General features: G+C 41.7%; 1 protein-coding gene across 1 annotated transcript; it reads right to left on the reverse strand.

The window, feature by feature from the left end:
* Positions 1 to 7,907: 7,907 nt before the first annotated feature.
* MMADHC (methylmalonic aciduria and homocystinuria, cblD type) lies at positions 7,908 to 22,492 on the reverse strand. Its single transcript, XM_019554134.1, has 8 exons — positions 22,470 to 22,492; positions 22,342 to 22,385; positions 19,257 to 19,401; positions 18,795 to 19,012; positions 16,410 to 16,515; positions 15,649 to 15,779; positions 12,957 to 13,043; positions 7,908 to 9,929 (listed from the first exon to the last, which is right to left on the reverse strand). The coding sequence occupies exons 2-8, from the start codon at positions 22,348 to 22,350 to the stop codon at positions 9,735 to 9,737; spliced, it is 891 nt and encodes a 296-aa protein (XP_019409679.1). The 5' UTR covers positions 22,351 to 22,385; positions 22,470 to 22,492; the 3' UTR covers positions 7,908 to 9,734.
* Between the last annotated feature and the right edge of the window lie 49,597 nt (positions 22,493 to 72,089).

Genomic DNA, 72,089 nt, shown 5'->3' on the forward strand with positions numbered 1-72,089 from the left:
TCTTGGATTTGGGTAAATACAGTGTGCATGGGTGGGGGGTTATTACAACCAAACATTCACAGCTGGTTTTAAGCATGTTCATCTTCAACTGCATGATACTGGTCTCATTTGATCCCAGTTCTTGTTCTCTTTGTATCTGGTTCATTCTTTCTTCCTTTGGCCTACTTTCTATGTCCCATTCCAGCTGCTGCCACCACCTCCTGATGCTTTCTTTCCCTTGAAAGCACCCTGTTCAGACTATGGGCTACAGTTTACAGTCCCCTATCGAGTTTAGCCAAACACTGTCCTAATACAAAACAAGATGATGCTAAGAATAGCTATTAATTAGAGCTAGTTGAACAATACAAAAAAAGTGTGTCATGAATGCTTTTTGTGAATAGATTGGTTGAGTTCACTGTGCGTTATTCTAGTGTCATGAAAAATTAATAAGGAAGGTTGAGAGCTAGAACGATAAATCCTGTATAGTCAATGAGAGATCTCCTCAAAAGATCAGCATGAAAATTTGGCAAACTATTCACAAGCCACAGCAGGAAATATTAAATTACATAAGTGTAAAGCACAGTCAGAAAACTTAGTTATGCCAAGATACGGCCTTCCAATAGGCTCCTAGCTGACAAGCCCACAATTAAATTAGGGATAAAACTGACCAAAGAAAATGGAAACATACTATCAGGAAAAGAAATTGTAGACAGGTCTATTAAACAGTTTCCCTAGAGAAAGAGTGGAAGCATTACTGGAAACAAAGTTAATGTTCTGTGGGAACAATTATGTAGTGTTATGTTCAGATGGGAACTGAAGTAACTTTTCCAGTTTCAGTATCTGGTAGAGGGCACGGCTGGGTATTTATACACATCCTTTTTTTCCAGCAACACGCTGGAGATCCGCCACTTCGGAGCAGCCTTGACTAACTGAGTCCACTCTGCACAAGAGCTGAAGCAAACTGCACTGCTCTGCATGCAGTTGTATAAGCAGCGAAATGCATGTCAGCGCACAGAAAATGGTAGCGGTCCGCTTTTGAACTAAAGTACCTCCAAGGTGTTTTAGTTAAAAAAATGTGCCACTGCCATTTTCTCAGTGTTGGTGCACATTTTGCTGCTTATACAACTGTATGCATCGCAGTGCTGGGAGTTTTTCAAAGCACCCAGGGCAGCAATGTGTACGTGTATAAAAACGCCCGTAGAGGCTAACTCATTCACTTAGAAATTCATAAACTTTTGGAGGTAACAGCTTCTGACAAGGTAGAGCCTGTCACCTCTGAAAGTTTGTGCATGTCCAGATAAGTTGGCCTCTAAGATTTTTTGTTACATGTTCACTTTCACATACGTTAAGGGCTCTTAAACAGGAGCGTCTGCACATTAAGGCAAGAAAAGATAAGCTAAGTACTAGGGTTGTGCGAGGCTTCAGTCCCCGATTCGATTCGGCAGAGATTTAGCCCAATTCAGTGGCTGAATCTCCAAATCTGAATTGAATCAGAGGACCCTTTAATGTCTCTGAATCGAATCAGAACCCTCTGAATTAATTTGGAGACATTTGGAAAGATTTGGCAACTCAGACACAGACACAGCTTTAAATGTTTTTTCTACATACCTCTAGGTAGCAGGTGGCTGGGGAGTGCTGTGATATAGGGTGGACAGGAGTGCCAGGGGCTCCCCAGTGCGCTTGGCAACAGCCCCAGAAATGGACCAGAAGCACTTCTAGCCCACTTCCGGGTTCACCAGGGAGCGAGTGAGGGGGCCCCCCATGCACCCTGGCTCAGTTACTGGTGCCTCCTGGGACTGGGGGGGGCACTCAGCATCCCCCAGCAACTGATTGCCAAGGGGGAGGCACAGAGGGGCCCCACACTGTGCTCCCTGGTGGACCCGGAAGTGGGCTGAAAGTACTTCCAGTCCACTTTTGGGTTCATTGCCAAGCATGTGGTGGGCCCCCCCCGTGCTCCTGTGGGATGCTCCATCCACTCCAGTATCGCAGCGTTCACAAGCCGCACTGGTACCTTGAATTGGTACCTGTGTCTATGTCTGAATCACTGATTCACTGTATCAGCAGTGATTCTTCAGATTCGGATTGTAACCCATCTGAATTAATTAATTGAATCACTGTCCTAGCCCTGCTTCTGTTCACCAGCCCTCTGATGGCAGGTCAGTGCATTGCACATTAGGGCCCATGCCAACTTGAATGCAACCTAAAACTCCTCAGTCAGCCCTAGACATATGTACTGCTAGAGATAATATATAGCACCCTAAGGTGTCACCCTGTTAGGTCTTCTGCCTGTTTTCTGACTAACAAACACAGCCAACTACCTCTCTCAAATTCTACTATATGTGATTCGTTGGATGGAGGCAGGGAGTTCAAAATCATATTGCCTTAAATAGTTCTTATTGCATTGTAAAATACTATGAGGAAGAGTCCAAGCTCAGCAATGTTATGACCATGATGATCCAAGAGCAGAAACATAATAGTGCACAGATCCATTTGGGTTAGATAGTATTTGGGATTACAACAACTGAAACATGCAGCATTTACTAAATTATGTTACATGGGAATCAGAAATGGATGAGTGACTGATTCTTGGTAGTATGCTTAGAAGGGTAAGATAAGTAGGATCTAATATACACACAAGTGGGCCGAAGTATCAATTACGTAGCTAATTTTTGTGCTACTCACCTACCTAAAGAGGAGCTGGATTTGGGCCTTAGAGGCTTCAGTTGGAATACAGCTCTATTCCAAATGCAAATTCCTTGCCAAATTGCTGGCAGTAACTCTTAAAAGCTCTGGAATGTGCTCAGAGAAACTGGCCTACTGTGTGCACACACACACATACACACACACACACTTTTAATAAAACTTTTCATATTGGTTTTTGACTACTGGAGAAAATGCATATAATTTTTTTTTCAGTCATTTTATGTTGCTAAAGGGGGGAATTACATGCATTGAACTAGTCCTGATATGAAAAGGAGGATTATGGGCACTGAACTATTTTAGGAGTCCAAGAAACACTTGTTATATACTATATAGAGCAATTTAAGGGTATTTCAGTATCATGCATGGATGAATGTTTACAGTAAAACCTTCTTTGCAAAATGAATTGCCTAACCATAGCAACACATATTAATTTAACATTTAAGGATTGTTATTGTATACAAATAGTGGCAATTAGTTTAGAGAGGTTGTTAGCTACATTACCCTGAAGAAAGGAAAAAAGCAGGACAGGATGGTACCATATAGGCTTAACCAGTTCAGAAATGCATATCCTAGGTAACAGGCTACAAAGCTTATTTGTTTCTGAACCACTCAGCAATTAGCATAGCATGGACTGGACAGTGGCTTTTAAAGTTAGACCCAAGGTCTCAGCCCTGGTTTTATACAAGTTACACTGGCAAAGTATTTAACATCAGAGAGGCTGCCTCTGAAGCCTTAGCTGTCTTGGGTCAGTTATTTGGAACTGTCTAAAATTACTATGTTGCTTTCTCAATATTTTATTAACAGCAATATCTGCTGTTGAATGACACCTCAATTACCAGTGAGGGGCAAGAGGCCTGAAATCAAGATGGCAGAAGAAGAAAAGAGCTTCTTTTCCTCATGATGCACCTTTGACCTTTGAGGTATTTTATTCAGGTGTTTGCTGGTGGAGAGAATGGGATTCTTTAGCATTTATGCTCTGATGAATGAGGCCTGTTTAATTACTTAGGCTGTTTTTTCTGTTCTTGTGAAGTGCATAGCTGGAAAGGATCCGTTTGATTGACAGCCTTCAAGAGCTTGTGGTAAAAATAGTGTGAAAGTCTCTCTTCATAAAACAAAGGTTTTAAAGACTGAACACATGTGAGGCAGGCGAGGCAATTAAGCTGATATTGTATTTCAAAGCTCTACAATCTCTGTGACTGTGTTTTTACTCAATCCCTCTTTGTGATATTAGATCTTTTTACTCATGTACCAGCTGGAGAAAGATTAATTTTTGTTTGGTCTCTTACAAGTTTTAAAATCCAATTTAAATATGAGGTTAAAGACCACAATCTGTACTTTTAGAGCAGATCCAATCCCGAGTAAATTGATCCAGATCCCTAGAATTAACTCAGTGCAACAGAATGCAGGATTTGAACTGAACTCTTTCAGACCTATCAATTACTTTATTAAAATACTGTTTCTTCATCCAGCCTACCACAGCTACCCACCTTAGCACAGGTAGAAGACTAAGTGAACAGGGAAGTTCTTGTACTGTCCCCTGTAGCTCCCCAAGTGCTGGCAGCTTCCATTCATCTGGCATAGGCATTTCAAATTCCTCCTTTACTGATGGCCCACTGTTAGTCTGAGGGCAAAAAGGCAAGAATGGACTGGTCTTACCGAGGATTTAGAATGAACAGGGCAACATTCAGTGATATCTGCACTGAGCAACCCCTTGGTCCATGAGGGCATCAAAGAACATGAAAAAAAACAGGTGGCAGTTACTATTTGGGGACAAGCAACACCCCCCTTCTTCCAGTAGCTTTGTATCTGTTGCTGACCAGCTCCACATGAGTAAATCCACAGATCAGATGCCCAGGTCTGCAGTAACATTCAGGCAGTGCTGGGAGCAAAGGTTATTCAGACTCTAATCCACAGGAGGTCACTGCTGGATTTGCCTACATGCAGTTTCTGAACTACATTGGGACCAAAGGCATGAGCATTACTATCCAGAGCACCAGGGCTTAGAGTACATTATAAAAACACTAGTGTAAAAGCCTGTCAAAACTGATGGGCAAAAAATAGGTTACTTGCTATAGGGTGCCATGTTTCTGTTATCCACCGTGTCATTACCGACTTGAGCTGTTCTGCCTGGTCGTCTTTTATACAACGGGTATCCATCAACATTTCCAAGTGTCTCCTCTCTAAACTCCTTTGGATATATCTTCAGATATTGATGATTTTCCATGCACAGTGTATTTTAATTTATTCCTCCACATGGTCTGTGAATCATACATCTTGTCACAATGATCTTTGCTCAACAGACAATGCACTGTTGTACAATCAAATGTTTGTTTTAAAGTTCTGGTAATGCTTGTTGTTCTGATTGGTCATCAAATCCTGCAAAAAAACCTCTTGGAGGCAGAATCTTTACCCTTATGACAACAACCTCGGAATTGGCCATTTGATGGTCTTTCAGCTTGAAAATTTAAAGAGGCACAAAATTGGCACACCACATTCATCAAGCTACAACTATGTTCCTCAATCTAGTCTTCAGTGAATCTATTGTCTACTCTTTCAGCCTGTCTTCTATTGTCTCTCCCTTTGCCTTTCCATTGCATCTCTTCTATGATGTCCTTTGCTCGTTTGTTTAGTTTTGTATTACTTCTGTCATTCTTTCTGCACTGAACTGTCTATTCTCTGCTTCATCCATTGTTTCTGAGAGCCCTTTGCATCTCCTCTTTGCTCATTTGATTTGTTTAGTCTTACTCTTGCTGTTCTTTCTGCATTTGGTAAGGGTGTTATGGGTCAAAGTTAAAGTAAGGGTGTTAAGGGACAATTTGTGCTCTGATACCGAGAGTACATCATAACTAATTGAAACCAGTAAGTCCAGAAAAGTGAGCGCAAATACGTTTTTTTTGAGTGTGATAGATGGAATGATAAAGACACAAACAAAGCAAATTATTAGAGGATAGTCCACAAGATTCATTAGGGATCTGGGACATCTTTATGATTTGAATAAAACAGTAAGGGTATAGCCTGAGAGCATCCTTACAATCATTTCTATGAAAGGACTGACCAACACTCAATCAGAAAGCCTTATTCCACCTATAAAATCATGAGCACAGTCCCCCAGATCAATAGGAAAAATGGAATTGGTGCTTGAATACACCCACAGGTGAAACATGGTTTATTTGTATTGTATAACAAGATTATTGATCCAACCATAGGCACTATCATACAGTACAAGCCAGAGTTCAGGTTACTTAAACCCATGGGATTTTGCTTTCATACAAAGCACGTGCTCAAAGCATTTTTGTTCCCAGTCTTGTTTCTTCTTCCATTACTCGCATGGTCATCTCATCACTCCTACACTTAAGAAGCACAGCTTCTGTTACTCATAGGTCTCTGTGAGACAAAGCCCCATTAATTTAAGCATTACACAACAGAAGTAAGATGTATGGGCAGAGACACGGGGCTCACTTCTGTCTTCCTGTCTGGATTTTGCTTGATTAGCTGCTTTTTCAAGCAACAACTTCCTTGACAGATCCTACGTCTATTGCTCTACCAGTCAGCTGTTTGTCTCCATGGCTTCTGGATCCCTGCAGTATTGAGAGCAGTGCTTGATTTTAGAGGCAGTCCCTGCGACTCATACAGCCAAGGTCTTTTTATACAGAAAAAAAACTTTATCTTCCAATCTCGAAAATGGTAATTAAAATAAAAAGTGATTTACACAAAATATACAATGAAACTCCAACAAAAAAAAGCAACAGCTTTCTATTAGCTTTGACTGTTCAAGCAAGTGGAGGTGTTCTCTTTCACACTAATGGAGACAGTTCTGCCCCTCTTCTCAGAATATGGAAGTTCCCACTTAACAGCTAATATAAATCCTAATTTTAAATTATTTAGAAAAAGCAATCAGAAGATAAAGACTTTAAAAAAAATTTATTGCTAATATATATTGCAACAGGAATTTATCTCGTTACTTTTTCCAATGCCTGAGTCCTATAATAGCAGCATCAATAATTAAAACACAAAAATAAATGATTTAATACCAGAGTTTAGAAGATTAGTTACCTTGTTAAGTCATCACAAGTTGTTTTTTCCTTATCTTTAACAGGTATGGGTGGTTTGCAACATTTAGCTTTATACACCATTATAGCTATGGACATTGACAAAATGTTTCAACCTCTAACATAATCCTTATGAAATGCAGGTTTGGATTTATTTTTGATTAGTACAAGTGATAAAAGCTATGTAGGTCTGGAGATGATTTCAAGAACACATTTATAATTTGTGCATCCTACCTCAAGTAAGAAATAGAATACACAAACAGGTCAGTGTTAATACTGAAAAAACAAGATATACAACTTTAAACAACTTGTTTTAACATTTATCCAGTAAAAGTGGGGGGGGGGGAAGAAGGAGAGGATTGCATTCAGCCCAGTTAAAAAAAAAAATAAAAAAAATCTGAAGTGCTCAAGTTAGTTTAGAAAAGTTAACAACAGGTCTCAGATTCAAAAAGCAGGTTTTCTCCACTAGCAGGCAGCTATGATAATAGATGCAAACCCCATTTGTGTTTCACTGTTTGTAAAAAATCCATCATTTCAGAACACTAAACACCTTGTTTGGATCATTTATTTGCAAAATGACACATAACAAAGCTATATTTAAGAATAAGATACTGTAGCAGCAAGATATCATACTTTAGGGGAACTAAACTATGAGAACCTGGGTTTTCAAAACCATTCAGCAATTCATCATTGCAACAAACCAACTGGTTTGCAGGGGTGGAATTAGGTCAAATGTTGAATACTTTTGAGAATCACACTGAACATTTTTATAAATATATATGTATTCTGAAAACGGTTTTCAGAGTATTTTTTATGGAAAAAATGCTAAAATTTTGACTTAAATGAACTTGATGGCACAATTTCCATGGTCTTCAGTGTAACCAGGATTTCACCCGTTTTCTGAATGTAATCATAAAACCATAAATGGTACAGCCTTTCTGAGCATGGATTTATAATAGAAAAATCAGCTGAAACCCAAGTGCTCCCAACTTCAGTTTGAGATTTTCTGGACAGTAACTAGATAACCAGTTTTCTGTACTAGAAACAAAAAAGTATGCCAAGAGAGGTACAGTCAAGTGAGTTATTAAAAAAAGTCATGAGGTGACTACACACAAATTAAAATAACAGGTTTTGAGAGTCAGAAGCTTCAAGGCAATGGCTTAGTAACTATTTTTACAGACAGGAGTTTGAAAATCATCTTGTTCAGTGAAAATCTCCATAGCAACATAACTGAAAGTCATATTGCAAGATCAAGCCTCATTTTGGTAGTGACTATTAAGTTAGGTCTAGCAAGAATTTCTTGTTTACTATGCAAAAATGCAGTTGGTTCCGCAAGCAGGAAGAACAATTACCAGTATTACAAGCATTTCTGGATATTAGTAACAAGGATTAAGTCCATAATTCAAAGGCAAATTTTGCGATTACATATGGCATTTCTTGGATTGCAGGAAGAATGCCTGGAGACAGCCTATCAAGAGCTATATTGTAGAACAGGGATGTTCATTTTCTTTTCACTTTCATGACTGGTGAGCTACAAGCATCTCAAAGTCCACTGAAGCCAACAGAAAGGCACCCACAGACTTCACTGAGGACTGGATTAGGTCCTCAGTAAAAATGATAAATAGTACACAAAGCCAGAAGAGTCCAGTGTCCTCTTTCTGGTGCAAACCATTCTGAATACTGTTTCAAGAGTAAAGTATTCAGCTAACTAAGAGAACTGAAGAGAAACCTTTTAGAGTGTCAACTCAGTCAGTCACAACCTGGGTAAGTTTCACATTAACTAGGTTTCAACTGCATCATAATGTTTCAGTTCCACAGTTGCATGAACTGGAATAACCATGGCAATGAGTATCAATAGGTAGTTTCAACAAATGCAAACATAACATAGTTTCAGTTTGCTACTAGATTTTGACAGCAGCAATGAGGTAAGTTGATATGCAGAATAAAGAAGAGTTCAGGTAATTTGCAGTTGACAGTTTACGTATTTTAGATACCGAGTCCTCTACTGTTCTCTGGAACAACTATTAACTTTTATAGTTCTTGTGATGCTACAGGGTGAACTATGCCTGTAACATGTCAGGCTTCCCCTTCAAGGATTGCAAATTTTTATAATGGATATCTTCTCTAAGCTGTATATACACAAGGCAGCAGAATGAAAAAAATGGTAGAAAAATCCAGAAATTGTCCTCTGTGCTCTTTTTGATAGTGTGACTAATTATCAGTTCTTAAGCACCATGTACATTACAAAAGACACACTAATGAAATGCAAATTATGAACACCTAATTAACTACATTTAGCCTTTTACAATGAGAAATAAAATAGGATTTAAGACAATATGGAAACAAACAAACAAAGACATTAATACATGACCTATTCTGGTAGGAATTAAGACTTCTTATCAACTAGCAAATTCAGAGGACTTCAATCATAAAATTAACTGAACACTTTAGTAGCACTGCCTTTAAAAGATAATTGAAGATTCAACTTAACACTATTCAAATCTCAGACCAGTGAACCTGGTTCATCTTCACTCCAACACTCACAACCACAAGTTATACAATCTTTTGTAGTTAGAGTAGGTGAAATCCTGGCCCAATTAGGATCAAAATTCCTACAGGTTTCTGTGATGTCAGGATTTCACCAAGAAGCTTACATTTGTTCAGACACACAGTAAAGGTAACAGACTTGAAAAAAAATGTGGCAAATGATAATATTTTTAGGTCAAATGTGGCTAAACTATGTTTGATGCTATGCTGATCTACACAAGGGTGGCACTCAGCTTTTAAAAAAGAGTCACATGGCACATCTGTGTACTTACCAAATAAGATGTCAAATAATATTGAACATCAAGGAGGTGTTTACACACAGACTAAAATAAATAACAGTTATTTTATTATTCAAGTGAGCACACACTTTGAAGTTTGGTATTTGCTGACAGCATTTATAGACAAAATCATCAAGTAAAACAAGTCAGATGTCAAATTTCAGTAGGTAAAAGGTCCCTAGTTTCCACTCAATTTCTTCATGACTGAACTGTCAGGGTCAGCATTAGTGAAAATGCTTCCTACAACCACATGTGTGCCCCAGAGATGATGTCGAATAACTTTGCAGCAACCAAGATCATCAACACAAAATCCTAAGTGACGGTAGCGTTCATCTGTTTCAAAAAGCGTGTTGTTGGTGTATGGTCCAAAAAACTGGAAAAAGAGAGAAAATTTTCTTAGAGTCATGAATATTTTGGATCAGACACCCTCAGCTAGGACCTAGCTTACTTTAAAACAAAATAGATACCTAGGAATATTAACTGAATTGTTTGAAACCAATTTAAGTATTTTACTGTGGATACTATACCCAGACCTTTTTGTTTTTTTCTGACAGATGCACTCAAATTAACCTTCATCCCACAGGATTTTGACACTAAAATTGTTTGCAAACATGTTTAGCCTCTGCCTTGGGAAGTACCTAGACCCACCTATAGTACTAGAAAATTCTGGGGGTTGACACAGCTGTTGCTTTGCACCATACTGCTAGAACATGTCCCCAGTGGGGGTCTGAATCCTAATTTTGGCAGCAGGCCCTGCTTCTGCTTGTGCCACCCTTAAATTCCCATCTGCTCCAAGAGCCTTGTGGGCCAGGTAACCTGGCTTTGCAGGCCAGATCTGGCACATGTTGACTCTCTTTATTTAGATTACATATGAACTTTATTTTGGTGCAAATACAGTGGCTGTCATTAAAAATTAATTGTTGTGAAAGGTTTACCATTTCCAAAAACACCTGCGAGGATAAAGAATGTCCCTGAAAACAGCAAAATTAAAATACACTACAGCTTCTAAAATGAATGCATTGCAATAAACTATTAAAAACAGTTAAATTATACAAGTTCATTTTTATCACTTCACTTCAAAAAGTAAATGGGACTTTGCAGTGACAGCTTGTAGGATCTAGACTTTCATCCTTATGTTTTAGAGCCTAAAGAAATTTAACTTTATACTCAAATTCCGTACACATTTTAATTATTCTAAGCAATAGCTCTACAAGGCACTTATTGCTATTACCATGTTTACTCAAATACAAGATGAGATTCCCCTCTACTGAGCATATGGAAAAAAAATGACTAAATACATTGTCTATCATTAAACTGCTGCTAAAAGCAGCATGTGCTCAGTAATGGAAAAGTTATGAAGTTGATTAATTAATTAATTAATTAAAAGCAGCCAACACTGAATATAACTGTAAAACACATGGCCAACATGCTGATAGGTGAGTGTAATCCATTTGAATAAAATATATGCTAGTGCCCATTAAGTGCAATCCCCCTCACAGTTGACTCCTTTACAAGTCATGGTGAACCACAACACTGCAGTTCAACCAGAATCCCTCTGCCACTCCCTCTCTCAGCCTGGCCCATATAATTAGTGTGGCCTTGCCCTTCATGAAGTGAAGCCATATCAGGTCGCCCTGCACCACATCTGCATATTTTTTCGAGCATTCCAGGACTTGTGGCAAGAGCACCCAGTTTCAATCATTAGCGGGGGCTAATTAGCACATGGCTCTTTTGGGGACAGGGGTGGTATCTGGAGTATACACATATACTGAGCAGTGCCAAGCTGTATAGGTTACTGTGGAAGGTGGGACTATAATAATATGTGCCAGGGTGAGAGAGGGCAGGACAGAGGGTATTCTAGGTGAACTGCATGCAATGTTGTCCCTCACCATGACTTGAAATGCTGTTGACTCTGGTGGGATCCAACCCAGTGAACTCCGTGGTAAATCACGAGCCTTTTGACTTTGGATTAATACCATGCAAAAGTGATACTCAAAAACATCTGTATGAAACACCTATGCTAAAACTTACAGCAGTTTCAAAAAAAAGGTAACATGCATTAATTCTGGATGAACTAAGTACTATATACAAATTACTACAACTATGTTTAATTTCAAGGTTACTGTTTTCAAATTTGCTTCTCATTTCCATGTGCTCAAGGAGAGCAGGGATTGACAGTAAAGTGAGGGGGAAGGGGCTGCCAGGGAAAAAAAGTTAGGGAGAAGCAGAGAGCAAAGGGCTAAACTCCCTGGATTTATTTTCCTTACTGTAGCAATGGAAAGGGAACAAATTCAAGACAAACCTCCAATAATTAGATTCTGTACCTAGAGATTTCTAACAAATATATATAAAAAAAAAGTATAGAATCTAATTATTGGGGGGCCGTCTTCTATTTCAGTAAATACAGTACTTTGCATGTGATAAAACAAGACTCAGAGATAAAATTACTTGTGCAATGTGACCAAGTAGATATTAAAAAAACTGGGACTGAAAAATAAGGACTCATGTTTCTCAAATCTGTATTCATACAAATGAAGTTTTCCTATATATTTTAGTACTGTCAGTGTATGTTTTACATTAAAAACAGCATGTTTATATTTTTCTAATGAGCACTTAATACCAAAGTAAGAAGAGTCACTTGGCAAGAAGATATTACAACAGGATTCAATGCCACCCAGCTCTTTTGAACGAAACTACATATATGCAAATACCACTTTCATAGATTGCTCTGGCTAGAAGTTCTCTTTGTCTATGCGATTCTAGGTTGCAAAAGGCCATACATGCATAACACATGACTAAGAGAGGATTCTGTTCCACTGAAAAAAGAGTCTAGTCAACTTAACAGTTAACCAGTCATCTCTATTTACCTTATTAGGGCCCACTCAAGTAAAAGACACATCATAGACAGATGTAACAATTGTACCCATCAAAATATCTTAAGCTAGGTTATATCCCACTTTAGGTTTTCAGTGCAATGAATTTCAATGCAATGGCCTTAATAATATAAGGAAAAGTTAAGATTTTAGTTTTTTTAAAAATAGCTGTGTTTAAAATAGGAGTGGGAACTATCAAATTATCTAAACAATACATAAGCATTTACATCACATATTATTTTAGCAGTGATTTTTCTCTTAGGGATTCTAAGGTAATTCATTCTTCACACTTCATTTCTTGCATTTTTGTCAACATTTTTCTTTAGACTGACTATTGTACCTGCAGTTTGTATGGCATGGATAAAAAGCATCTAGAAACAGAATCATGACCATCATCATCGATTTAAAAATTAGTACGAACCATCTCATTGATGTCTGAGCTGAATTTTAACCAAGTAATTCACAAACCACTACAACTTTAGGTAGCCAAATCACCATTCCCCACCCCATTCTGCAAAGCAACTTACTGCTTGTCCTGAAGAAGGATCAATGAAGTCTGCCCAATATCCTTCAGCACATAGCGCATAGCAAATCTCTTTGGCACCATTAATGAACTAAAAGAGAAGAAATATAAATCACATTAAAATGGAGGTACTCCTTTTACATTTAAATATAAAATCAATTTTTAAAATGGGAGTTCATGAAGATCTTTAATTTACACCAAAAAATGTGAAGTTCAACACAATGGAAAAAGATCAACATTACTAAGAGGATTAAAATTAATGACATATTACACTATGACAGTCACATGAGATCTTAAAAGAAATTCTTTATAGCAGTAAGTAAAGGATTAAAAATTTGTACAACCAGGATGATGTAATTACTTTGATTGCTCATGCAGACTGCAGTCATACCTGTTAACCTCTTTAAGAAGTCAGTCATTACTTCATGAAGCTCTCTATTTCTCCATTTCACTTGTAGAGCAAACCTGGTTTTCCTAATCTGATGCTATAACATTTCATTACATTTATATCTTTGTTTGAAAAGGCTTATTTTTGTTCAAAATATATGGAAAACTGGACAGAATAATGTGAGATAGTTCAATTACAATCAAATAGCAAATGCTCTTAAAAATAAATCAGAACACTAACAACTCTAGTTATAGATACTGAAATAGTTTCGTAAGTATTCTGTTCTTTGATTCCTGAAATTAATTACCATGTTGTAATTAACAGTGGGCAATTCCATTCTTCCAAATATTTTCAGGGTAAATAATGGAAGTTTTGCTCCTACATTTTTCAAACAAATGACGGAGACCAATTAATTAAAGTTTTATAATAATTTTTAGAAAAATGGTATCATATTCTCCTCCCCAATTAAAGATCCCCAAAGCACAAACTCAAAAATTGTAAGAATTTATCTTCTGAAAATGACAGCTTCTATATAGCAACTGATCTGATAAAACAAAGATTTGGTTGTTAGCTGTGGTGTCAGAATTCTTTCATTTGTTTGACATGTAAAAGAAACAAACCATAATCTTAAGAAGCATTACATCTGTGACATCCACACTGACCAGATTACATACCATGCTAACCTAGAGGCTGTTTTGGCATGGCAACAAGCCACAAACAATCATGTGATAGGCTTCCGATTCTCTCTCTTTTGCTGCATTAGGTAGCCTCTCCCCCCAAATACACATAAATGACTGAATTTACTTTTGTTACTCTTCCATGGATGCCAATTTCATAATATTACTTTAAAAATAAGGAAATATAAAAGATGCCAAAGTTTGTAAACTTGTACGCTATTCTTATGCTTGTACTCCAGACTCATAGTTCTGCATATCAAAATTTCAAATCCAGATTACACTTAGTAGACTTGTCTATTTAGAAGGGCTTAAAACAGGAACAGTTCTCTCAAAAAGTGAACTATTTTTCAATTTCTTTTAACAGTTATCTATACATTTTATTTTTAAATACACAAATAATCTGAAGACAGCATTTAATGCTGCATTTTTCATATATCAGATCTTTTGACCCTATGTTGTAACAATCTCATAGCAATCACTTAAAGTGATGTTAATTAAAGCTTGAGACTAACGACTGTAAACACACAGATTTGTCTGTCAATAACCTCCTTAGCAAAAGCCTCTCACATTAAATTAGAACTTCAGAGGTTATTTCTAACCATCTATGCAGCAAACAAATAGACCATTTTATTGTGAATTTGCTGTTAGTAACCTTTAGGCCAGGAGGTTACATCTAACATCCCAACACCCCTACAGTGACTACATTAGACTTGACAGGGGGGTGCACAGAGAAGAAAGAAGACAATTAACATATAATTAGACCAGATTACAACGCTAAAGACCAACAGACCAAAAATAATTTGAAGACAAGAACATGCCAAAATGAAGGGAGTTTTATGAAATCTTCATGTTGAAGCTTCAGATGGCTTTTCTCGTAGTAAAGGTTTACATGGCCTTTACTTACAGGCTGCAGTCACGTATAAAACTTGGAAGATAATTAATAGAACCATGTTCAAGCTTAGTTTTTACTAGCACCGATCCTCATCTGTTAGAGTAAGGCCCCTCCCTCTACAGGCAGAATTCTCTAATTTTGTAAATGTCTACAAAGTTTTAAAAGAGTTACATTTTAGTTACTACAGTTGGAGAAGAAAAAATTAAAGTAGTAAATACTGACGTCTACTGGATTAGGTAATTAAAAAAATACAAAACATATCAAGTAAAAGTTATGAGAAAAGAAGAGAAGAGAAGACGATGACATGACCCACCTCTAGTGGTAATTCAGTTTGATTCGGCTATACTAAGCAAAAATGAAAACTTATTTTTTGTGTATGTCAAACATTTTCTTGTAGAAGTATAAGATAGGCTAAATTAATCAACACTAGAATTCAGGGGAACATACCGATCTAAAACTGCAGCAATAAGGAAAGACAATTACTTTCACACAAGGAGACTCTATTAGTCTTCTCGCTAGTAAGCAAAATAATTAATACTTTTCAGTCCAAAAATTCTTTGCATAAAAAAAAAAGTCCATGAATTCTGCAGAACAAGTTTTAAAAAGTCCTCATTTTCTCAGTAGGAATAATTTGGTTAATGACTACTGTAAAAGCAAATTACACAGTACCCAGTGCCAGGCCTAAACTCATGAATAATATATAACCAAAGAATAAACTGATACCATTTAAAATACTTACATTTTCTAACAGCATCTCTCTTTCATCCTCTACTTCTTGACTCCATGCAGTCATATCATTGTTAGTTTTCTGAGTTACAGTTAGAACAGTTACATTTTTGATAGTCACCTCTGGAAATAAGGACTCAAAATCTAAAGCAAATAAAATCCACATTTAAGGGTCCAACAGGTTGGCTTTGCATATTTCTCTATACTTTTTTTCTAATCGTACACAAGTGAATGTTGGCAAATGTCAATTATTGTATTCACTGCCCTATATTTTGACTTAATTAAAAAATGTTTCTATCTTATAAACACCACATTCACTTGCCAAGAGTCACAAAGTTACAAAACCAACTCGTCTCAAAACTCAGTCCTGTTCAACTAATCCACTGTCTTTCTAGAAAGCAGAGGGACAGACTTTACAAGAAAACAAAATAAATAATACATTAGATAATAAAAAGCTGTCTTCTACACTGAGTAAAAGACAACACTCAAAATAGATCTCAGTTATACAAAAAAAATTAAGGAAAAAGGTTAACCATCAATTTATTAATTTGTATATTATTTGTAAAATAATTTAAATCATACACTTGCTTTTCACTTTAAAATAATAGTTTGATGTGAAATGCCACTTTAACAATCATGTTGTTATGGATTATTTCTTAAAACGTGCTTAAATTTGGAAGGTTTAGAAATACTGTATACACTACAGGTTTAATTAGCTGGTCAGCATCTCAATTTTTAATGTTATAAAAACTGTCAAAAAGAGCCAAAAAATACCTTTTCGTAAGATTTCGGGACAAGTTTGCACTGCACATTCTACCTTTGCATTTTCAAAGTATGTTTCTGCATTATTAACTTGCTGTTTTTGTGGGACATCAGCACCCTGAAAAAGTCAAGGAAACATAAATGGTAACGTTCACATTTATTCTATGCAATATGAAGACGACTGTAGCTCTGGTGGTAGTTTCATAAAAATAATACCTGTAGCAGCTGGAACACACACAAGTAAGTCTCTTAAAAAGGGCTTAAATAAAAACGAAACAAATAAACAAACAACATTTTAAAATGCCCACAGGATGCACTTCTGAGGTTGATAAAAATTGTTACTCTAACATACCAGTGGGGAAACCAACTCATGGAACGGCAAATTGTTTAGTCAAAAAAACCAACCCTGAGACTAAATAGGTTAAACTCAGGTCTTAGTTCCAGGCCTATGTTTTGAAAAGGGTAGTGCTGACTTGTAATAGACTAGCTTAGTTTCCGATCAGGCAGTCACGAGTCTAGCCTATGGTGCGATTTCTTATTGATGAAAAAATAACCATTGTTCTCACATCTATAGCTGTTGCATCCAAAACTAATTTCCCAAACTTCAGTTCTTCCTAGACCAAATGTAAGTTTACAAGATTTGATGATTACACTTATGATTCTGGGCCTTATATGTTTATTTTAAAATTTTATTAAATATAGTACATGAAAAAACCCAACTTGTTTACTGAACCTGCCATTTGCTTCTTGCATTCTCCTTCCATCCATGACTTCAATTACATTTCTGTGCTGTTCTCTAAACATGCTCTCCTGTTTCTGATCTCTTTCCTACCTATAATGCCTGAAGGAGTTCCTCTTTTCATGACAGAAAAGATGCTTTAAAAGAATAAAGTACTGTCTCCCATCTGCCACCCTGACAAATGCCCTTTATTCCCTTTCACTTACCTGTTTTACAAATTCACCAGACACCTAGTAGTCAGAGGACTAAACCTATTTACCAAAGACCAATATCTTCTTTTCCTGTCGACCAAGTGTTGGGAAAAGAAGGATGCTCTCTACTGACCTTGCTCAGATAAATCTTTTGAATCAACCTTCAACATGCAAGGGTCAGATAAATTTGAGGCCAATACAATCCCCTCCAGGTGTTGGAAAAGTGGGTGGGCCTCAACTAATCTAACCACTCCCCAGGCTGCTGGGATGGATGAGATGAATGCCTCTGCTACTCCAACCCTTCCCCCATTCTCTGTTTTGGCTCCTGTTTCCAAGTGAATGGCTTCAGTGTTTGTCTTTGCTAGTGCTCAGGGCCTTCCCAGACAGCAACAGCGTGAAATTGACCTAATTCTTGCCCACAGCAGGCTGAACAGCAGCGTGGAAACTGACCTGATTCTTGCCCACAGCCTGCTGAATAGCAAGTGCAAACTGACAATGCTCTTACAAATCTCTCTATAGCACCTTGTCAAAGCTATGAGCAACAGTAGAGCTCCTGCTACTTTGTCTACAACTATGCAAACAGTTCATATTTGGATTAGCTGGAAGTTGTTTGTTTGTTTTTAGCTGGAGCTTTGATTCCACAGGAGTTGAGTGAACTGACCCCCAAATGCTCACAGTGGGGCAAAAACTACTCCATACCAAGTACAAGACAAATATTAGACATCCCTTTCAAAACAGGAAATTGTTTTTTTGCTAAAAATTACTTTACTAATTTCCTATGCCTGAGGATGCCACAAAATTCATGCCTGGCCTGGGAAGTCACCACATTAGCTGCAAGCAGTAGACATTAACTAAAAATTGCTCGTTAATGAAGATGAGCAAATATAATTGTAAAACTGCCTGCCGTTAATGAGGCATCTCTGAATCATTGTAAGCTTAGCCATTCCCAAAAGGCAAAGCTCACAAAGCTTCCTACTACAGCCGAGTCCTTGGTTGTTGTTTTTTTTTTTCCAGGCATTTCTTTTATGCTCATAAGCATTAACAGGCACAACTAATGGGACACTGTCCTAACCAATTAGACCCATGGGCTGCAGACAAAAAATCATTAAAAGTTAAAAATTAAAAATGCCTGTTTTATAACGCAGATCATTAAGTTACTCATTTTGTGTTTTAAAGATACACAAATCTAATCTTGTTTTCATATCGCCCATATAAAGAAGCAACTATCTGAGACATTTTAATGAAAATACTTCTATTAAATTGTCAAAGTTTTAGCAAAATATCCAGGAATGGTTAATACATTTCATGGGAAACAATGTTTCTTACAATCTCCCTTCCCATTCCTGCTTGTTTTCATCATACATTACAATACTTTGGGGAGGTAGTTTTTCCTCATCTACAAAAAGTCAAACACATTGTTACAATAAATCATGTGTTTAGTTCCAAGTATAAAATGACTTTTCTTACCTGGAACTCATTTATATATTGTGCCACCACAAATTCATGCCGCTCATTTGGAGAAGGTTCGGCTAATACATCAGGCAGACTTTTATGAATTTGCATTTTCTTCTGAGAAGCTGTACCATTTAAGTGGCAATCAAAACCTATATTACCCGGAAGCTGAAACCTCTGGTCCTGAGGGCCAAACGGTCCCATTATTTCATCAGGCCACACAGTTCTTGAACCTGTCAAAAGTGAATGTTTTTATTAGTTTTCATGTTGGGAAAAATGTGATTTTAAGAGTCAAAACAGTCATTTCAATGCAATCATATAATATAGAAGATAACCTAGGTTTTAAGCAAAATCAAGTGCCTTACTATGCAGGAAAAAAAATGTCTAACTTTTTTTTTTTTTTTTTTAAGAAGAGACTGCTAATTTTCAGATATTAGGTATCAGAAGAACATAAACGCAATTCTTTTTTTCCCTTACATATATCAGGAGGTGTAGCAGCAACGTAAGGCTCATCTGAGCCAGACGATCCTGCTGTAGAAAAAGCCTTGGGACTTGCTATCCTTCTGACTAAGGAATAAAATCCTGGTAGGTAGGTCACCAGTCTTGCTCTGTTACAGAGCACCTAAAGAGGAAAAAATGAAAAGTGAACATCATACTGCAAGTAAAAATAAAGAACTATAAAACAAAAATTTGCTCTATAAAAGAAAAGGTTTGCATTTGTTTCAAGAAAAATTGTCCGGCTTTTGATAAAAGTAGAAGCCCATCCCCAGCTATGATTACAAGGAAGCAGCAGCATAGGGAGACAGCATATCCACATACCTTTGATTGCATAAAGGCCTCTAATGACCAGTATTATTTTGTTTTGTGTTACAACACTTAATAAAAGCCCAAACTCTTATAGCACTAGACACAATCAACACAGGTAAGGAAACACTGAAAGTTTCAGTACTTTGCACTAAGAACTAGCACACCCCATTATGTAAAATTACAACAGGATTCTTGAAAAGCCAATAATATTGCTGTTTTATACTGCTATGACAGCTTGTGCCCAGAAGACTGCCAAATACTCAGAGTGCATATACATTTATTTTACAGTCCAAAAATGAAAAAAACAAACAAACTTAAGAATAATGAAGACAAACACGCATCAAAAGAGACAGGCAATGGAATTACTGCTATGGTATGTTTCTGCGATGCTACAGTTATACATGGAAGTCCTAAGATTAGTACAACAGACATTATTTTGTTTTGCAGATACAGATCACATATTCAACTTCAAACATGCCAGTATATGGGTTATCAGCAAGTCATACAGCCCTTGTGCAATCCTGGCATTTGCCAGGCAATTAGCATTATGCTCAGAACTGTGTATTTACAGGAACAGATCTAGCCCTATAAAAAGAAAGCCCCAAAAACATGAATTACAGAAGATAGTGTTGTTTTCCTGAGTCTGCAATCCATCTGAAACAACTCCAAAAAATAACTTGGGTGAACTCCAATACTTAAATATCAATAACGATAACCATTTTATCTGGGGGCTGGATTCGATGATCTTCCAGGTCCCTTCCAGCCCTAATGTCTATGGCATCTATGAAATTTATTTATTTTTGCTAAAAACAGATCTCCAGCTAATATCCCAGTGGTCACAAATCCAAAATGATCCCTTGTTTTAAAAGCTGGACTGAAGCCTGTGGCCTCAGCAGGCTCCATGGGGTAAGCGTGGGAGCGGGCAGGCAATGGCACTAGCAGCAGCAGTGCAGGGTGGCAGGGCCCCTGACTCAGGGTTGTCCACTGTTGGTGGAGTGGCTCTGGCAGGGCTTAAATAGGAGTGAGTGCAGCAGCAGATGCCTTAGGTGCCACAGCAGTGGGCTGCATGGAGCCAGGTGCCCTTCCCCCCACCCACAGGGGCTCCCACCTATTAGGACAGCTGTGCCATGCCCAGGTGGTGTCTCTAGTCCATGCATATCTGTTGTTTTCTTCCCCATCTGGATACAGCCAGCAGTCAGACTGGCACCACACTCCTCCCACTCAGCTGAGGGCTTGCCCTGGTGCCATGCTTCCTAGCAGAGGGTGGTCTGCCAGCGGCTGTGATCCTGTGTAACATGTCCATTCACCATGTGACCCTGCTGGGCAGCGGCTACCAGAGCTCAGGGGACAGGCAGATGGGTGGGAGGGGCCACCTGGGGCTCTGGGTGTCTACGGACTGACAGCACTGTCTGGGTGTAGCGTGGCTGTCCAGCAGGCAGGAGCCCCTGTGGGTGTTATGCTGGGGGAGGACCTGGCTCTGTGCAGCCTGTCCCCGCAACACCCAGTGGCAGCCCCACTGCTGCACTCACTATTTAAGTGCTGTCAGCTCTGCTATGTAACTTTGCCTAGCTCCAGTTCCCTGGGTAACTGCTTGTTACTTCCCCGCAGTCCTGCGATGCTACAGCCTGGATCAATGGCTGCTCCTGCCAGAGCTGCTCCCCCAGCAGTGTGAAGCACAGAGCTGGGAGCTGAACAGTATACCTATAATTACTGTTTAACCTTTTACATCCCTAGCCTCGTTAGTCAGAAGCTGGGCAGAAAACAAGGCAGACAGGCACCTTATAGACTAACTGTATCAGAGATGCACGAGCATACATGAATAACAGTTCATTTCATGCAGTTAATTCATTAATAAAAAACTAAATAATATGGTTCACCTGTGCTCATCATGCTTGCCTGATCAGGTTGGTCTGCTGGGTGCACCTCTGCCTTGCCTTTTACACAAGGGGATATTCCCACAAGTGCCAACTGGAAGATTTGGGTGCGTTTGCTAATGATGCCTACATGAGCGTCTCTATCCTCGGACCTCAAAGTGCCCGTGTATTAACAGCCCCCAAACAGCTTCAGTTCCTTTCCTAAAAATTAACCCTGCAGCGCTGGAGCACGGTTTGGCTCATGTCATAAAAAGACGTGGACAATCTCAAAAGGGTCCAGGGAATGGGCCACAAGAACGATGACAGGCCTGGAGGACAAACCTGATGAGGAAAGACTAACAGATCCGGATGGAGGGCGGACTTGATGGCCATCTATAAGTACGTAAGAGGTCAATATCGAGAGCTGGGAGAAAACCTGCTCACTGGGGTGCCCCAGGGGAGGACAAGGAGCAGCAGCCATAAACTGTTAGAGAAAGGTTTCAGGGTGGACACAAGGAAGGACTTCTCTGCAGTCAGGGCGACCAGGATTGGGAGCAGATGTGGACGTTGTCCACAAGAAACTGGACAGACACCTAACCGGGACCACTTGCTCTCAGCAGTATTGCTGCCCACAGCAGGGGGTCGGACTCCGTGATCTTCCGAGGTGCGGCCCTTGCTGTCTACGAGCCACACGAACGCAGCAGCGAGCCTCGCAGACGGGCCCCGGCGGCCTGCCCCAGGCTGTCTCCAGCTCTCCCGCTCGGCACCGTCCCCGCCGGGGACCCGAGAGTGGGGCCAGGCAGGGCGAGTGGCCCCAGGCCGGGCTCCAGGGGCCGCGGGCCGGCCTGCGCCGCGCTCGGGCCCGCAGGGCCAGGACTGCCCGTGTCCGCACAGCTACTCACACCGGCCATGACCGCGGCGCGGGCTCCTCTCCTCGCCGCCGCTCCTGCAACACAAGACAGTCGGCGCCGGGGCTGAGCGGCCGCGGCGCCGACACGGGGTGGGAGAAGAGGGTGGCGCGCGCTCCTACCGGCCCGGCACTTCCCGCAAGATGGCGGCGGCAGCGCAGGGGAGCGCCGAGCGCATCGATGCCGAGAGCGCCGAGCGCGCGGGGCGGGGCCGCGAGGAACAGGCAGGAAGAGCGGACGCTCGCGCTGATCGAGGGGCGGGGGAGGACTCGCGGAGCAGGCAGGGGCAATCGATGTGCGGGTGGTCGATGGGAGGGGCCGGGCGGGGTCTGCGCTGCGCTCGCTTTTGTGACGTCACAGCGGTAGCCGGACAGGGACGTACACCGACACACAGCACCCGCCCCCCCGCTTAACACTCACACAGACACACATTACACACCAACTTAGCACACGCATACTACACACCAACTTAGCACACGCATATACACACGAGATTAACATGCACACACCAGCTTAACCTAACTCAGTGAAGGCTGATACTGCATCCCCCAGGTGTATCTTACACCGGTTTTGCCCATTTTGAAACCAGTTTCTGTGCACTGAACGTCTGTTCTGCTAGAGGTTTAAACCCGTTCCCAATCACTTACGCGGGTCATGTCTCCCCTAGCCTTAGTGGCTCTAATTAAAGCACCGCTGCATCTTGCAGGTCAGCGTCCCCACACTTCAAAATGGTGTTGGGGACACTTGAACTAAAGCTCATTCGTTGAACTCTAGTTCAAGCGTTGCCACGGCCGCTTTTAAGTGCCGAAACACTGATACCTGAAATGCGGGAGGGTGCTGGAGCACCGTCATTGCCAGGCCCCAGCAAATTCTTTAATCAAATGTGCTCCAATGCACTGGAATTCCAGCGGTCGGAGCAGCCTTCACGCTCATGTATAGGCGCCTTTAATGTTTAACATGTCAGCTATATGCACTCACACAATTTCCATGGGAAAGGATCAGGTCACATTATGGCCAGGGGCAGCCCCTTTCAGCTATGTTGCCCACCATGCAGCAAGTTCTCCGAGGTTATGGCTCGTCCACACAGTTGCTGGAGCCTGTGCTGGTATGGCTCTGGGACCCAGGGCGTGAATGCTGTTGCTGTTTTTCTCCCCACCTACCTTCCCACCACCAAATTTGGCAGCTGGGGAACAGCTAAGGCATGGGAGAGCATTCACTCTCTTGGCCCTGGAGCCGTGCCAGTGCAGGCTTCAGCAGCAGTATTTCTGATAAGGCAGCGAGCTCAGTGTGCTGCCACCATACAGCCAAAGGCTGGGAAAGGATTTGAAACAAAAATACCGTTTCACTTTGTTTACATCTAAGAGGAAACCTCTTGAGTATATTTGTCCTAATGTATGTTCCCAAATATGATGACGTATGGTGTAGATCAGGGGTTGTCAATCGGGGGTACACGTACCCCTCGAGGTACTTTGAAAGATCCCAGGGGGTATGTGGGGGTGCATGGGGACAGAGCACTGCCACCCCATGCCGCTGCCTCACAGGAGCATTTCCAGGGTGGGGTGAGAGCAGGGCCACACAGATGCTGCTCTGCTGCCACTTGCCACCCCTTTGTTCAGTGTCTGGCTACTTGCCACCCCCCCCGGTACACTTATTAAAAAGGGGGCTGACAGGGGTACACTTATTAAAAAAAGGTTGAAAACCCCTGGTGTACAGCTTTAGACATTTAGAACACAGGGCCAACATCATGCATTTGCAGGAAGCTCTTTGGAAAATAGCCTTAAAAATTGTCCCCTCCAATCCTTTTCTCTCACAGGGCATTTATACACATACCTTTTTGATTTTTGAGTCTTCTCTGGACGTGAACTCAAATGCACTGTACTGTGTCTTGTGCAGTTGTACAAGTGGCAACATGCGCGTTGGTGTGCAGAAAATTGCGGTGGTGTGCTTTTGAGCTAAAACACCTTCGATGTCTTTTAGTTCAAAAGCACACTGCCACCATTTTCTCAGTGCTCATGTGCATTTTACCACTTATATAACTGCAAGTGATGCAGCATTTGGTGCTTTTAAAAGTGCCTAGTGCTGCAATGCAAGCTTATGTATAAAAACCCACACTGCACTCATGAAGCACATTAGGAAAACAAAACTAAAAATCCCCTACAACGTGCTACAAAGCAGGGGTGTGAAAGTGCTGAAGCTTTGTTGCTGCAATGAAGTCATTAAATTAATCTGTGATCAGGTGATTTTACACCGATGTAGGACTGCAATATCCCCCACTGTCCTTGTCAGTCTTGCAAGGTGGATTAATTCCTTCCCAACATCAAATCTAGGGAGCACTATGACCCCAAGGAAAGGAGCAAGTTTTTCCAGTCATGTACTTGAGAGTAGAAGCATCAGCATACTTCAGTCAAAACTCCTGCTGTGGCCAGTATCCTCAGATGCCTCAGATGGAGACAAAACCCACCATAAGCCAATTAAGTATTAATGAGGGGAAAAAAATCTTTCGGGCTTTCATAGGCAACCAGTGGAATGAGGTTCCAAATGTTTGCATAACAAAAACATTGTTATGGAAGAAAGGTGTAGCAGTAGGAGGAAGTGGCAAGAAGTGGGTTTAAATGCATAATTTTAAAACAATGTTTCATATAGCAGTCAGCTCTTTCCATAACGGCAAAGCCAGGTTAAATCCTGAGTCCCTTGGCATCAATGTCAGATCCCACCGGGACCAGTATTTGCTTCTAAGATTCCAGTGAAGGCAGCCAAGTAGCATAACTTTAAGGTAACTTCTAAATCCAATCTCCCCATATGCCTTACCTCCCTTCTGACAGGTCTTGTCTTTATCTTCTGCACCGCAAATTCTTTGAGGCAAGTTTTATCACAATGTAATCTTTTTTTCTTGCCTACTGCCAAACATCAGGACTTAATAAATGCAAATACTAAGCAAGCAATGAATAGTGAAACATACTAATATATGTCAATGGAATGGAGACAAAATGCCTGTTTTCTTCCACACAGTCATCTGTGGATTCTTAGGTAATGGTACTAATGGTGTGTACTATGGCTCTAATCCAGCACAACAAGCTAGCATGTGCTTAAAATTAAACACTTAAACCATCCTACTAAACCTGTTTAAGTGCTTTGCTGCATCAGGAGAAGGGAGAGAGAATAGAATGAGAGAGATATTCACATGGGCAACAGAAAGATAAAGACAAATCACTGGAAGTTCTCCCATATACCAGTCAATGTTCCTAGATTTTTACCACCCCTTCAGCTGTTCATTAAATTGTCTCGTATTCAGTCTGCCGTTCAAAAGTGCCCGTGGAATAAAAGGGCTAAATTTTGCCCTTCTTTTCCATGATACATACCTGGATATGAGGATACTGCCAATGTAGTCCTCCACTCTCAAGATTCTTAATGGCCATCTGTTTTTTAATTACAGTTAACCTAGAGGTAGAGTTTTGAAACAAACTGAATATCATCCCTACTGCCTTTTCAAAAGGGTCTTTGTGTTCTAGTTGCTGTTATTTTATTGGCACATCTAGGATGCGTATTGGTATGATGTATTTCTTGAGGCTGTGCTCTAGATTCACATACAAGAATACAGAGGTAAATGCATCCCGTTATAAGAAGGTGCAGTACTGTTTAGGTCCACTAGGTGCCAGTCGCTACTTATCTAAACTGCATATAGTGATTCTGGAGTGTTTGTGTAGCCCTGATGGTCCGGGAAATGTGTGAGAATCAAGGGGTTGCTGATGATGCCTTTTATTGGACAAATCATATAGTTGAAAGAGGTGCTTGATAAGCTTTCAGGCAGTAAGTGTCCTCCCTCCCATTTTGGAAAGCTGATAAAATACACGTGCACTTTTCTTGCTTTTGAAAAATGTTTTGCATTCAAAAGTTTGTCTAACTTTATACCTACTACATATTTTGTCCAAAAATATATTACCCTAAGAAACACTTGCCTCTGCAAACTTTTCCAAAGAGACAAAGGGCAGTGGATGTTGAAGTTTCATTGAAAGCTGGGAACCTAACTGCTATATTTGCCTTTGAAAACCTCTCCCCAAAATGCACTGTACCCAAAAACCTATGGTGCAAACAAACAAACAACAAATACATAAATAAGTTATTCTCAGTGAATCACAGTTTTTATTCTTTTTCATTACATTAACAAAACTTTCTGATTCCACCTTTAGGAGGTCTGGGATCTGGTCTGCAGAAGTGGTATACACTTTTACAGAAATGTAAACTTATTGATCATTCTGTACATAACTCCATGCACTAGGTTTTTCAGATTATGTTTATTCTTTTTCTTACCCATTCATGCAATTCACTTAAACTAATTTTGTTGATTCACAATTGGTCTTCAGATTATCAAGCAAACATACACTCTGAACCCGACCCCCACCAGACATGTCGCAACTAGCACGCACCTGCAATTTGTGGTGCCTCAAAGCAGTTTAAGGCACGGTAGACTGCATGTGGTGCAGGTGCACTTGTTTGCTGTGGTGTCAAAAAACAACAACCCCTGCTAAAAAAAGCAGTGTGGTACATGTGGTAGCAGCATGCACTGTCAGAAAGGGAACCTGGCCAGACAGAGCCAAGTTCTGGTTGCTGGCTAGGCTCTGAGTGCCCAGCTTGGTGCCACTGCTGCCCCAGGAGGCCCCCAGAAGCCCAAGTAAGGCTGTTGGGCCTGTGCTGGCCCTAGCCTCCCCTACCTCCCCAGGGTCACTTTGCCACATGCTGGAGTATGCGTGCAGGAGCATACCAAGGGAGGAAAGGTGCACCTCTGCACGTGTGCACTCATCAGGATGTGCCCAATGTGTTGTAAGCCCTTATGCTGCTCTGGCAGGAAACAGAAACTGGAATCCAGCAACCCAGGCCCAGGCAATTCTGCTGGCAAAAGAAGAGTCACTAGATGGTGCATGTAGGACATATTCACTCCACTCTCTTCCCAGCCTGCTGAGGTAGCAAGTCAGGGTGTTCAAAGGTTGCCCGGAATGGCTCCCTGCTGGCCTAAGAAAAGGGGAAATAAAAGATGGATTTTTAGAGCTATTTATGTTCTTCTCTTTATTCTAAGTATAGCTCAGCCAGAACAGAGAAACAGAGTAAATATATGCAGCCTCCAAGAGGGTTGGGAGGTTCACTGTCTTTTGCCTTTACAGCAATGCAGTTTCAAAATCCTAACATCATTTAGTCTGCTCCCTCCTTTCAACAAATCTTGCTGTTTTTACCTTTTCAACTCAAACCTACCCTTTCATGTCTGTGTCTCCTTGAACTCTGGTCCTCTCCATCAGTATCTCTCACATAGGCTATAGTAAATTTCTCCTTTTTGGCTTGAGGGGATATATCTAAGCCTTTAGCTTTTTCTGTCTCAAGTCTCTTGTCTCACTTCACATTAAGTTCAAATGTTGCCTTCATTGCCATATTGTTATTGTCTTCGCTGACACTGTCTTGGCTTCCTCAACAACCTTCCCATGAAGTACATCCTTTCAACTCTTTTTAAAAAGCCATTTCCACTAAACTTGATCCTGAGCGTTTTCTTGTGCTATTCCCAAGTTTAGAATAGTCTCCCTCCTCAACTGTACATTTGTTTAAATTCTGAACTTCTCTTGGGTGATAATGAAGGCAACCATTCAGCCTGGCTTTCCTGCCTGACCTCATAATCCTATAATGTAGCTTGCCTTACAATAGAAATGTAAAACTAGAATTTTGGGATATGGGGTGGGGAGATTCTTGAAACTAGCAACACATGGTGTAAAGCTAGACTCAGTATTTTACTTGTATACATTTGTTCTCCATCCTTTTCCAATATTTAATCTAATTTAGAGTATGAGTTTTTGGACAAAGGATCTTTTTACACACATACACACACACACACGCACATACACACACACACACACGAATGACACTATTTAAACAATGAAATAAAATTACAGTGCAAAATATGTAATGCCACAACAACCTCCCTACTTTGAAGCTATGTGTGCAAAATGTATTTGTGCTTCTATCTTTAATATGGAGGGAAACCAGACAAAACCACATTAGAGTTAACAGGATTAAAAAGTCTTTCCTATTATTTTTGCTATTTCTTTGCTGTCTTTTCAGGACAGAGATGTTGGATAAGGAAAGGCAACTTTTATCTGTTTGCAAAATATGTTCAAATCCCTTAGTGAATGAACACTTTACATGGTTTTCTGTTTATTTCAGTTATAAAACAGCTATTCATAGATGATTGCTTTTCTTTCCTTCTGTATTATGAGCATAAAACAAATCTAAAGGTTACGGTGCATAACTCAGTATCTAAAAATCAGAAAAAGAATATGCCGCTTTTATTATCTATAGCAATCATACTTGATTCTCCATCTGATAATGGTACACATGGGGGAGGGCTGATCCTGCTGTCATTGAATTCCACAGACCTCAGTGAGAACAGGAGCAAAGCCTTTTTACTAACCTTTGAATCATAAGCATTCATAATATCAGAATTTTCATTAATTATTTCATCAAACAGTCATTACATATTGCTTTTAACTAGTGTATTATTTTCATGTTGTCACATACAAATCTCATTTGCTTGCTGATTAAGACTGATGTTGAAACCCTGGCATTGCCTGTAAAACCACCAAAAACCCCACAATCTTAACTCCCTTCAGAAATTTCATTTCTTGCTCTCCCACATGAACGCCTTCTAGATTGTATTCCATCTGTATCGAGCTGGGCCTGGGCAGTCCCATTTTACCAACACCACAGAATTAGTACTTCAGCTATCTCAAATTACTTTGAGTTGTCAGACTGTTCTTGGCATTTGTGGCCAGAATTCATAAACATCAATTTCAACAAAACTGCAACCTCAATTCAAAGGAGACAGTAAAATCAAACGATCCAATTACCAATTTATCAAATATTAATCATGAAAATCTTCCAGTCCTTTTTGGTGCCAACATTCCTCTCCCAGCGTGTCAGCAAAGTAATTAGCAAAGCTGACTTTGATTAAATCTTTCCTTTCAGAGATTACTTATTTCAATTTCAGAGAGAAAGAGGAGTGCACACAAGCAAAAGACCAAACCAATTCACGGTTTTAAAAAGTGTTGAGGCATTTGTGTAAGTTTGCAGAGTATGCATTGGAAACAAGGTAACTTCAGAACTTTGGCTAGGTAGAGGCTGATAGACTCCAGACCAGACATTGTACTGTAATACAGAGGCTGTGCTGGGACAGATCAAAGGAGGTGCAAGGGCATCCCCCTTTGACTGTAGCACATACAGAGTGAACTCTCCACCCCGAGAGCTGGGTCAGCTGCTGGTCTTCTCCACCAGTCACCCTCCCCAAGCCAGCAAGCTTTCTGCCTCACCCCCCTTTTCAGAATCCTAGATCCTCTCCTGGAGCTATGTACACTTTAAAACATTCAGCAGTTAAAATGTTCGACATTTCTGCCTGGATGAAATGAGTCCTGGGTTATCAAATATTAAGGAAGGAACAGGAGGGAGCCTCATACTTTATCCCTGAGTGTAGTGGCATTTTATTAGATACTGCCACTAAACTTGCATTCCATTTTAAGGTGTCTAAGCTGCTGCTCCTCTGCCTTGTTTTTTTATAGTAACTTAACTTTTTCTTGGCAATACCCAGCTGGTGCAGCAGGCAGAGGAGTCTCAGTGGTGGTATTGTGATATCAAGCTGTCTGTGGTAATTCTCTTTAGTAATCCAAACCTTAACCTTAACCTCAAACCCTTGACCTGCTTTAGTCCTCTCTCTCTTTGGCAATGCCCATTTAGTGCTGGAAAGAGAAAAAGCGGTGCTGATAAAAGAAATGGATTTTGTCTAGGCCAGATGTGCTGCCAAGTGCAAGTCTCCAGCCTTCTTAAATTAAGCCATTCTCCTAATCTTGAACTCCTGTACCTACTTTAACTTTGGAAGAACACTTTAGTTCTGACTTGCAGTTTTATTTATTCATTTAAACCAATCAGACTGACATATGCAAACAAATTGGCACAACTGAATGATGATTGGTTGATTTGCTTCTGAGGTCATTAATTTGCTACCTGCAACCAGTGGATAGGATGGGAAACTTGGAACATTTTGATGTTGAGGTTTTCCAGTTTTCAGTAGAAATAATACGTTTTTTCCCTGACTGATGCAGAGAATGTGCTGAAATTTTGGACTCTATCAGATTTAGTCTTCAAAATTTATATTACAGATAGGCAGCCAGAGATCTGTTATGGAGCTGAGTGTTAGGGATGTGCGAACTTTGGATGTTGATTCGATTTGGAGGAGATTCGGCCCAATTTGGTGGCCAAATTTTTTAATTCAAATTGAATCAGGGGACCAATTAAAAGGTCCAAATCAATTCAAAGCTCTCTGAATCAATTTGGAAAAAATTTGGAGAGCTTCAAAGATTTTGGCAGTTCCCACTTGCTGCAGCAGGGAGCTGGACTTGGACTCCATGCTGGTAAGTATGGGGCAGTGTGGGGAGGGCTTGAGGGGGGAGGGGCCATGGGGCACCCATGCCAGGCCCATCCCCTGCCTGCCCCCCAGTGCTCCCAGCCCCCATCCGCTCCCCCAGCCTCCCTATGGCTGCCCTGCCTGCCCCAGCTCCAGGTACTTTAAATAAAAGCCCCCACTCACTGGCTGCTGCTAGGCAGAGCAGTGATCCCCACTTCCCCCCACTGCATGGGGGGCTCTGCCATAAGCCACCCCGATCTCTGCCTGCCCAAGCTCCTGGCCCTTTAAAAAAACCCAAACAAAAACCTCGAACTCACTGGCTGCTGCAGCGGCCTTGGGGCGCCCCACGCAGCGTAGGACCGTGGGGGGCAGTGGGGATCATCCCCTGCCTGGCAGAAGCCGGTGATTTGGGGCTTTTTTTTTTAAAGGGCTGAGAGCTGGGGCAGCCAGGGCAGCCATGGGGGAGCCGGGAGAGTGGGTGGGGGATGAGGACTCTTGCCAGACCCCCCCCATATGCAGCATGGGGCAATGGGGGGCAGAGGGGATTTCCCCCCGTTTGGTAGCAGCTGGTGAGTGCAGGCTTTTTTTCCCCAAAGAGCCGGGAGCTGGGGTGGGCAGGGCTGGAAGAGCGAGCGGGGGATGGGGCCCGTGTGATTCAGAGATTCTGCTGATTTAGCAGAAGCTGAATCTCTGAATCAGATCTGGCCAAAGTGACTTGGGGCAGTGATTCAAACCACTGAATCAAATCACTGTCCTCCAAATTGGCCAAATCCAAATCCAAAGTGAATACTAGCTGCTTTGCACAGGCCTATGAGTGTTAGCTTTCTTCTACCTTGACCAACTGCAAGTACCTGGTAAGGGACTTAACTTGACAAACTGTTACAGAAAATATTCTGAATTGCACCTATTTAAAAAGAAAAAACTCCTATCCTGCAGAGCACATCTATTCATTATTAGCATCATGCTTGGAGTACAGTGCAGCCACTGTAGTGCCCCTGTGAGGTGAGCTGTGGAGAGCTCTCTGAAATCTCCTGGGCCAGGGAAGCAGGAGATGGAAATGGATCACAGAAGGCCCAGGTCCAGTGGACCATGACTTCTCTTTTGGAGCGCTGTGCAGGAATTCAGGGCTTGGGGGAAGGAAGGCTTTTGTTCCTCTCCACCTTTGTAAATTCTTTGTCCATATCTTGTTTATTTCATTAATAGGTCTGGGACCAGGATTTGTCCCTTGTTAGGCAAAACAGTTCTTGACCGTGTCTTTAGAAACATATTTTCTAGCAAGTTTAGACTGCCTTGTAAGGCCAGACCCAATGTCATTGCAAGGTCAGGTGGTTTTGCTATGGTCTTCAGTGTTGCAGGATCAGAATCTTAGCTCCTTGGAATCTTCTTTATACACTGAATTAAAGGTAAGATGTGGGTAGGCAAAAATGGGGGGAGGTTATTATGATTCCTCAATATATAAGAGCTGTAGCTCTTGCTAATACTCCCCAGTCTGGGGAGTCTTCCTTGTATTACAGTCCTGGGTTCTTGTAACAAGCTTCTGCTCCAAGAGTAGTTGTGATGCCCCTGAAGCCCCTTCAGCCCTTGTCCATTTTGCTCTCTTTGGGTGATTTCCTCTTCTCTTCACCTGCCAAGCTTTGATGAAGTGATACTTTCAGAAAAGGAAGGCTGCCTCAGGGCTTCCCAAATCAGATCTCCTCCTCATGGTGACCCTATTCATTGCCTTAAGGGCTAATTATGTCGCTCCGACTGCCCACTAAACCATGCCCATGCCTAGCAGATGGTACCAGTCATGTCCATTGGCAGCTCCCTTGGGCCATGGCCTCAGTCCCTATGACAGGGCCTCCCTGCCCAGGTATTTTGCCTAGCTCAGCTACTCCTGGGTGTAGCTTCCAGGCTTGCTTTCTTCACTCAGGCACTTTGCTTCTTACAGCTACTCCCGAGCATAGCATCCCAGCCTGCTGAGCCTCCCCACCTGGGCACTTTGCCTATGCAGGCTACTCCCGGGCACTGTGTCCTGCCCTTTCAGTCTTCTATCTGCGCCCTTCCTGCACTTTGGCTTCCTGGTCGCTGGGCTCCCTTGCCCTGTCTACACTCCTCTCTGGAGTACAGGTCCTCTGATCTCCTCAGTCTATGGCAGTGGTTCCTGACCTTCAGTCTCCCTAGATCAGGGGCAGGCAATTACTTTTGGTGGAGGGCCACTTACTGAGTTTTGGCAAGCCATTGTGGGCTGCATGACAGGCAGCCAGGGGCAGATAAATATTTTCTAAATTTCTTAGGGGCCCACGGGGTGGATAGAATGGCCTGGTAGGCCACATCCGGCCTGCAGGCCACATTTTGCCCACCCCTGCCCTAGACCCTGGTCCTGCTCCTAGGCCAGTTGTGACCATGGGCACCCTGATCCTCCTTGCTTCCTGCCTCTCTAGTTTTCTGCACTCTCCTGCCTCTCTCCAGGCTGTGGGCTCTCTAGCCCTAACTTCCAGGCCTCTCTATTCCCAGGCCTGTTTCCGCCTCCTCTGGGCTATAGGCTTACCAGCCCTTGCTCCCAGGCTTCTCCATTCACAGATCTGTTGGGATCTCTTCCACCCCTTAGTCCTACCCATAAACCTTCAGATGTTCCCCAGCCCTCAGGTGGTCTACCCCAGGCATCCTGGCAGGGGGTCAGTGTCTCTCCTCAACTGCCCATGAGCTCTTCGCAGATCTACTGTCAGGATCAGACCCTTACCCCAGCTCAGGCTCTGAGCTTATATCCTGTAAGCCCAGCCCCCTTTTGAGTTATGTGATTCCTGATTGCTTTCTGCAGCACCTGCAGACTCCTTCCTCTGCAGTCTGCCTTCTCTTAAAGTAGCAGGAGCAACAATCCTCCTGCTACACTTACATATATAACATGTAGAGGTCCAAATTCTCTTTGCCTGTAAGCAGCTGCATTGTGCTAAAGCCAATGGGATTGCACTTGGCTGCCTGAGTGATGATTTTGGCTACCTTGTTATTTCAGAGACTACTTAAATGGCCAGATAAGTAAAATGGAGACTTTTAGTTGTATTTTTAAAGTACTTTTTTCAAGTATTTCAATCTCTCTACAATAAAGAATAGAGCTGGTGTTTGCTATTTCCCTAGCAATGCTCATTAAATTGCCTTAAGGCTTAGTTAACTGAAATTAAGATCACTGAAATTGACTTTTGGTCTCTACAACTTGATTTATAGCATATCAGCCTCTGGTATTATACTAAAAATGGAACTGGATCTCATGAGATTCTCAATCATATTCTCTATTGCACAGATGAACTTAGTAAACAAAGGAGAGGGAGAAGAGTCCACAGCAATACTAATTCTTGTGCCATTTAGAAATACATGAAGGGCCTTATTTGCAGAGCTTCTGAGTGCACACAGTTCCCCTTGATTTCAGGTGGAGACTTAAGTAGTACTCAAAGGATGCATCTACATGAGACGCTACTGTGCAGTCCTTACTGCACATTTATTTAGTACTTGTATTAGCATACAAATACTAAATAAATGTGCACTAACTGGAGTTACTGTGTAGTAGCTCCGGTGAACTTCTTTTAGATGATGCTACTGCACCTAATAATACTGCACAGTCATATATTATAATATCATAGTTTCATAGTGCTTAGGGTCAGAAAGGACCTAAACAGAACATCAGGTCCGACCACCTGCCCCGGGCAGGAAAGGGTGCTGGGGTCATATCACCGCAGCCAAGTATCTGTCCAGCCTCCTCTTGAAGACCCCCAAGGTAGGAGAGAGCACCAGCTCACTTGGGAGCCCCTTCCAGAGCCTGCCAGCCCTAACTGTATAGTAATGTCTCCTGATGTCCAGCCTGAACCTTCTCTCTAACAATTTGTGGCCATTATTCCTAGTAACCCCTGGTGGTGCCCAGGGGAACAGAGCCTCCCCCAGTTCCCGATGGTCCCCCTGGGTGAGTTTGTAAATGGCCACCAGATCCCCTCTCAGCCTTCTCTTGTGCAGGCTGAATAGGTTCAGGCCCTTTAGCCTCTCTTCGTAGGGCCTGCCCTGCTGCCCCTTGACCATGCAAGTGGCCCTCCTCTGGACTCTCAATGTTAGCCGCATCCCTCTTGAAGTGCAGCACCCAGAACTGGACACAGTACTCGCGCCGCATAGAGGGGAAGGATCACCTCCCTGGACCTGCTTGTGATGCATCTGTAGATATACAACAAGGTGCAGTTAGCCTTACTGACTGCTTCCTCGCATTGGCAGCTTACGTTCATCTTGGAGTTAACAATGACTCCAAGATCCTTTTCTACCACTGTGTTGACAAGAAGGGTGTTCCCCAGCCTATAGGTGTGTTGCTGGTCCTTTTCCCTACATGCAGCACCTTGCACTTGTCTGCACTGAATTCCATCCTATTCTCATCCGCCCACCTCTGTAACCTGTCTAGATCTAGCTGGATTCTGTTCCTTCCCTCCAGTGTGCCCACCTTGCCCCACAACTTGGTGTTGTCAGTGAATTTGGACAGCAAGCTTTCCACACCCACATCCACATCGCTGATAAAGATGTTGAACATTACAGGCCCCAGGACTGTAATGCAGCAGTACTTTTTGGCTGCTGCACAGTCAGAGTCTCATGTAAACACGCCCAATACTTCTTAAAATTTAGACCCTAAGCCTCACCTGAAGCCAATGGGAGTCTAAGGGGGGGGGGGGTACATGGTACAGCTGGCCGGATCACTATCAAAGAAATGAGTTATTTCAGTACCTTGGGTTTATCCCCAAAGTCTATTATTTTAGTTAGGATACCCCCTTGAAGTAAAATACTTACATATTTTCTTGCTTCAGCCATTGCCTTCGACTGGCAAAGGATCTGACTTCAGTGATATCGAAAACATAATTATTCTTAATTTTTAAAACATGTTGCTTGAATTTAAATATAGACAGTAAATATAACTGTCTTCCAAACATCTTAAATGCCAGTCAGTTATGAAGCCTGGCATAAGATAATTTTTGCTAATTGGTCCTATACTGCCCTCTCGTGGACTTTGCATTTGTTAAGTTGAAGTTCTAACATTTGGTGTGCATGAATCTATCATTGCCTCAAGTTAAAAACATCTAAGGTTTAGGCTTTATCATGTTTATTCATTTTATTTACAATATTTATTTTTTCCTGAATATCTAAGTTACTGTTCTCCACTTCATCTTCTAAACCTTTAATGTTTGCATTTGAAATGAGGATGGGTTATTTCTAAGTGTTAGTGGAATGGTAATGAAGCAGAAGGGAAGAGAGATTTTACTATAGCATTCTGCTAGTTGGTTAGGAAGAAATGGCAAACCTTCCCTGGAAATTGAAATGTGTAGACCAATGAGAGAGAAAAATGAACAAACATTCCTTCTTTTGGCATCTCTAGGGAATTGGAGATAGATTTATTCTCCTCTTTTTTTAAGTAGTATAATATTAAAAAAAAAACAATGTCAGGTTTTGCCTTTCGTTTAGTTACCAACCTGAGGAAATTTGAAGGGTTTTTCATTGTTTTCCCCAGAGGCACTTCTTTGGTTATTGCAATCAGCTCAAAATTGTGAACAGTACATCAGAAAGTATCTACAAAAAGAACAAGAAGGAATTGAATGCTTCTACTACTGCGGTAAGAAAGCTTTATGTGTAACTCCAATCAAGTCAATGAAGCGTCGCTAGAGATAAATTTTGTTCCATATAACTTCTCACTTTCTGTAAACTACCAACATACCTTTTACTGGAGAATTAAAAGTATGTCTATACTAGAAACCCAGATCTTGAATGTAGTGCCAGCATGTTTCCAGAACATCTTCCACCATCCTCATTTCTCCAGCTGATGCATGGAGGGTGGGTGTAGAGAGATGAGGCTTATTTTCTCAGTGGCGCTTTACCACTGCAATACAGACATGCCCCAAATGCATTATACATACTAACTCTGTGTACCCAAATTTCACATGTGGTTACTTCCACAAAATCTCATAAAATATGACTGCTTAAACTAGAGCATTCAGAAGGTAGGGGAATTTTTGATATAGTGGCACAAGCAATAACAAGTTTTAACATTTGAAAGCTGAAACTAGGAAAATACAGACTGGAACTGAGATGAACTATTTCAACAGTGAGAATCATTAACCACTGGGGTTATTTTTCTAACGTGTAGTGGATTCTTCATCGGTTGCCGTCTTTAAATCAAAGTTGTCTAAAGAAGAGTTCACAAAGAAGTTGTAATCTTGATGTAGAAATTATTAGGCCTGTTGCCTGTATTTATCCAGGAGGTTAAAGGCTAGATTATCACAATTATCCCATCCATACTTAAAAATCCCAGAGTTTATGAATTCTGGGTATATAAAATAGGTCCTTACTTATCTATGTGCAGACTGCTGCCTTGAATGTACAAATGGACAGGCAGAGGTTAAACACCTAAAGCAGTGTAATACAAATGTAATGTGTATGTATAACAGCAGGTGGAACCAGGGAGCAGCCTGCAGGGCTGTGATGTCCCTTAATTTGGACTGCAACTCTCAGAAGCCCACAGAGACTGGGGGGCAAGAGAAAAAGGAAAAGAAAGTTTGAGGCTGGAGCAAGGGGAAGAGAGAGCAAGTGTGTACATGGACCCTGGTCAGCCATACACAGAGGAGTCCACAGTGGAGCTGAAGATCTCACTGGCTCAGTCAGCCAGAAATGTGGCCTGCAGGAGCTGGATTCAGACTTGGGGGCAGCTGCAGGGTGCTGTTTGAATGCTGTAGGAACGAAAGGCTTATTTGGGGACACTTCCAGAGGTGTGTTGGGGATTATGATGCTGAGTGTATGTTACTGCAGTGTTGATGTTCCTTTACTTGTTCCCTCCCTTTGGTCCATTGGCTTGTGACCCTAACCCCTATGATTTCTATACAAAAGTGGGAATTTCCCTTTGCTTCTTGTGCCAGATTCTGGAGCTGCAGGGTTGGCACAGCAGAACCACACAATATAACTTGACTGATGAGGATTAAATAAAGAATTGTATTCTAGTGCTTCTTCATATCTATGTCTCTTGTTAACTCCCATCTCCTGTTGGGTGTTCTGTGGCTGACCAAATTACGGATAGTCCTGGAAAGGTTTTAAAAACAGGACAAAGAGATAGATCAGAGAGGAAACACCTTCCTTGCAGCATTGCAATGTTCACATTTAAAATTTTATTCTATTCCAAAGTCTGAACAAGACCAACATTTCCTGCACAGTGACGCAATCCTGTTTGGGACCATTCTGGTGCTGCCACCCCTGCATGTCACAGGTTTTTCTGTTTTAAGAGCTGATGGTGTGGGGAAGCGGGGTCCAGGTCCAGACAGGGAAAGTAAACCCCTGGGTCATAGTGGCAGGATGAAGGTGAATCCCATATGCTTACAATAGCAGGGCAGTTTGGGAAGCTGATGTGCCACAAGGCCTCCCAGGCTGGTTGCTGGGGAGTCTAGTGACCATGCTCATGAACTTGCAAGGACTTGTGAACCTAGAAGCCTGGTTCTCTAGCTTTACAGGTCCTCAGCAGTTTATCTGGCTCCAACAGAGCTGGGGCCTCCCAGACATTGCAGGTTCCTGTCTCCATGTGCCTGCCTGGCAGGCTGCTAACAAATTAGGTGAATAAACTGGCGAGTAAGCAGACAAGCTTTCACTGGGAAATCATCAAAATCAGCATGTTCCATCAGAAAATCTCATACCAGCTCTAAAAGCAAAATTCATACTCAGAGCTGCTGTTAGATGGACCACTTGCTGCACAAGGTACCTCACTATCAGAATTTATTGTTTTTAAAATAGACTGGGTCATATTTTTTCCACCCTCATGCTTATGAAGTATGTCCCACAGAAAGGTTTACTGTCTCATGCATTGCCTATGAGTTATTAGAATCTGTTTCTGCCTGGCACAGTATGAAAGAGCCAGGCATCTGGCAGTATGTAAGAACAGATACCACATAGCCTCCCACTTTGAGAAGATGATAAATATGATGGATATTGTGATAAAATATCTCTTTGGCGGTGGAAAGCAGGACAGTTCGAGGCGCTGTCTATAAAAATTTACTGAGCTTAACCAAACTTCCTGGCTAGAGGCTTGAGGAAATTTGTCACCATGAAGCATGCCACTGATATTTAATAACAGCAAAGTAAAGTATGAAAGTCAAGTATTTTCTGTACTACAGGAGTTAAACTAAAGTTGATTTCCTAGAAGAAGACATGCCATGCATAGTTACCAGCATCCAGAAAGCAAAATCTCTGGGATTTTGGCTGCCTCATATTGCACCATTTAAGTCAACGGAAGGCTGCACAATGTGTGCTATATTAATAGTACTCAAACTATTTAATATTGTGGATCACTGCCTAAAATAGAAATCCATCTGTGAAACCACCCTTTCCAAATAGACTCCCAACCTTCCAACCCAGATTCTAACTTCCCTTTGTTATCTGTAGTGCTTGGTTGCAAGGAGCAACTATAGAACAGCAGTAAGAAGACAAGATGAATATAAACTATTTGAAGGCAAATACTGTGGCAGCTTTACTATATAGCTCCATGTTATATATCTATGTTAATGTACTCTTCCTTAGACTGGAATCACTATGGAAGAGCAGTTGGTTATATTTGTGGCTAGTCCAGTGTCAATTAACCAATAATGGTGACTAAACAGTAATTAGTACAATTAACACTACTGCTCCTAGGATTTAGCATTTTATTTGCCTGGAGTTTTTACCTCTTGCCTGAAGCTCCAGGTTTCTAATCCCCTCAGACAACTTTGCAATTTGATTTTATCTTCTGATGTATTTTCTATTCCAGTTTTGTTGTCATCAGCAATTTGTTCACCTCAAAAACTCTTGACAGAGACACAGAAACTAAGTGGGATACTTCATTTATTTCGTTTTTCATCAAACCAGTACAGTTCATCAAGAAATCCTGAGTCGTGGCCTTGGCTGAAACTACGTAAAGTGTCATCACCATTGTAAAAGATTCGCTAAGACTGCCTGCAGATTACTATGGCTCCGCAGATCATAGCCTGAGATTTGCTTTCAGCTAGTTGCTTTTCAAATACAAGTAAAAACACAGAAATATTCAGCATGGGAAAAATGCTCTTCCAGGAGAGAGACTTAAGGAGCTCAAACTGTTTAGTGTTTCAAGTAAAAGCAGAAGCAAGTTTTGATTACTGTGTATGAGTACTTGAGGACATGGGAAGAAACCAGGCTCTAAAGAGCTTTTTAATACAGTAAAAAACAGGACGCCATTTATCTGGAAGATATAGATACATTCACATTAGAATACAGCAGTTTTTTAAATAGGTGTGTGTGTGAGAGAGAATGACCTTTGGAAAAAATTACCAAGGGAAGTGGTGGATTCTCCACCTCATTTGTGTCTAAATCAAGCCTGGATGCTTTTCTGAACGATGTTACAACACATTCTTGGGCTCACCACAGGAGTGACTGGACAGAATTGCTGTCCCATGATATACAGGAGGTCAGACTAGATCAGGGGTGCTCAGTCCCCAGCCTGCAGACCAGATTTAGCTCCCAGTGCCTTGTCTGCCAGCCTGCAGAGTTCCCCACAGATCTGAGGGAAACCCCATGGGCTGATGCTCTGCATGCTGGATTGGGAGCCTAGTCAGGAGGAGGTGGTACAGGGCCCTGGAGCCTGATCCTGGCCAGGTAGAGGTGGTATGGTGTTCTGGAGCCCAATCTTGGTTGCTCAGAGGCAGCCTGGGGCCCGGAAGCCTGATCCCATCTGGGCAGTTGTAGCACTGGGCCCCAGGGTCTGATTTCTGCTGGGTTGGGTGACATGAGACCCTGGAGCCCAATCGTGGTATGTGAAGGCAGCTCCTGATTCCAGCCAGGTGGAGGTAGTGTGGAGTCTGGGGCCTGATCTTGATGGACAGGAGTGGCCCAGAAACTGACCCTGCACCATTCATTTGGCCCCTGGTGCCAAAACTGTGAGCACCACTGGACTGGATGATCTAATGGTCCCTTCTGATTCTAAATTCATGGATCTCTGAATATATGAATTGCTCAGTTATTCTCTTTTACTACATCTGCTAGTGAGGAAGATCTTTATTGTGAAGAGGGGCCAAGTGGAAACCAAACTCCCCCAGATATATCTGCTTAGGAGCTATAATATATTTGTATTACCAAACTCACATTCTAACTTTGCTATAGTGTTGACATATTTTGGCCTAGGTCCATGAAACAGCATCCCTTTATTCTTTAGGCAGGATATAGACTTGTATAATTTCCATAACATATTACAAGCAGGTTTAATATCCTGTTTTACCAGTTTAAAAACAACAATCAGCCTAGTATTTAGCTTGTAATAGATCCTCTTTCCCATTTCAGTATGACTAAAACACCCATTTGAAAACTAAATTTTACACATATCAATATCCTTTATTTTGAATTAACCCCAAGCTAGGACTTTCAGGCCTTTACATATCCTCCACGACATATCCTTCTTTTCAAAAGTTAGTTTTGCTTAATGTGTGTTTTGTGCTTCTTTTTGTTGTTATATAAAACTCTATTAAAAAAAATCAGTAGAGTCAATGATCAGTTGATCTTGTATTCCTCACAGAGACATATAGACCAGTAAAAACTGACTTGCTGGAACAAGACTGCTAGGTTACTTTAGAAAAGTAATCATTCAAAAATGGATTAATGTATTAAAAATCTAATACATATTGCTGAGTGCCTGCATTAATATAGCTCTTCAAATGGATCTCCCATTACTTTGCAAATACTAATTATAGCAAGGCTTTTGGCACTGCACGCTATATTCTGGTTTTGACAGTCAAAGATTTTGTTGACATGTGTGTAGGCTCTGTATCGCTTCCAGTTGCTACACCAGGAACTGAGTGATGCCAAGAGCAAGGAAGGTGAATAGGAAAGTGGGGGAGAGCAGAATAAGTTGCTTAAATTGTGACAGCTTGTGTGGAGCCTTAGTTTTTTCTAACTTCAGCTAGCAAGTTATGAATCCATGCATAAATATGAAATATCCTTTTGAATGCAGCTACAGCTGCAAATGAATTATATTCAAACCACATAGATGAACTATATGAACAAAAAAAACATTAAGTATGTATACAATTTTCTTGAGCACAGGATTTTATTTTGAATCCCCAGGAGCAGACACAAAGATGTATCCTTCTATTCAAAATGATACTTTTAGTCTAATTTTCACAGAGCATAAATTAGTCACATTTTCTGATTAACAGAAGAAACAAGCAATGGCATTTTCAAACCTCTGGGTATTTCAGACTTGCAGCCTTTTCATTTCTGCAGTACAGTCCCAACATTATTCATCACTAGGACGTCCAGTACCTGAATTAATGGTTCTCCGTAAGAAAGACAAAGGACTCCCATTAGCATCAGGTTTGATGCTATAGTCTCATAGGTTCATGATGTCAAGCACAGGCTATACATCAAACACTCCTGTTTCTCAGGAGCAGAGCCAGCTCATGGCCTGCTATGAGGGCAACCAAGCATGGGTTGAGGAAGAAAGGATGGTTAAGAGGAGAAATTTTCTGCTTTGACATAACACCGGTTTCTTCTCTTCTCCAGTGGCCATGGTTCATTTCAGACTTTTTCCTGTTCTGCCTTTGCCCTTGCCCTTGTCCTTTCCACACACTTCCTGGTGGCAGGCCTCCTTGCTGGGCAGGAATGACCATGTGAACCCTGAAAGATTACAGGTTTGGGAGGTACCTCTAGCTGAGGGAGAGATTGCTTGTTTTGTTGCTCTCTGTAGCATTTTGCATGTTTAAACTATCATGCTGTCTGTCAATCACTCTCAACAAACTTTGTTTAAAGAAGCAGATCTGAAAGCATTGTATTAGCTTGGGTGATGCTTGTTATTTATTTATTTATTTATTTATTTTTGTCTTGCTCGGCAGCATGGATCACTCACTGGAATGAGGTGCACCCCATTTAATCCATTCCTAGACATTGCAGAGGCCTCGGGCACTAGTGACTATGCTCCCTCCCTTGCTGCTGGGCTGGAGTAGCTGGGCTGAAGGATCTCCCCACTCCCTCTCTCAGCAGCGCTGCGTGGTGTGACAGGAGCAGGGGCTGCAGCTGGAGGTTAGGGGAGAAAAACAGCTCTGCTGGGCCCGGCAGCTTCTGCCCGGTGTGTGGAAGTCCAGCTGCAGCCCCTGGACACCTTCCACCCAGATGCCTTCCACCTTCCAAGGCATCTGGGAGCTGCAGCCACGGCTCCAGGTGCTGGGCGGAAGCCATGGGGCTGAAGCTTCCCACTCCCCCACCCAGGGTGGTGTGGCCATGGGAGCAGCAGCTGGAGGTGAGGGGGGCTGAACACCCCCAGGCCCCGGCCAGCCCGCAGCTGGTTTTGTGTTTGCAGCTCCAGGTGATGCACAGGACAGGGGGCGAGGCGACAGCTACTGGGTTTGGGGCCTGCCGGCACCTCTGAGCTAGCCAGGGAAGCCCACCCCTCAGCCAGACCCCACCTGTGCTGCTGGGCTGGCCCTTCCCCCACAGGCTGGCCTCACGGGGTCCTTCCCAGCCAGCTGGGGCTCCATGACAGCTCTGCTTGGCTTGGGCATGAAGAGCCAGAAGCAGTCTGGCCGTGCAGCCCCTGAGGCCCCAGCCCAGGCTGCCAATCTGTCTCCACCTTCAGCAACACCCGCAGGCCAGCTCAGCCTCAGAGCTGGGTGGATAGCACGGCCATGCCAGCTGGCTCTGACCAGGTCCCCTGCCGCCCAAGCTAGAGCAGGAGGGAAAGGTGGGCAGACTTTGGCTGGGGTCCTATGCCCACCTGGAGACAGGGGAGTTTAATCCCTATTCTTTGCCTCCCTTTGCCTGAGGTGCTGCCCCAGCCAGTGTCTGGCCTTGGGGACAAGCCTGGCAAGGGCTGCTTCCCCTATACCCCTCCAGGCACAGCCTGGCTGGGGCTGTCACAGGCCAGGGTTGGAGTTTAAACTCCTCTACAATCATACTTAGCCCTTGTGGGGCCTGGCCATGCCCCCCAAGTCAGCTTCCCTCCAGCCTCGCAGCTGCTGCAAAGGGAAAGGAGGGCTGCTTTAGTGCCCCCCCGTTTCTTGCCTGAGCCACTCCAGGCATGTGCCCGCATTTCCAGAATTAAACATGAATGTCTGTGCACTTGGAAGTCAGTTCAATCTTTGCAGGTTAGATTAACCTGCAAGGGTTGAATCAATTCAGTCTCCGGCTTTTTGAATGTTTGGCTCTAGTCCTGGTCTCTGCCCCTGGCACTCACACTGAGATTTGATTCCTGTACTAACTAAAGTCTTTGGGCTTAATATATGGGTATATGGGCGAGACTTAATGGCCAATGATACATAGGTAAATGCTCCCTTCTGGCCTTAATTGCTATAAATTAATTTCTCAACTCTCTAGGCCAATAGTATTAAGAATCTAAAATACTCATATGACTTGTATACTTCAGCCATGCAGTATTTTAAAACATATTGTTATTTTATGGCAAGTTATTTCCTATTATTCACACATTTTGCAAAACTGAGGTACACAGGCACAAAGGCTTGGTGACCTACTTGAAGTCAATGAGTGTTAGGTGGCATTTAGATACATTTATATAGGAAGACTGTGGCAGAGCAGGGAATTAAACACAGATCTCCTTATCCTTAGGTTAGTGCCCTAACTGGTGGATCACATTTCCTTTTGTAAGTAGACAGCATGAGACTGTAATCTTGCCAGAGTAAATTTGTTCGCTTTTACTTTAAACGAATCATTTTACTTGGTGTAAGTTGGTCCTGGCTCCACCCTCAATTACACCAGCTAAAGACATGGCTATGATTTTGTAAAGGGTTTTTAAGAACATAAAAATGTCATATTGTGGCAGACAAATGATCCGTCTAGCCTAGTATCCTGTCTCCCATCTTGGCAGTAGTAGATGCTTTAGTGGGAGAGCTTATGGAAAGGGCATATCTAGAGTGAGGTTATCTAGATGGCACCTAGAGTGATGCCATCACTTCTCTGATGGTGCCCACCATTGTTAATTTAAGATCTCCCCCCTCCTTCCTTCCTTCCTTTCTTTGTGGTGCTGGGCAGGAGCCTCTCAGAAACCACCTACATGTGCTTCTACCCATACCGGGCGGCTGAGCAAGGCACCATCTGCCTGGCCAGCTTTCTACTGGGTCAGGCCAAGATGGCCATCCTCAAGAGCTGCTGCAACTGGCTTGCCAGGACTGGCTCAGACGATGCCCTGTGGCTTTTCAGCCTTTTGGTGTGGGCGTGCCTCTCACTGGAGTTTGAGCATGCTGTGCTCCGGCAGGCAATGCCCGCCTTTGAGGCACACTGGGCCCTTGAGGGAGCGCTGTGCCATGTGGAGGCCGGCTGTCTTCAATACATGCTCTGATATCATGACTGGTCTGGGCGACTGGGCAGGCTTGGTGTTGGACTGCAATTACCAGCTCATGCCATGCCCTGGGGCCTCACCAGGCTGCTTCTTGCTTTTTTCTTTGTGTGGGAAGTTGAAGGTGTTGTCACATGTGTGATTGGATAGAGCAGGGTAGGAATCGTTTGTTTATAGAGGGCTTTGGTCTGTATGACTGTGTGGCCGGTGTCCCGACTGCATAACGGCATGTTAGGCATGATGTGTAATACAGCAAAGGTGTCTGTCACAGTGTGATGTTATGACTGTAATGACATGGTGCTCTTGGTTTGATGGTAATTTGTTTGTCTTTGCTTTGTATATTGGATTTGGACCTGAGAGGGGCCAACTTTTTGTACCCCAAACCTCTGAATAAAGTAGCTAAAAGGTCAAAGTCTGTCCTTCCTTTCTTCCTCCCTCATCATTTTTTTTTCAGGAAGAGCATTCCTATGGAAAACTACCATGCTATCATGAGCCTGTGGATAATGTTGTACTCCATCACTGAAGCACTGTATTTGCAGCACCCTTTTTTTTTTGTCTTCGGTGTTCCTTTGAAAACTATTTCAGGTGTAAAATAACTTAAAGAGAAAATGAAATCTCTTGGACAATTTTAAGAAAGTATGGTCAAATTAATATATTTTGAAAGGTCAGTGAAACGGGACAGCTACACTACATTGATGTCTCTTTTGTAGCACATTATCTCCTGGCAGAGACCTTTCAAGCTTGCTTGTCCCTTGTCTCTCCAGTGAGGTACAGAAACTGCTTGGTAACTTATGCTGCAAGAGCTCTACTGAGTGCCCACAGCTGTCATCCTTTTGGAAACTGGGTAGGAAAAATGAAAGACTTGTTCCCTGGAGCACTTTGTGCATATTTGTAATGAAAGTTCTAAGCATTTCTACTGAGCTAGCCAGCCTTTAAGGGTCTGGAATTGATTTTATTCCTCATGTTTACTTTTTCTTAACAGCTCAGGAGGGGAAAGATCTAAAGATACAGATGAAATTGTTCGGGCCATGGTAGTAACAGGGCCATTCCAGACATCTTTCCCAAGATCTCTGATCTGTCATCATATTTAAGACAGCGTCTGCCTTTAATGTGCCCAGTCATGAAACTAGTAATGTGAAAAAATTGAGTAAAATCCATTTAGCTGGAGCCACAGAAATGCACATCAGCTAAAGAACTAGTCCTGAGACTGTAATCAGTTTAAGGGACTTGTCATCTTTGCGTTCTTTGTGAAGTGTCTAGAACACTTATGGGATGAGAAATAACCAAGAGTGAAGTTACACATTACACTTGGACCCTACTAAGGAGATTAAAAATGTGAGTGTCTGCATGTTAAAGTAATTTTTGTCTCTCAAGTGTGTGAGTGTGTATGTGTAAGCACGTGTGAGAGAGAGACAGAGAGGGAGAGAGAGCACACAAGAAGATGTGTGTATGAGTGAGTGATGGTAATTAGGGTAAGATAGCAATGGTGTAAGAGAACAAAGATGTAAGAGAACAGAGTCAGATGCTTAGCTGGTTTAAATTCGTGTAGCTCCAATGAAATCAGTGTAACTACACCAGTTTGCATTATATCTCTGTCCTTCAACATGAGGATTTGGCTGAAAAAAATGGCAAACTATGCAACCTGTTGGAAAGTCATGAGATTTGCAGAAATCAGTTTGTGCCCATTTAGGATAGACAAATTCTTATGCAAGTTTCTTTAGATTAGGTCACTCGGTATAATTACCTTAATTCTCATATTTCACATTCCATGTGGAGCTATACTGTTGTAGAGAAACTTGGGGTCTGGCCCATGATGATCAAACTGAGTCCTATAATTCAAAGGCAAGCCCAGACTATTAACTCCCAAATGCTGCCTGAATATACTACTGAAGAAAGAGATATGGAAAGCAGTCTGAGTTAGGTCTGGTTCTTGGACTGTTGTCTTTGTCTATATCATTGACATTTTTACTTTGATCCTGCATGGCCTGAGGGTGAAGGGAAAAAAATTAAAGGTTAAGAACCATTTCTTGAAGAAGTTATGTGATAATATTTAAACTTTTTTTTCCAACTAATTTAAATGGATATTAAAAGTGTAATCCTTGAGATGTAATAAAAGTAAGTAGCAGAGCAGATTATTAGGAAGATTAGGGATAAGAGTTAGAGCTTATCCTCGATGCTTTCCATTTCAGATTTTGTAACTATTTTATTCAGTTATTCAGTTCTAATGTTTTTTCTGTATTTTTTCTTGTATGCTTCTGGAACATCAGTGATGCAAAACACTATCACATTGAAATAAGTAGTTCTGTTTAGCAAAGTGGAAAACAACATTCTTTTGTAACTTTCTAAAGTATTCATGTTATATAACAACACTATAGTGTAACAAGTACTTTCTAGTTTTCACTTTTGCTTAGCAGGTTTTCTTGGCATATGTGTCTCCTTTTGAAGTGTCCACATAAGAGGCAAAGAAAGATTTCCCAGATACTAACCATCAGTCAAACACATTTTTTTTGTAAAAAGATATAGTCTTCTGTGTGTGTGTGTAACAAAACCTCTACCAGCCTGTCCCATGGCCACTATGGCTCACTTGATAGTCCAAAGCATATCACTGTAGTTACACTGTACATATTCCCATCATCATATCTGCATATCTTATCATGACCATTGACAATCCCTGCATATCACCATCCAATAGCAAAGCTGGTGGCTGCTAGAAATTCTGCACTTTTTGACTTTGCCATTAGCTTAAAACTAAAAGCAATATATGAAATACCGGGCATGTCTACCTGTTTATTAATGCATAGTGATTAGTGTGCATTAAATTTAATACATGTATAATCACATACTAAATTAATGTGCAGAGACTGGAGTTACTGCACAGTAGAACTGATGAATGCCTTTTTAGTGATGCTACTGTGCAGTAGCGTATTAGAACTGTTTTTGCTGTGACATACTACTACGCAGTATTATTAGTGTACAGTTAGTATCTCATGTAGATGTGCCCAGTGTATTGGATGTATTCATCCAAAAAGACCAAGTTTATGATTGCCTTTCTTACACAAGTGTGTTCGCTGATATAATTTGGCTCATGGCCTGCATTTATCTGCTCTAAGTAATGACATTCTTATTCCTGGAAGACTTGCATATTCCATCTGGACATTGTGAACCTGTTAACCCTTGCTGAATAATTTCCATCTTCAGCTTACTTAACTACTGACTATTATATATGTTTTAAATAGAACATATATGTAATTCCCTGATCCAAGAATCAAATGTGTGGGTGTCCCATAGAGGTCACTGTTTTATAGTGGCCTAAAAAATGATAACAGCTAATTCCCATAATTACATTCAGTAGTTATACAATGATTTAGTTACAAATGTATATGATTTTCTGTGAGGTAGGTTTAAAACCAGATTTATGATTAAATTAGGAAAACTATGATTGGAGTAGTTTTATTTTCTTTGTGCATGCATAATTTAAATTTTAACTGTATAGCTTTTATCTTGGAGGGTTAAAACTAATGACAGTAAATACTCTTTCCCTTTCCCCCTCCAGATAAAAGCAACTTCCTTTACCCTCCCAGATATCTGAACTGCAAGACAATACAAATCCTGTTGGTAGGAGGTAGTAAATTCTGCGTCAGTTGTTATAATGATGTTGTAGTGCACTGACTAGTGTATTTGATTTACAGGAGATAAAGGCCCTGTTAACCACTTAGAGTAGAAGGAGAATCTTTAATGTTCCAACTGTCCACTACATTTCCCTGTTTGAATAAACTATTGTACCTAATGGAGTATAAATACATAAATCTCTTTAATGCTTAGTGCATTCTCATCTTGTGGTTGAGACTAGACTTGTATACAAAGTGTCCCAATGATGAAACACCACAGTCTAAAAGAAGTGTGTTGATGCACCTCTAATTTGTCATGTTAAAAAAGGAAATATATAAACCATATAAAACAGATTTAATTTTTCCTTTTTGCACGCATGCACTAATATTACAAAGTCAAGATCCACAATTTAACTGGAGAAAGCAAATCACTGAAGCTTTGGATATGAGAGAAAGTAAATCTGGGGCTTTGTGGGCTTTTAAATGGTGTGTAACAATACCCCTAAGGGAAAGTGGTATTGAATGGTATTCCAGGATTATTTGTGTATGACACTAACTGTTTTTCAGACAGGTAGATGTAGTAGGTAATGTTGAAAATCTTTTAAATCTATTTTAATGTTTCTATGGATACAGTTATTGAATGTGAATAATTTCTTTTCACTTTCTAAAGATAGCTTGACTGGTGTGAAAGAAGTGACACTTGGGATAAGATCCAGTTCAGGTTGATTAGAAATTTTTTTAATGAGAATGTGTGTTACACCAAACAGTCTAAAATGCTGCAAGAGAGGAAGTGTTATCTTGATGGCACAGCTATCTGGATAGCTAGTCATGTCAACTGCATACTGCATGACATGAGGCTTTGATGATTCACTCTTCTTTTCCTTGAAACCAAATGGAGATAGAGGCATAGCAAGCTCTTTCAGCAACCAGGACAGAGGTGGTGGGTTGGGGGAGCAGAATTGTCCAGTTGGGAGCTGCGGGGGAGGGAGGGAGAGAGGGGTCATACCTGCCCAGCTCTTCTCACCCCAGTGGCAGCTGCCATTGCTGCAGCTGCTGTTGTAGCCAGGGTTCAAATTACACTCTGACTCTTGCGGCGGGGGGGAGGATGTGGCACTGGCAGCTGGAAACTGGAAGGAGCTGATGTTGCTGCCGCTGCCGCTACCACCTGAGCTGCTTAGAAATGCATTGGGTGGGCTGGGGGCTCTCATCTTTTATGGGGAGGTTATGGGGGGCTCTGAACCCCCCCTCCAAGGCCCCCCATATTTCAAACCCTGGTTGTAGCAGCTCAAACTTGGGATGCTGCTGCTGATGGGGGAGGGGACAGGGGGAGGCAGGCAGCAGTGCTGGGCTCCCTGGAAGCTGTCTTGGTGCTGTGCTCATTTCCTCCTTTACCCAGGGTGCAAAGCCTCTGCAGGGAGTGGGGCATGAGGCTGTGCCTGCCTGCCTTCTATGGCTGGGCAGCGTAGGAATGCCCATACCAGGGTTAAGACTTTTAGGGGGGAGGCCATATTGGTAATTGGTGCCCCTCTAAGACAGTGCCCGGGGCTGGAGTCCTGTGTGCCCACCCACTCCTCCCCCTGCCCCTGTTTCCCCATATGCTACTGAATGCAGATTTGTAGTTGCTTTTAATGGGAGCTGTATCAGGTCTTTAGCATTTCATTTTTGCCTTCACGCTCACATTTGTAAGAGTGTAAATGGTGACTTACAAGGGTTTGTAAGGCTTTAATATGCTTGATGCATGATTTCAGACCCTTTAATGAAAAGTGATCTCTGAAACTGTGGTTTTAGTGCATGTGTTGTCCTTAGTTGCCCAAGGTAAAGTTTTCAGTCTCTTCAGACTTATTATACAATTCTGATCTAACAGACACACAACTTTTATCTCCAGTTCTGATCTTAGTCAACTGGAATATAAGAATATTGAAATAAGCCCAAACCTGATGTCTTTACTCAAGCAAAATATTCACTGAAGTCTAAGGGAATGTTGCATAAAAACATAAAGCATTTGGCATATACTTGTTGGAAAGATGAAAGAGAGCTGCTACTGGTCTCCTGAGTGGTCCAGGGGCTGCTGCTATTTTGTCCTAGCTAGCCTGAGGAACTCTATGTGCAAGGGACATTCTATGGAGAGGTAAGAAGGGGCATTTTAGGGATAAGGCTGGAGAGAAAAATGCTTCTAGATCTTGGCCAGTAAAGCTGCTCCTCGGGAGAATGACCTTGGTGGAAAATAATTTCTTTCTGTGCATGAAATTGAGGTTTGACATTTTTGTTCATGGTGTACTCCACTTGATTCAGAGCAGGTACTTGCATCTGGATGTTCCACTTTACAGGCAAATGCACTGAACACCGAGAGAGAGTCAGTGATGAGACAGATTTTGGTGAAAATCTGTTAATGAACTGTACTTAGGAACTAAAAATTAAAGACTGCTTCTAACTTGTGTTGTGCACTGACTTCCCCCGGCAGCCTCTGGGATTGATGAGGAGGCAGAAAGTAGGGATAAGGCTTCTGGTTCCATCTTTTCCCCATGGTTCACTGGAGGACATGCTCATTATTTTTATAGTTTAATACATGAATTTATTCTGTCTCTTTCTCTTGCTCGTTTATTGCCTGATTCCAGGAGGTGAATTGTCACACTTTAATCTCAAATACACTAATGTCACTTTTAGAGTGAAATAATAAATGTGGTCATATAAAAGCAGAATCCCTATCCTCAACATGGGTTCATCTGCTATGGGAGCCTGACTTTCTCCAGCAATCCCAGCAGAATTGTTTGTCCAAGAGAAATCTGATTTTCATGGCAGTGATCTTAACTCAGGGGACCAGAGAGCTTCAAAGGCATTTCTAATAGTCTTAAGTGCTGTCACTAAGCTCCACGGCAGGATGACAAGTTCCATGATGGTCTCTGAGTTCTTTTCTTTATTTCAAATGTCTAAACTAATGGATGAAACTTATGTTCTATGTACCACTCTGTTGGCCTGAAAGGCAGTAATTGCTTCAAGACAAATTCTTACAGCACCTGTCTGAAATGCAGAATAGACTAAAACCAATCATTTAGAATTGTTGCTAGCAGACTATTGAGAGTTCCTGACAGGAGGGTTAGAGAAAGGTGTCAGGAGAAAGAGAAATAAGACTAGTAAAGGAGTATTTAGAATGGGTATTACATCTGGGAAGAGAACAGAAGCCGAATAGCCAAAGATTTTATTGTGAGAAAATTTGAGTAGTGCTGAGCTATATACAGAAGATTTAATAAGGTTGCCCATCACAAGGGCCTTTGTGCAGCCAGGAGAGAAGGGTGGATTTCAGGAAGAACATTTCAGTTATGATACATATGGTGAAGGAAAGAGTTCTCAACTGCCCCTGTGGGCCATCTTGTGAAGGGAAGATAAAAAAAAATTAGAAATGATTTGAGGTCTTTCTCCAAATCAGCTCACCCACAGCTATACGTCTATCTACATGTTGATCTGTGATAGACTAGATCCTTACTTGGTATAAAATAGTGTCAGCCCATTGACTTCAGCAGAAGACTTAAAGGATGAAATACTACAGCTTCCCAAGTCACAACTGGCATCTTCTTTTATAACAACCTACAGTCTCCATTGTGATGTCTCTGTCTGACAAATATAGCTGAAAAATATATGCATGTTTATCTTCCCATAATAATTCTTTTCAAGCATTCAGGCATCTTATTACTTTTTCAAGTAAAGGTGAATGGAACATGTTTTCTTTTCTTATTTTTGTACTTTTCTTTCTTTAGTTTTTGCATTTAAAATCAATTAAGAAAATTATGAAAGGTATTACCCTAATTATTTTTCAACTGACTTATATTTTACTTATCTGGGAAATCCTGCTCTATAATGTTCTGGGAAGGTTTGGTTGTTGTTTTAAACATTGGTGGATGCTCTCGGTAGGCTCCTGTAACCGTTTTGTGGGACCTATTAGACAGATGGCTACTTAATCCTAGCTGTCACTTGTTTGCTTATTATTTTATAAGCTTGGAATTCTTTGTGTCCCACGACCTATGGATCTTGAAGCAGAGAGTTAAAGAGTCATTCTGTAATGCAATTATTCTATGACTCAGTGGGCATATCTACATGTGCACTTTACTACGCAGTAGATTATTTACTATGCAGTAAAGCATTACTGTCTACTCATGTACAGCAATTGGATTGGTGTAGACTAATTTGCTGTGCTATTGGATAGTCCCCTCAGACATAAGTACTATCAAATGGTGCGATAAATTACTGCACTTAAATGCACGTATAGATGGTGACAGAGCTGGTTGGTATAAGGGTGCTTCACAGGAGGGGCTGCCTGCTGTTTAGCCCCATGCTGAAGCACTCGTACCTCAACCAGCACCTCCATAGCACATGGGGCCTGGTCTGAGCAGTTCTGACCTGGCAGGGTGACCCCCTGGGTCCTCTGCCAGCCAAGGCTGCTCCCACTGGCTCCATGTGCTGTGTATGAATAAACTCCAGAGCTAATTGTTCTGGAGTTTATTTGTGTGCATTAATGGCATGTGTAGATGCACCCAAAAGGTACTGAAGATATGTGCTCCATCTTATTTTGCCACCATTTCTAACAGTTATCAAGATTTTAAATAGTAATATAAGACTAACATTTTGTCTACAGTGGGTCAGAAATAAGCTGTCCCATGACTTCTGGAGGGCCAAGTTATCACTGATGGAAAAGGCCTTGTCTACCCAGTTATGTTGCTCAGGTGTAGTTTCAGAGGAGAAAAGCTTTGGTGTATGTATCAGCTGTGACTCACAACCATAAAGCCTTGCTCTGGTTCTCCTTTTATGAACATAACAGATCTAATTACAGATTTGCATCTATGTGGTGACACTCCACCAGTGAAGACAAGGCCTCTGTCCTTAGGTCCTTTCTTCAGGGAGATGAATCTCCAGTTGCAAGCGAAAACTAGGGAGACTTGTAGCATTTTTACACTGCCTCTCTGCTGTACTCAGGAAAACGGCCACAAAACCTGGACTACCTGCTTGCTCCCCCCTCATCACACACCACATTCCAGAAAAGAGTCAATGAAAACACATGCAGAGTGGCAGAAAATGGGTAGAGCATGCTTTGCAGTAGTGCCCCTGGGCTTGGCACTGAGCCTAACACAGTGCAGATAAGCCTTCGGTTAAACGAGTCATTTGTAATGCTTCCATGCCCTGTTGACCTCCCACCTCAAGTGTTACTTGCAGAATCTCTCTCTTGTGGATCTCATGGGAAGTGTGGAGACTTGATGTGGGTTGAGGAGATCACAGTGGGGCAATGGAGATGGGACTACTGCAGTGGCAGAGAAGAGGATTGGATGATGAGGCAGCAAAGCTGGGAAGGATTCCACTTATCCCAAAGATATGAACAGTCCTTAGAACAACATGCAGACCTACCCATTAAGGCTTCACCATCTGCTCCACTGTAATTCTTAGTAGCTCTGTCTCCTATTGTCTAGGAGCTTATGTCTGGAACATCCTGATGTTCCCAGAAAAGCTTGCCCATGGCTCAGTCATCTTATTTTGGCTCATGTGGTATAAAGAAGCCCTCTAAGGCTTTCAGTGTGAAGGGGACTAGTTGGCCTCCTACTTGCAGGAATCTCCTACAGCTTGTGGAGGTGAGCTATGGGGAAATCCTTGAAAAGGACTGTGGGGGAATTATTACTTCATAAGCTTGGAATTTTCTGTGTCCCATGACCTATGGATCTTGTTTGGTTTGCCAGGGAAAGGAGTTGTGGGGGATTATGGGTTGTGGGGAAATGGCTACCAACACAGAAGGCTCCTTTGGCTGCCAGGGATAATAGATAGACCTGGGCAAACCTCATACAGAGTGAATGTTCCTAGCGCGGGTTACCATGGGGTTGAAGTATATGGCTAGTCATAATCATATTTCTGCTGTGCCCTAGGGTTGGGAGAAAGGTACTTACCCCCTGTTGCTCTCCAGTCCAGTTTTACCAACTGACCAATTTGCAAACTAAGGGAATTCCTAGGGGGGAAAGTATGGTTACACTGAAGTAAAGGCGGATAGCACATAGCAGTAACTTGAACATCAAACAACAAAACTCACTCACTGGATCCTTTTCATCTCATATTTTCCTCCATAGGAAAATGAATACATCAAAACAATGAAAAAAATAGTCATTAACAAAGCCAGAACATCTAGGGTTAACGTGAAAATAAAATATATATATAAAAAAAGGAATGCTCAGGAATTCAAGGTGACTACATGTCGTATGAATCTCATGAGAGAATTTTGCTCAGAGGGTTTTATCTTTAATGCATGTGATGACCAAAGAAAATTGCTTTCTCTGTCTATATCTGGCTGTGTGACTAGATATGATGTTTCCATCTGAAGGCACTACTGCTGCTGATTGAGGTGAAGATGATAGAGTGGGATGAACCGGGAAGTACTTCAAGTCCTTGTGTGGTTTAGCAGTCTGAGTTTCTAACCTAGCTTTAAATATTAAACACAGATTTTGAATTCAATTTCATTTTGTCCCACAGGATCTCCTTCTGTATAAGTAGCAGCACCATCAACCTTCAAGGCAAATGCAGTGTGCAAGGTGTTGACAGAACAAGCGATATTTTAGAAAAATACTAGCATACTTGTATCCTTCCTTGCTTAATTTTTTGGTAATAAAAAGGTTGCAGTCAACCCCCTGGTATTTTTGTCTTGCATTTGCTCCCATCACCTTGCCACACTAATAAATGAAGAATGCTTCAATATTCAAGATGTTTTCACATTCATTTTCCATGTGGCTGCTATTAGCAAGAGAAGCAGAGCAAGGAAACAAAGGAAAGGAGGAGAGAGGCACCAACATGGAAAGACAGACTTCAAAGCAGGAAAATAGTCAGAGGGAAGGGGGGGATGGGAGATGGTTTCACAACTGCATGGGTAGATATGTACATTTGTGTGAATGGGTACAGTTGTGAATAAAGGTGTGTGCAGTGCTCCAGGCTTATTTCATTTGAAAAATTGTTTCTGTGAGATGTGCATTTCAGTTATGGTCATTCATGTCTGGGGTTGAATATACAAGAGTGTAGTTTCATTAAGAAACAGTGCCTTCTGTCTACATGAGATGCTGACTCTGCAGTTGTTACTGTGCACTCATTTAGTACTCGCATACCCAAGTACTAAATGGCTGTGCAATAATTGGCATTACTGCGGAGTAGCGTCCCTGCATGACTTCCTGGTTATGTTGCCTGTGCAGTAGTTTGTTACTACTGTGCAATAACGTTGTGTCATGGTTCATGTCCGATAATGAGCTACTGTGCAGTAAGTGTCTTGTGTAGATGTGGCCAATGAATATAAAAGTGCTTTTCAGAACCATCATGAGCAAATACTTTGATTAAAAGGGGCTTGTTAATAGGGGGAAGGCCTGGTTGTCTAGGGACCTGCTATGAAATGTACCACTTCCTATGGTCCTTTTTTGCTATGTAAATGGGCCAAAGTGGAGTAAAGGGCCCTGGGACAGGCGCTAAGGAAAACAACTCAAAATCAGTCCTCTGAAGATCTCCTCACAGGCCTCTGAGGTAGGAGGATGGCTTGGGAGCAAAACGTATTTGTCAAGGTCACAGTCACAGCATACAGTGACGAGGAGATCCTTGGCAGCAATGCAGCTGTTAGGGTAGCCCAAGGAAGCTCCAAGCACTTAAATGGTCCCTTAGGCTATCTAAATTCCACATGGGGCCTTGGACCAGCCCAAACCAGGGTCAGGGAGCACAAAGGTGGTTTAAGGTTTCCATAACAATTCTGGGCTGTGATTTGCGAGTTTTCTTGGAGTTTCAGAACAGAAACCCATATCTACCTTCATAAATTATAAGGTCTGAGGAACCGTGGTAATCACTTGCATTGTATATCTTTAGAAAAACATACCATTCTGATACAGCAGTTTCCAGCAATGGAGAACCTACTGGAAATCAACTACAAAGGCTAATTACCCTGCTTGTTAAAAGAATTTCATTTCTCTAGTCTAAATGTATCAAGCTTAAACTTCCAGTCTAAAGACTAAACTTCCAGATTAAAGAGCCCCTTGTTGTGGGCTATAAATAAATCACTCCTTGACCTTCTTTTTGATAGGTTTAATAAATTTGATAATATTAATAAATTTAATAAATTATTGTTTCCTTCAGTGTTTCACTATAAAGCATTTTTTAGAATCATTCTTGTGACTCTTCTCTGAACTCCCAACATCAGATTTGAATGTAGACACCTGTACAGAACATGGTATTCCAGCAGCAGACATAGCAGTGCCAAATAGAGAGGCAATGTGACTTTACTACTCTTATTTATCAATCTTTTTAATACTTCCAAAGATTGTGTTAGCCCTTTTATTCACAGCATTATACTGGGATCTCATGTTTAACTAACTATCTTCCATGAGCCCAGGGTCTTTAAAGGAGACACATTTTTCTGAGATAGAATCCCCAGTCCTGTAGGCATGGCATTCATTGTTCCTAGATGTATGTCTTTACATTTTATCAGGTGCAATGTTTGCACATATCTAGCTTCCTAAAAGATAAGTATCATTCTGTATCAGTGACTCATCTTCTTAATTATTTACCACTTCCCCTATTTTAGTGTCATCTGCAAACTTGATAAGTAATGAATTAAGCAGCCACAGTAATTTTAAAGAACATTTTTGTCAGTGTTAAGAACTCACACACTTGAAACATACAATCATCTAATCTTTTTCATTAGAAATAAAACTAAAAAGAGAGCAAACCCATTAAAATCTAAAAGGAAACTGGAATTAAACTCACCCAGTGCTCACATCTGAGCTAGAGGGCTGCATATAGCAGTTTAAATTAGATAGCACAGTCTGGATCCATTAAATCTCTAGAGCACATCCATAATTACCATCAGGGAAATAGCAGAACATAGTAGCAGGTCCAGTAAGCAGGGGCCAGGACGAGATAATTATATAGTTAGACAGTAACATACACTCAGCCTTCAGTTTATGAAGAGGTCATATGACTGCTTAATTTTTGAAGAGATGTGACCTTCAGAAGGAAATGCATAGGAGACATTAGCAATAATTTATTTTGGTCCATTGATGTTAAGTGCTAGCAGAAAGCTCTATTTCCTTTCTGTGCTACAACTACTGGCCTTGTTTAATTTTCAAGGTCCTGATTCTGCTGCCCTAATTTACACTGGGGAGAACTTTACTCCAACAGTAGCCTCACTGGGCATGTCCCCATGAGCAGGAATATGCGTTTCCTTGGGAACAAACAGTAGCTGCACAATCTGTGCCACTGCTATTTGTCCCTGGGGAATGCCCATGCATCTGCCCTCTGGTATGTGGCATGTTGCCTCAAGTGGGGTAGAGGAGGCTGGGGCCAGTACCTGGGCTGTCCCCAGAGCCATACTTGGAGCCCTGGGGGCCTCCAGAGGCTGCAGCCATGGTGATCTGGCAGTAGGGAGCCTGGCTGGCAGCCAGAGCGTGGTTTCAGCTGTCCAGGCTCTGGTTTCAGGCAGCACACACTGCTGCCATGTGTACCACCCCACATTGTTAGCTGTGGGGTTTTTTGACACCAGGTTATCCCGGTGACAATGCCCGCCCAGCTTCTTGCCTCCATGCTGCAAGTTAGCAGTCCAGGGAATGCCTGGATGTCCGGTGTGTGCGGTGCCGCACGTGAGTCTGCAGCGCTGCATGCCGCATGTACGCATTCATCTGGAAACAACCACTGAGTTCAGTGGGGTACTTGTTGAGTAAGGTACTACTCAGTAGAACTGAGTGAGTATTTTCCATCAAAACTGTTTTAGATGGACAATTGAGTATTTCACGCAACATGTTTATCCTGAGAAAAGGGTCTCCTTTCCACATAAATTATTGTTGTCTGAATATTTTGGTTGTTTTTTTATGTGATTCCTTTTATATTTAGCCAGAAATATTAGAATGTTTAGTCTTCACAGGAAACTTAAAGCTGTCCATAGAATAGTTTGATGAACACTGAAGTTGTTTCATTTTCACTGAAAATTCCTTCAGAAAAAATGTATTTCAGATCACCTTCTTTATCACATTTGTGGGAGTCCAGCAGGAAAAATAATGCTGAAGGGCAACCAGCACAGGTTCATAGCAGGTAGATCCTGCCTGACTAACCTTGTTTCTTTTTATGACCAGGTCACAAAATGCTTAGATGCAGGGGATGAGGTAGACATCATCTACGTGGATTTAAGAAAGCCTTCAATGCGGTATCTTATCCTATTCTTATAAATAAACTGAGCGGCTATGATGTAGATGATTACAGCATCAGATGGGTGGCAAATTGGCTAATGGGACACACCTGGAGAGTGGTGGTGGATGGGTTGGCATCAACCTGGAAAGATGCGGGCAGTGGAGTCCCCCAAGGTTCAGTTCTTGGACCAGTGCTCTTCAATGTCTTCATCAGTGACTTGGATGAGGATGTGGAGAGCACTCTGTCCAAATTCACAGATGATACCAAGTGATGGGGTAAAGTAAACACACTAGTGGGCAGGAAATGAATCCAGGTGGATCTGACAGTTTGGAGAAGTGGGCAGAACAGAATAGGATGCAATTCAACAAGGACAAATGCAAAGTGCTGCCCCTAGGGAGAAGGAATCACTGGCACACTTACAGGCTGGGGGAGGACCCTCTCAGCAGCACTGTAGCAGAAAGGGATCTTGGAGTTATAGGAGACTCCAAGATGAACACGAGTCATCAGTGTGATGAAGTGATCAGTAAAGCTAACTGCACTTTATCATGCATTAGCTGGTGCATCAGAAACAGGTCCAGGGAAGTGATGCTTCCCCGCTTTGTGGTACTGGCGAGGCCACAGCTCGAGTGCTGCATCCAATTTTGGGCACCATACTTCAAGAGGGATGTGGATAACCTTGAGAGTGTCCAGAGGAGGGCCACTTGTATGGCTAAGGGCCTGCAGGTAAGGCCCTCTGAGGAGACATTGAGGAATCTCTTCAGCCTCTGCAAACAAAGGCTGAGAGGTGATTTTGTGGCTGTCTACAAATTCATTGGAGGTGGGGACAGCAAGGGATAGGAGATGCTCTGTTTATCAGGGCACCCCTTGGAGTAACTAGAAATAATGGCCACAAACTGACAGAGAGCAAATTCAGGTTAGATATCAGGAAGAACTCCTTTTATGGTAAGGGCTTCCAGAATTTGGAATGGGCTTCCAAGGGTATAGCATGAACTGAATTAATGTACCTGATGTTAACATAAAGTGTAATAGTAGTAAAATGTAACCATGTTAGGCTTGTCCTGTAAGCAACCTGAAAACTTCATTTTGTATCCTTCTGCTTGATGTAAGTGAATGAACCCTGCATCGCCTTTATGTATGAGTGTGTGTAAAAGAGTGAATGGTGAAAGAATGGCATAGAGACGGGAGAAGAAGATTTAACTGCTTATGTAAGCAACAAGGCACCAAATGTAAGTTACCAGTCAGTAAACTAATTAATAAATGGCTGAAGAATCCCTTTGAGGCCTAAGGCACAAAGAAGATAACAAGGTGAAGGAATGCACCTATCCTGCCAGATGGGCAGCAAGAACACTCCAAGGCTGAGATAAAATGAAGACAAAAGCAGAACAAGCACAAAAACAGAAGTTGGTATGGAAAAACCCCAAAGCACTGAAACAGAGGTTGCCAAACCCTATAAAAGGACACTTTGAAAATGCCAAGTTGAGTGAGTCTCTTTCTCTACTGCTGTTTTATCGGAGCACAGGTGCATCTGTTCACCCCATTCCAGCTGTTATCTTCAAATCTGCTATCTTCAAATCACCATCAGCTACTCAATAAGCCCAGGTTGGCCACCCTGGCCTGATATTGAGCAACTATTACTGTAACTATATCTGGTGTATGTGTGGATGAAATAGTTGTTTTGTGTATGCCTGTGTGTAATGATGTGTATGATGATTTGTGTGCGTTTGTATGAATGGTGTGTCAGAACCTCTATGTCTAACTCATGGAATCAATAAACTTGGCACCTTGCCTTATCCCCCTTTATAAAGTCTTGGTCATGATTTGAGCAACAGGTAAATTTGTTAACAAGGGAGGTGGTGCTCTCCCTTACCTTGGGGGGTCTTTAAGAGGAGACTGGACAAGCACCTGGCTCGGGTCATCTGATCCCAGCACTCTTTCCTGCCCATGGCAGGGGGTTGGACTCAATGATCTTCTGAGGTTCCTTCCAACCCTAATATCTATGAATCTGTGAATCTATTACAGCACATGCAAAAGGAACCCAGAATCTGTGTACTGTCTGCAGAAGCGTAGAGTAATATCCATCATCTTTTGTAAGGCATTCTTAACACTGCACATGCAATGTGCTATATAAGGCCTTAATGCTGCAAACATTTATGCCTAAGTGCAAAGCATTAAAACTATAGTTAATAAACACAATTTGAAAATAAATGAACATTTTTACAGTATTTTAAAGAAAAATACATCGTTGACAGGTACCATATTGGAAAGAAGCTGCTAATAACAATAGATTAAACACAGCTTCTAAATGTAATGTGTCAAATATGGAAATATTACTATGTAAAAATTACCAACTCTCATGTCTTTTATCAGATGACTACAACTTCAGGCATGCTGCATTCATTAACAATTATTATACTTCACTGTTCTCGTTTTCCTGATTTAATTCCATGAAGATAGATGCACATCACTGCCAGACAGATTACATCTCTAATGGCAGTAAAAATACACCATAAGATAATATTTTTTATTTGTAGATACTGCATAATCATCCAAGAGGATTTTGAAATATAATGAGATGTTGCAGAGTGCAGATATGCTCAAAGCAGTTTAAGTAATGCTGTTGAGTATAATAATGATATAGGGAAATAAAACCCCTCTCAGGGTCTGCTTGAACCAGTAAAAGGTAATCAATTTCCTTTGCCTCGTAGCTTTCTACTAGCACTTAACATAGATGGGCAGAAATAAGTTAGCGTTATTTGTCTCCCATGAATTTTCATCTGAAGGTCAAGTCTTTTAAAAAATTAAGCAGTCACATGATCACTTCATAAGCTGAAGGCTGAATGCATGTTGCTATTTTACTATATAATTATTACCCCCCTACTTAGTGAGTCTGTAGAAAAGATCTGCTCCTTCCCTGATGTTAAATATGGATGTGCTCTAAAGATTTAATGGATCCAAACTGTGAAATCTAATTTGAACTGCTATTTTCAACCCTTTTGCTCAGATGGTGGGAACTGGATAGGTTTCATTCCTGTTTGTTTCAGGTTTTATTTTTAATTTTTAATGAGGGGAAAAAAGACAATCCTAGGCTCTGAGCATCAGCATGTCATGGCAAAATGGAGCAGTGCCTGAGTTCTTAAGATAACATGGAAAAAAAACATAAGTTCTTTAAAAATTACCCTTGCTGTGTAATTCATTAGGCTTTTGTTTATCGTGTGGAAAATATTAGACTGACTGTGAAGAAAAAGTGTGGCCGTGAGATAATGTGTTGTGGAGGTGAGCACAATATGACAAAAAACGTTTAATAATAAACAGTGTTATCTCGCTAGGAGGTAGACGGGCTGAAGTGCCAATAAAAACTGTAATTACACTCACAACAGGAAGCTGCATTTAGAGTGACAGCAAGACTCTCTCTTAAACCCTGTTATGGTAGGTTAAGATTGCAGGTCTTAATTATATGTATGAGGAGTTTGTATTCATGTCTCTCTGAAAATACTAAGAAGAAACCTAATTATAGCTTGGACCAGAGTAAATTGGACTGTATTTAGACAATGAATTTTTGGGAATCTTTTCCTTTTAGCTATGTTATCCTTGACTCATGCAGTTCAAGCCACGCGCTACTCCCAAGCATATTGTTTCTGTTGCTTTTGAGACAAAGCAAAATAAAAGATAAATATTAAATTATATCTTCCTCAGCTCAAAGCCTTTTGAGCTGTCTGATCTATAATAATAGCTCTGTTGTGGCTAGAATTACAACCTATCCACTCTTTGTGTCATTTAGATGGTGACATGGAATAGTTTCTCTTTCATTTCTATGGCATTTATATGGCCTCTCTTTCATTTCTAATGAAACAGGGGTTTTTGGTGACATTTTTTATTGGGCCAACTATATAGTTGGGAGGGTTGTTACACAAGCTTTGGGCCCCATATTTTAATTTTTAAAAACACTGGGCCACATACATATCTGGTGTGGATAAATGCAGCTCAGCTGGCCCTTTAAATAAGTGTAATGCTCGTTAAAGTTCTGTGTTTATTCCCCTTAAGGATCTTTAAAGCACGTCAATTATTCATAGAACAGGTACAGACCCTGGTAATTTCCCCTTGCCTGTTGAACATGTCTGAGACTTGTTAACATGGTTATTATAGGAGTATTTCTGTAATGCTAGGCTCCAAAGCCCCGAGCAGCAGCACGGCCCTATTCTGCAGGGTGCTATATAAGCAAAGAAAAGATACAATCCTGTCTCCCAAAGGCTTATTTTCAGGGCACAAATATATGCAGCGGTGTGGATAAATCCTACAAGACAATATGTATGGTGAAGAATTGGTAGGACTCTGTTAGTTTTATGGATTGTGGCTTCTTTTCTGTCTGGTTTGCTTTGAGGGTATAAAAATGGCGAAATGGAGCAGGGAAAAGTAAGAAACAGAATAGGAATAATCATACGTCAGTGGTGCTCAACCTTTTGGCCTTGCAGGCCACATAAGTGGCATGGGGCTGGTCTGCAGGTCAATTTGGACCCCATGCACCAGGATCAGGCCCCATGAAGCCTTAGCTGGCCCCCATATACTGGGTTTGGGCCCTTGGCACCTTGTGCCACCTCTGTCTGGCCCTACATGCCATAATCAGGCTCTGGGGCCCCATGCTGGCCACTTCTGGCCCAACACACCAGGATCAGGGCCCTGGGACCCTGTGCCACCTCTGCCTGGTCCCAATCCTGGGGCTTGGGGATTGCTATCATGACCTCTTGAGCCAAAGGGATAATTAAAGGCAAGGGGGAAAAGCATTCTCTTTATTTATTCCTTTGCTTTTCTGCTGAGTCCACTCAAAAGGGTGCCGAATCTGGTAGTGAAGTTTATGATATGGAGTCATGTACTTATGAGAGCTGGAGCACCAAAACATTTCATGCAGGCCCCCTGCACTGCTACCAGATGGATGGCAGTTCCAATGATTTCACACTGATGCGCTCAGTGAGGAAAGGTTATTGTGTTTCCCAATCCTTTGTGTGCCCTGAGTACATTTTTATAACATGGGCATGAGCTGAAAATATCTAACCAAATAAGCAAGCCCCTATGATAAGCTTTGTTTGCTGAAGTGCACGATTTATGCTCTGCCTTTTGTCTCTGCACCTGAGCTTGAGGAGCTGCGATGATGGAAGATGATGTGAAAGCAATAGGCAACAGAAGTGGCTTTATCAAGAACAAAAGCAGACTGTCACAACCCTCCTCCCATGCTTGATTCTGAACCTATTGAGTTCTTTGCACATGTGGTGCTGGTGGATGCCTTTGTTACAGAACAGTAGAATGAAATTGTTTCAAATGTTACACAGTCCAGATCACATTTATTCAGCAGACTGATCCTGCCCTGTAGAAGACCTGAACGAAGAAAGCAATCTGAGTGCAAAAATGACAAAACTGGATCTTAGCAGATGTACCAGGTTAGGGCTCACATATATTAGCCAAGACTGGAATGAAAAGGGATGTTGTAGGTTAAAATTCAACTGTAATTTTGGAGCTACTCAGAATTGCAAAAGCAGGTGCTGCTGCAGGTCAGGACAGAGATGGATTAGAGGAGTAGTGCAGAGAAACTCACGCGATGCTTGTCTGCACTACAGCTGGCTCAGTCATATTTTGCTCATCATAATGTGACCAAGGCTTTTTCTTTGGAGACGTTCCAGGGAGTAGGGAGTTTTTAAGACACATATCGCTCAGGGGAAAATAAAAACATGGCAAACTTTCTGAGTGTACATGTGGTGAGTGATTTACTTTTCTTCATTCACTAAATATTCAGACGCAGAAATCAATTTCATAGCCGTAACTTAAAAATGACTACATTAATTACAACATGTCTTGGTGTCATATATTCTAAATGTCTTCAGTAAGAGTAATGCTTCAACTACTAAACTTACGGCCTGAAGTTAAAAACCTAAATTCAGTTTTCAGCTACAGCTCCAAAAACCAAAAGCCATGATATAAGGTGCATGCAGCGTCAGAAAACCATCTTTTTCTTTTCTTTTTGACTTGCACTATGTTTATCCTTTGAACCAATGACCTCCTTGAGAACTACAGGGGTTCAAATTCTAGCTACTCTTAATTAAACACCTAAACATAGATGGAGTCACCCACAATTAAAGGCATACTAGATCCCACTAAGAGATGGCCTTTTCTGTTCTGAATGTAACCCTGAAATTTTCTATTTTACTTCTTGTTTTTCTCATACATTTTGAGTAACAAGGATTCTTTTGGGGGAACACAATAGAGGGTGGGTAGATAAAATCCTCCCATATGCTCTCTGCAATGAAGCTATTAGTTGCTACCACACCATTTGTGTTGGCTACAGCCTTCATAGGACATTTATGACTACTGGATCTGAGGAAGTCCATGATCAGTAGGGGTGTGCAAAGTGGGCTGTATTTGATTCAGATTTGGCCTGATTCAGGGAACAGTAATTCAATTTGCTGATTTGGATCACTGTCCCAATTTGATTCAGGGGAATCCAAACCTGAAGATTCAAGTCAGGTTTGGACAATCATCAATTTGGCCATAGACACACAGCTTTATATGTTTTTTCTACCTACCTTGAGGTACCAGGCATGGCTTATGAATGATGAGATGGTGGGGCAGATGGAGCAACACACAGAAGCACAGAGAGCCCCCCCGCATGCTTGGTGGCAGACCCCCTTGTCCCCCCAGCTCACAATAAACCTTGGGGGGACCCCAGGTGCCCCCCCAGTCCCAGGAGGCACCAGTCGCTGAGCCAGAGGGTGGAGGGGAGAGGGTGTTCCCTGTGCGCTCCACGGCAGACCCAGAATTGGTCTGGAAGTGCTTCTGGTCCACTTCTAGGTCTGCTGCCAAGCATGCTGGGGACCCCCCATGGTCCCATGGGATGCTCCATCTGCCCGACCATCTCAGCATTCACGAGCCACCTGGTACCTTGAGGTACATAGAAAAAATATATAAATCTGTCTATGTCCAAATCATCAAATATCTCCGAATCTCTCTGAATCAAACTGGAGGCTTCAGATTCAATTTGGAGAGATTAATGGGTCTACTGATTTGATTCAGATTTAGAGATTCGGCTGCCGAATCTGGCTGAATCTCCTCCAAATTGAATCAGCAACTGGAGCTTTGCACAGCCCTACTGATCAGATCCCTGTGACATGCTCAAGCAGGCTAAGTTTCTCTGCCAAATTTCTCCTCTTTCTGCCCCCATGTGTGTATTTTAGTTCTTTTTTATTTTGGTTTTTCTGAATTTCCTCCATCATAAACAATATTTATCCCTTCTTGAAAGCAGATCCTTCTTCACTTTCTTTTTCTTAAACTCTGTACATGAAGTTCTCTTTATATACTCTAGTCCTTGCAAAGAACAGAATGAATTCAGTAATTACTTCTGGAGGGAAGAGAGGAAAGATCTGCTGCTTCTTCCAGATACACAACCTTATTTCCATGATAACTCCATTTAAGTGCATGGGATTCCACTTGTGGGCCAGCAAGTGGAAAGCAACATGATTACTTGTATTGTCCTTGAAGGTATCTGGTATTTCTTTCAGGACAATGTAGCAATATGCAGATACTTTCTCTTGCTTCCTATTAGCTCAGTAATCCAATGGCTATATTATAGGTTCATAAATGAACTAGGATTTAGTACATATTCCCACGTGACATACTCATAAGTAAAGTAGAGAAATGTGGTCAGGATAAAATTACCGTTAGGTGGATATAAAAAGGCACTGCATGGAGAGTGAGAGACCCTGGGAGCCGCTTGAGGTGGCTCGGGTCTACAGTTGCTGGCACGGGGCAGCAGCTCATTGCAGACAAGGCTGCCCAGAGGGTACAGACCGAGCCCCAGTGCTGCACAAGGCTGTTCAGGCCTCCAACCTCTAGTACAAGGTGAAGAGCCCACTACACACAGCGGTGCATGTGGCCCTAAGCCAGGACAGCGGCAGCAGAGTCAGGTGGCAGGAGAACCTGGTGGGGAACAGAGCTTGACCTGGAGAACAAGAGGCAACCCTCTGGGACTGTGGGGTAGTAATAAGTTACCCTGGAGAGAGGGTCCCCACAGAGGAGGGACTCCCCAAGAGTTGTGAAGGGGCACAATGTGGGCCACTCCTGGGTGATAGTGGGGGAGCTTAGGAGTCTTTGGGATCTTCTTCTCCTTTTTGCATTTCCCCTACCTCCTTTCCTGTACTGGTACCTTGAGAATGGGGCCCCTACCTTAGAGGGCTCCCAGGTAGTCTAAGGACTGCTGATTATATTTGTGGACTGTGCCTTACAGTTTATGAGAATAATTTGAAGTAATTGTTTGTATATGAATAGAGTTATAAGGTTGTCCAATCAATATCCTTTGGTATGGTTTGTTCTATTGTTCATCTGTATTTTAAATGATAACTGGATGTGTGTATATTTGTGTGTATATATATATATATGTTATAGGGTTAATTGTAACTATAAATTTGTACATATTTATATATAATCTATGTCCTTACCCTTTAATGGTTTTGTTGCAATAATAAATCTGTATATTGTTAAGTAATTGATTGACTGGACCTGACTCTATAGGGGATGGAGGCAGCTGCTGGGCTGTTGTGTCCCTCCACAGCACACTGCCCTGCCAATAATTCCCTCAATTGGAGAGGGAAGTACAATCCCGTGTACACCCGGGCTACAAACATTTCTAGTAATGATTTGGATGCCATATGAGAGAACTTCCTTATCAAGCTTTCAGGGGACACAAACTAAGAGGGGCTGCAAACATATTGGAGAATATAAATAGAATTTTAAAAGTTCCTGGTACTTGACAACAGAATGAAATTTAGCAAGGAGAAATATAAGTTGCTACACCTAGGGAAGAAAAATCAAATACACAGATAGGGAATGGGAGAGAATTAGCTAGTGAGCAGCATTGCTAAGAAGAATCTGTGGATGTTGGTGGATCACAGACTACAAACAGACATTGCCTTTCTGCCACCATCATAGTTTTTATAGTGGCACAAAGCAAAAGCCAATAGACATCCATGCTCTTTGACACACCACAAATGCCCAAATGCATGTCTGCAACAGAAGGCAGTACATATTTGTGCTGCTGTTTTGTGGCAGTTGTCTGTTTGCTTTAAGCTGGGAGAACATGGGCAGCCTGGAGCTGTCAGTGCTCTCCAGTCACCCCAGACAAGTGCTCCTGGGTCTTTAGGGGCTGAATTCTGCATAGCAATTTCTGTGGTGTGCAGATTTCTCTGCTTGCACATCTCCCAAGTTTCCCCGCTTGCAGAGGTGTTTGGGGAATCTGACTTGGAGTGCTTCTCTACAAGCAGGGAAATCTGGGGTCCCCCCATTTGCAGAGGCATGCCTCAAGTGTTGCCCTGTAGAATCAGTCCTGGCTGCTCCTGGGAACGACAGGGGCCCAATGGGGCAATGGCTGGTGTTTGTTTTGCCTGATGAAGCAGATCAGCACATCCTGGAACAGTGGATCTGCTTCATTTGGTGGGGTCTATTTTGTATGAGCCTGCAATGTGACACAATTGCCAACAACACAAATGTAGTTTTTGTCTTCATTAACCAGAGTATTACACGGAAGATGTGGGAGGTGATCATATCACTACTCCATGCTGACTGGCCCTCAGGTGGAGTACTGTGACCACCGTGGGCGTGACAATTTAAGAAAGATGTGCAGAAAAGTATTGAGGATCCATAGGTGTGTGATAAAGATTAAAAGAGGTTGGAAACAGATGTATGAGGGAAAGGATGAGAGAAACATGGAGACATGTGCAAGTTTGGAGTTAAGGTAAGACGTTATAGCAGCGGTCAAACATTTGACAGGTTGCCTTGAAAATGAGGAAGTAGAACTGTTCTCCTGTGCTGAAGAAGGCAGTACATGAATGGGTTTAAATGTGAAAAAGCTTTAAAATAAATACTAGAAAAAACCCCTTTCTTACTGTTAGAACAGGAAGGGCAAGTGAAATAAGCTGCCCAGGAAGTTGTGGAATCTCCTTCACTGGAAGTTTTCAAGAAGCTGGAGAAGCATTTGCCGGGGGTGGACAGGAATAGTATATCCTGCATTTGTGCTGTGGGACTGCGTAAGCAGGTTGTTTATCCTGCTGCTTTTTGCAGGGGTGGTAGCTACATTATTAGTCCTGTAGGGAGCTTAATTCTCCATGACACAAGCCTCAGTTTCCAGTAAAACAAAGAAAACAAGCCAAAATCCTCTGTCTGAGCATTAGGTGAAGAGCCACTTTTCACTCTAGCTTCTCCTAAGAGCTTCCTTCCTTCCCCTCTTTCTCTTCTTTCTCTGGGAGCTTTTTAAAGTTCCCAGCGGGATATTTCCTGATAAGCAAAATACCCCATAGCTGAATGTTCTTACCCGGGCTGGCTGCTCCTTCCTAAGGGGACAAACCACCCTCTTCCAGATGGGTAGGGTTACACATCACATCCCTTCTAACTCTGTGATTCTGCCATTTCTTTTCTACCTTCTCCCTTCATTTTACAATCCAAAACCCAATTGTTTAAGATAATCCCTAATTCTAATTCTGCTCTTTACCGCTTCAAACTACCAACCCATCATCATTCTATTGACTGCAAACACATAAATATTACCTCTTGAGGTTTTGTAAGGCTCTACCTACTCTACAGGCTAAAAATGTCAGGCTAAACTCTGCAATGATGTGCATCTCATTGACTTTACTAGGACTGTATGGCATGTCACTCAGTCAGGCAGCGATACTGTATGTTTACTGGTGGCTTTTAGAATGGTTTCAGCTCTAGTGTGGCAGCATCTATGTTACTGTGACTGTTCACATGACTCCTTGTCTTTCAGTAACTCAGAGTTGAGTTCTCAGCTACAGTACTGTGTGTCTTGGGAACATTTTAAAGAATTGTTAAGAATACAATTAACTTCACTTGTAGAGTAACAGCTGTGATAGGAAGGGGATTTTGTTTTGTTTTGTTTTTTTGGCTCCTGTCCATGACTAAAAAGTGGGAGTTAGTATTTCTTCTAAAAATGTAACTGCCTGGCCCAACTTTTACCCTTACTTACTCTACCCTAGCCCCAATGAAGTCAAGATTAATAGTCTTTAATGAGCTGCACAGGGATAGCTGAGGACAGAATTTGGTCCACAATGTATATTTAACAAAAATCTGAAGACTGAAGAATGTATGTATTATGTAATGAAATGGCTGCAGTTGTCAAAGTAGGAGTTCAAATAATATAGGGGGAGCATTTAACATAAAAATGCAACTCGGAAGTAATTTTTCCCATAAAATTCCAACTGCAGAGTGTCACTATAATGCACTATAATTACTGGAGAGAGGGTGTAATTTTAGAAAGTGGTTTTAAAATGCTATTCTGGAATACATCTGGATTCTCTTAGGAACAAGCAAAATCTCATCAGGGACCACTTCAAAGACCATTTCCTCATGGTTAAATTATCTTGTGTGAGCCTGCTGTTGCATGTACATTGTTACATTATGTATGATTTTTGACTGCTCCTAATATGAACAAACTGCACAATATTCCATTAGTGATTTTCAATTTGTACTGAGCCTTAAGTCATGTAGACAGCTTGCTTTGTTAGATTTACTTTATAGATGTATGTCCTAGGAAATTTCACAACTCTTTGGCCTGCAGTCCTGCCCAGAGATTTTGGTAAATGGAATTGACTGTCTGTGCCTAGAGTAAGCACAGCCATATTACCTGCATAATTGCTCATGTTGGTGTCAAATTTTGCATTTTTATGAAAGCAAATAACAATGATGCTATTTTGTACTTCAGATGACTTGACAACAATCACATTGCAAATACCTGGATTATAGGGTTTGGTTATGTGCCAAGGTGCCTGGTTCTCAGTGTCAGCTTTAAATGACAAGCTATTATTTTTTTTACTTCTCTTTTTTAAACGCTTTAAGTGGTGGGCCAAGTAATTTATGTACATAGGTTAAATTCTGACCAGTGCAGGGAAAACAACATTATCTTCTTCCTAGACAGGGCACGCATAAACTACACAAGCATATTCTTCATGTCAAACAGAATAATATTAATGGATGGGGCTGAGCAAAATAGCAACTATAAAGTAGAAAGTATACCTTTACTTCCTGTTTCAGATTTTTTTTATAGAACAGTATCTTGTTAGTTGGGGTAAATCAGATCAAGGGTGATCAATTTCTTTACTCCCATGGCAAAATTTGGCCTATAGGTGTGAAATGTTGAAGATGGGTGGTGTTATATAAATGCAAGGTATCAGTCCAGATTTTCAACTGCAGAAAACCAGTGTAGCTTTCTTCCTTTTTTAAAAACACCTTTACCAGACCTCTTTAAGGGACTAATTCATTGTTGAATTTACATAAATCTAGAGAAGTTTGAACTTCCTTTTCTTTCATGTCCATATATATATATTAGCCCATATTAGAGCCAACCAGGCTCCTATCTACTTGCCACAGCTTCACTTGTATGCACATCTGACACATTTTGGCCCCATTCTCTGGTGTGTTAGGATGCTCTGGAGTGGGGGGTGCGGGCATTTAAATTAGTGCGGCTCCTGAGAGCCACTCTAATTAAAATACCTGCAGCATGTCATGAATTCAAAATCCCACATTTCAAAATGGTGGCAGAGGTACTTTAACTAAAACTTGTTGAATGAGCTTTAGTTAAAGCACCCCGCTGCCGCTTTGAAATGCGGGGATGCTGACAAACAAGACTCGGCAGAAGACTGGAGCGTTATCATTAGAGCACTCCACGTTCTAACCAGAACGCGTCGGCGCACATCTGAAAATGCCCAAAGCTTTCCTTATGCTAACCACCCACAACAGGATACCTTCAGAGCAGCTTAGGAGCTGGATCCACATGCGAATTTGGGCCATTTAGTCAAGCTGAATAGAAGGAGTTTAAAAGTTGGCCAGAGGAGCAACACAAAAAGCAAGTCAAAACAAGGTGTGAGAGGCATTAGTTAAAAAGATCACCCCCTTCTTCCATCCATGAAGAATTTCCACAGTTTATGGATCACGACAGTAACATTTCCTGATGATCAACAGAAACTTGTATGGCTTCTCTTTCTTGAGCTAAACTTGTGCTAGATGGTACTAAAAGAAACTAAAAAATATCAGTACTTACAAGCAAGGGATTGCTGCAACTGCTTCCATGGTATTATGGAACAAGAGTTGGAAGTCCAACTAGTCTCTCCATTAAACCACAATCCATACTATGACAGTTTAAAGATCTTGATCTACATCTTATTTT

This window comes from Crocodylus porosus, unplaced genomic scaffold (assembly GCF_001723895.1).
Source record: "Crocodylus porosus isolate Cpor-Errol unplaced genomic scaffold, CroPor_comp1, whole genome shotgun sequence".
Taxonomy (NCBI): Eukaryota; Metazoa; Chordata; order Crocodylia; family Crocodylidae; genus Crocodylus; species Crocodylus porosus.

Coding starts and splice junctions, on each gene's coding strand:
- MMADHC (XM_019554134.1), bottom strand. Junction 19,013..19,256: donor TGCTACACCTCCTGATATAT/GTAAGGGAAAAA, acceptor CACTTTTGACAG/GTTCAAGAACTGTGTGGCCT. Junction 9,930..12,956: donor ATCCTTCTTCAGGACAAGCA/GTAAGTTGCTTT, acceptor CTCTTTTTCCAG/TTTTTTGGACCATACACCAA.